At 36.9% G+C, this 72,089-nt stretch overlaps 2 protein-coding genes and 2 pseudogenes across 2 annotated transcripts; all 4 read left to right on the forward strand.

Annotated features, from left to right (window-relative positions):
• Positions 10,679-11,613, forward strand: OR4G22P (olfactory receptor family 4 subfamily G member 22, pseudogene; annotated as a pseudogene).
• On the forward strand, positions 25,642-26,580 carry OR4G9 (olfactory receptor family 4 subfamily G member 9). Its single transcript, NM_001390436.1, has one exon. The coding sequence runs from the start codon at positions 25,642-25,644 to the stop codon at positions 26,578-26,580; it is 939 nt and encodes a 312-aa protein (NP_001377365.1).
• A 14,603-nt stretch (positions 26,581-41,183) lies between these two features.
• OR4G2 (olfactory receptor family 4 subfamily G member 2) lies at positions 41,184-42,122 on the forward strand. The gene has a single exon (NM_001390434.1). It carries the CDS (start codon positions 41,184-41,186, stop codon positions 42,120-42,122), a length of 939 nt encoding a protein of 312 aa, NP_001377363.1.
• OR4F4P (olfactory receptor family 4 subfamily F member 4, pseudogene) lies at positions 47,508-48,442 on the forward strand (annotated as a pseudogene).

The following is a 72,089-nucleotide window of genomic DNA, read 5'->3' on the forward strand; positions in this document are numbered from 1 at the left end:
AATGAGCATACTACCCAAAGCAATCTATAGATTCAAAGCAATCCCTATCAAGCTAACAATGGTATTTTTCAAAGAACTAGAACAAATAATTTTACAATTTGTATGGAAATACAAAAAAAAAAAAAAAAAAAAAACCTCAAATAGCCAAAGTAATCTTGAGAAAGAACAATGGAACTGGAGAAATCAACCTGCCTGACTTTAGGCTCTATTACAAAGCTACAATCATCAAAACAGTATGGTACTGACACAAAGACAGAAATATAGATCAATGGAACAAAATAGAAAGCCCAGAGTTAAATCCATGCACCTATGGACACCTTATCTTTGACAAAGGAGGCAAGAATATACAATGGATTAAAGACAATCTCTTTAACAAGTGGTGCTGGGAAATCTGGTCAACCACTTGTAAAAGAATGAAACTAGAACACTTTCTAACACCATACACAAAAACAAACTCAAAATGAATTAAAAATCTAAATGTAAGACCAGAAACTATAAAACCCCTAGAGGAGAACATAGGCAAAACACTCTCTGACATAAATCATAGCAGGATCCTCTATGACCCACCTCCAAGAATATTGGAAATAAAAGCAAAAATAAACAAATGGGACCTAATTAAACTTAAAAGCTTTTGCACAAAGAAGGAAACTGTAAACAAGGTGAAAAGACAGCCTTCAGAATGGAAGAAAATAATAGCAAATGAAGCAACTGAAAAAGAATTAATCTCAAACGTGTACAAGCAACTCCTGCAGCTCAACTCCAGAAAAATAAACGACCCAATCAAAAAATGGGCCAAAGAACTAAACAGACATTTCTCCAAAGAAGACATACAGATGGCTAACAAACACATGAAAAGATGCTCAACATCACTCATTATCAGAGAAATGCAAATCAAAACCACAATGAGGTACCATCTCATGCCAGTCAGAATGGCTGCGATCCAAAAGTCTACATGCAATAAATGCTGGAGATGGTGTGGATAAAAGGGAACCCTCTTACACTGTTGGTGGGAATGAAATCTAGTACAGCCACTATGGAGAACAGTGTGGAGATTCCTTAAAAAACTGGAAATAGAACTGCCTTATGATCCAGCAATCCCATTGCTGGGCATACATGCTGAGGAAACCAGAAGGGAAAGAGACACGTGTACCCCAAAGTTCATCACAGCACTGTTTATAATAGCCACGACATGGAAGCAACCTAGATGTCCATCAACAGATGAATGGATTAGAAAGCTGTGGTACATATACACAATGGAGTATTACTCAGCCATTAAAAAGAATACATTTGAATTAGTTCTAATGAGGTGGATGAAACTGGAGCCTATTATACAGAGTGAAGTAAGCCAGAAAGAAAAACACCAATACAGTATACTAATGCATATATATGGAATTTAGAAAGATGGTAACGATAACCCTGTATGCGAGACAGCAAAAGAGACACAGATGTATAGAACAGTCTTGGACTCTGTGGGAGAGGGTGAGGGTGGGATGATTTGGGAGAATGGCATTGAAACATGTATAATATCATATGTGAAACAAATTGCCAGTCAGGGTTCGATGCATGAGACAGGGTGCTTGGGGCTGGTGCACTGGGATGACCCAGAGGGGGATGGGGACAGAGGTGGGAGGGGGGTTCAAGATGGGGAACACATGTACACCCGTGGCAGATTCATGTCAATGTATGGCAAAACCATCACAATATTGTAAAGTAATTAGCCTCCAATTAAAATAAATAAATTTATATTTAAAAAGATAAAATAAAAGACACAGATTATCAAAGTGGATTAAAAAACAATCCAACTACATGTTGTCTATAAGAAATCAACTTTAAATATAGAAACATCCATTTAAAAGTAAATGGATGGAGAAAAACATACTATGTTAACACACATCAAAAGAAAACAGTATGGCTATATTAATTTCAGAAAGAACAAACTTTAAAGTAAGGAAAAGTATCAGGGATAAAGAAAGGTATTACATAATAATAAAGAGTTTCATTCTCAAAGATTACATTACAATTTTTAAAATATGTGCAACTAAAAACAGCATTAAACTACATGAGGCAAAGTCTGATAGAAGTACAAGGAGGAATAGTGAAATAACAGAGAAGTGCAAATGCCAAATGATTTCACTCATATGTGGAATATATTTTAAAAATAAATAAATAAATGAACAAAGCAAACTGAATAAAAACAAACACCCAAATACAGAGAACAAAATAGTGATTACCAAAAAAGAAGGATCCTTGGGGAGGGCAAAATGGGTAAATGGGATCAACTTTATGGTAATGGATGAAAACTAGACTTTTAGTGGTTAGCATGCTGCAGGGTATACAAAAGTAGAAACACAGTTTGTCCACATGAAATCTACATGATGTTATAAACCAATGTTGCCTGAATAAAAAATAAAATATATATATCATTAAAATTAAAAATACAATAGATCTTCCAGTTTCGTGGAGAAGTACTTAACATCACTAAGCATAGCCTGATGATTTGATTTGCTTATATTCTGAAATGATTACCACAATAGGTTTAGTTACTGTCTATCATTTCATATAGACACAATAAACAGAAAAAAGTAATTTCTCCTTGAACTCAGGATTTACTCTCTTAATGACTTTTCTATGCGCCTTTTAACCATCTTCCTCCAATTCCCCCACCTCCCCAACACCTAGTAACTACAAATATATCTTTTATTATTAATCCAGTGTTTGTTAGATTCCACATATAAGTGAGATCACACACTATTTGTTTCCTCTGACTTATTTCACACAGCATAATGCCTTTAAGGTCCATCCATGTTTTTTTGCATGTATTACATTGGAGTATAGTTTATTGATGATGTTGTGTTACTTTCAGGTATACAGCAAAGTGATTCAGTCAGAAATATACATTTATCTATTCTTTTTTAAAATCTTTTCCCATTTAGGTTGGGAATATTGAGCAAATTTCCATGTCCTACATAGTAGTACTGGAAAATCTTTGTTGGTTTTCATGTACGTTATTCATTTTAAATACAGTAGTGTGTATCTGCCAATTTCAAACTTCCAATTCATCCCTCCCCACTTTTTTTCACTGGTAACCATAAATATGGGCTTCCCTAGTGGCTCAATGGTAAAAATTTGCCAGCCAATGCAGGCCCCACAGGAGATCTGAATTTGATCCTTGAGTCAGGAAGATCCTCTGTCTGGAGGAGGAATTGGCAACCCACTAAAGTATTCTTGCTGGGATAATTCCATGGACAGAGGAGCTGGGTGGGCTATCCAAGAATGCTCAGATTCCTTATACAAAATGGTGTAGTTTTGCATATAACTTACATATATCCATCCACATACTTTGAATCTTCTAGATTTAAATTTTCTAGATTTTTTTTTATCATACCTAATAGAATATATATGCTATGTAAATAGATGACAGCACGTGGCAAATTGGAAGTTTTGCTTTATGAAACTTTCTGGAATTTTTTTCAATATTTTTGATCCATTGTTTGTTGAATATTCAGATGAGGAAACATAGATGTGGAAGGCCAATTTTATGTACCACAACTTCTATATCCATTCATCCATCAATGCACACTTAGTAACTTAGTCCGTGTCTTGACTACTGTAAAAAATTCTGCCATGAACTTGGGGTGCATATATCTTTTTTGAATTAGTATTTTTGTTTATTTTGTTATATTCCCCAAAACTAAATTGATGGATTATATGATAGTTCTTGTTTTTTTTTTTTTTTTGAGGAACCTCTATAATGTTGCATAAGGGTTCTACCAATTTATATTTCCACAGAACAGTTCCCAAGGTTTTCCTTGCCTCCACATTCATGTCAACACATGTTATGAAATGCTTTTTGATGATAGCCATTCTGACAGATGTAAGGTGATGTCTTTGTGGTTTTGATTTTCAATTCCCTAATGATTAGTGAGAGTGAGTATCTTTTCAGGTTATTGTTGGCCATCTACATGTCAGTTAATAGATAAAAAGAACTAAATGGGAATAAATCAAGAATGGTTATGGGAATACTCCCCTTACATAAAGCCTTTTGCTTGTTTCTGGAAAAAAAATATTGATACATAGGGCTCATTCTCTCCCAATCCATGAATAAGAGCACCAGCAAGAATGGTATATGACTTCTCACTCTTTCCCAACTCAGTAACTCTAAATGAGTTCATGGTTCTATACTTTTTGTTTTAAATGGTACTTAAGTCTCACCTACCCAGTGCATTATCTTTCTCAATATTGAAGATATTCTTACTTTTTCTTTCTTTTTTCATTTCTCGTCACCAAGTATCTCTTCTGATTTTTTTCTCTTGGGAAAACCAACATGACTTATAGACCTGGTTCCCAGGGGAAATCAATAAAATGTTTGTTTTTAGGGATCTGAGAAGTGTCAATGGGTCACCAATACCTAGTATTACTAATTAACTGTATTCCCACCGGGAAAAAAATACTTATTTTTTTCCTGGAGGTGATTACACTACAAAGCAGAAATCAAAATTATTAAATTTCTACAAATGTGGCTGTACAACCTAGAACAGAAGAGGTAGGTCATTAAAATGTTCCTAATATTGAGCAATACCACAGCAATCTCTCTCCTATTTCTCTTCCACTTTCTGTCTTTATTTCCTCCTGTCTCCAGTCTCCAAAGTTCCAATCCTTTGGACACTATTTCACTAAATTATGCTATGCCTGAAGAAGGGACTGACATTTATGATGCCTCTCTTTGGTGATGAGATACTATAATTTGGGGTTATAATTTGTCTTTACTCCTTATGCTAAGTCACTTCAGTTGTGTCTGACTCTCCGCAACTCCCCAGATTGCAGCCCACCAGGCTCCTCTGTCCATGGGATTCTCCAGGCAAGAAAACTGGAATGGGCTGCCATTTCCTTCTCCATGCTCCTTAGAGGAGAGGGAATTTTCAGTCACTAAAGTCTGAACACCAACATTCTGATTTTTCGCTTGAAAAAAATCTACTTTAGCCAAAACTTCCAAAACTATGTTGAATAGTAGTGGTGAAAGTGGGCACCCTTGTCTTGTTCCTGACTTTAGAGGAAATGCTTTCAATTTTTCACCATTGAGGATAATGTTTGCTGTGGGTTTGTCATAAATAGCTTTTATTATGTTGAGGAATGTTCCTTCTATTCCTGCTTTCTGAAGTTTTTATCATAAATGGGTGTTGAATTTTGTCAAATGCTTTCTCTGCATCTATCGAGATAATCATATGGTTTTTATTTTTTGATTTGTTAATGTGGTGTATTACATTGATTGATTTGCGGATATTGAAGAATCCTTGCATCCCTGGGATAAAGCCACAGCAATCAGAGCAGAAAAAGAAATAAAAGGAATCCAAATTGGAAAAGAAGACGTAAAACTCTCACTGTTTGCAGATGACATGATCCTCTACATAGAAAACCCTAAAGACTCCACCAGAAAATTACTAGAACTAATCAATGACTATAGTAAAGTTGCAGGATATAAAATCAACACACAGAAATCCCTTGCATTCCTATACACTAATAATGAGAAAATAGAAAGAGAAATTAAGGAAACAATTCCATTCACCATTGCAACGGAAAGAATAAAATACTTAGAATACTAAAGAAACTAAAGACCTGTATATAGAAAATTATAAAACACTGGTGAAAGAAATCAAAGAGGACACTAATAGATGGAGAAATATACCATGTTCATGGATTGGAAGAATCAATATAGTGAAAATGAGTATACTACCCAAAGCAATTTATACATATACACAATGGAGTCAACAGTATTCTTCACAGAGCTAGAACAAATAATTTTACAATTTGTATGGAAATACAAAAAACCTCGAATAGCCATAGCGATCTTGAGAAAGAAGAATGGAACTGGAAGAATCAACCTACCTGACTTCAGGCTCTACTAGAAAGCCACAGTTATCAAGACAGTATGGTACTGGCACAAAGACAGAAATATAGATCAATGGAACAAAATAGAAAGCCCAGAGATAAATCCACGCACATATGGACACCTTATCTTTGACAAAGGAGGCAAGAATATACAATGGATTAAACACAATCTCTTTAACAAGTGGTGCTTGGAAATCTGGTCAACCACTTGTAAAAGAATGAAACTAGAACACTTTCTAACACCATACACAAAAACAAACTCAAAATGAATTAAAAATCTAAATGTAAGACCAGAAACTATAAAACCCCTAGAGGAGAACATAGGCAAAACACTCTCTGACATACATCACAGCAGGATCCTCTATGACCCACCTCCAAGAATATTGGAAATAAAAGCAAAAATAAACAAATGGGACCTAATTAACCTTAAAAGCTTCTACACATCAAAGGAAACTATTAGCAAGGTGAAAAGACAGCCTTCAGAATGGGAGAAAATAATAGCAAATGAAGCAACTGACAAACAACTAATCTCAAAAATATACAAGCAACTCCTACAGCTCAACTCCAGAAAAATAAATGACCCAATCAAAAAATGGGCCAAAGAACTAAATAGACATTTCTCTAAAGAAGACATACAGATGGCTAACAAACACATGAAAAGATGCTCAACATCACTCATTATCAGAGAAATGCAAATCAAAACCACTATGAGGTACCATTTCACACCAGTCAGAATGGCTGCGATCCAAAAGTCTCAAACTGCCAGAATACAGAAAGGACACCCCAAACTCAGCAATTTAAACAAGATGAAGAGACAGAGGAATAGCCAGCAGATAAAGGAACGGGATAAATGCCCACCAAACCAAACGAAAGAGGAAGAGATAGGGAATCTACCTGATAAAGAATTCCGAATAATGATAGTGAAATTGATCCAAAATCTTGAAATTAAAATGGAATCACAGATAAATAGCCTGGAGACAAGGATTGAGAAAATGCAAGAAAGGTTTAACAAGGACCTAGAATAAATAAAAAAGAGTCAATATATAATGAATAATGCAATAAATGAAATTAAAAACACTCTGGAGGCAACAAATAGTAGAACAGAGGCAGAAGATAGGATTAGTGAATTAGAAGATAGAATGGTAGAAATAAATGAATCAGAGAGGATAAAAGAAAAACGAATTAAAAGAAATGAGGACAATCTCAGAGACCTCCAAGACAATATTAAATGCTACAACATTCGAATCATAGGGGTTCCAGAAGAAGAAGACAAAAAGAAGGACCATGAGAAAATACTTGAGGAGATAATAGTTGAAAACATCCCTAAAATGGGGAAGGAAATAATCACCCAAGTCCAAGAAACCCAGAGAGTCCCAAACAGGATAAACCCAAGGCGAAATATCCCAAGACACATATTAATCAAATTAACAAAGATCAAACACAAAGAACAAATATTAAAAGCAGCAAGGGAAAAACAACAAATAACACACAAGGGAATTCCCATAAGGATAACAGCTGATCTTTCAATAGAAACTCTTCAAGCCAGGAGGGAATGGCAAGACATACTTAAAATGATGAAAGAAAATAACCTACAGCCCAGATTATTGTACCCAGCAAGGATTTCGTTCAAGTATGAAGGAGAAATCAAAAGCTTTTCAGACAAGCAAAAGCTGAGAGAATTCTGCACCACCAAACCAGCTCTCCAACAAATACTAAAGGATATTCTTTAGACAGGAAACACAAAAATGGTGTATAAATTCAAACCCCAAAAAAATCTACTTTAAAATATTCCTATGGCCTGAATGGTAAAGCCAAAATATCCAGCAGAGATAGCAACCAACTCTTATGAGACTCTTCCTCTGGAGATTCCTGAGTCTTTAATGTTTTCTAAAAAAGCAAAAGAACTAAATATTTTTAACTGGTTAGAATACAGTCTTTCCTCATGTGCTAAGCATGAATTAAGTATTTCAAGATTAACTAACTAAATGCTAGGACTCCTGATAACTTCTGAACGGAATCAGTACAACATAGTGTATGCAGTTATAAGTAAGTCTGATTTCACTATATTTTTAGCATTTCTTTTTAGATATATTTCTTCAGTCAGTCTTATCTGTTTTAGTAAATAATAAGAGTCTATTCAAAAGAATAAAATTAAGTTGACAAGATAAAGTGGGGGAGTTATTAGTGCTTTCCCATTGTTTTCAGTGTATGATTTATCTATTCCAAATAATGGACACACCAGGATTCTATAATGTGTCACATACATTAACATTTCTCTAGAAAAAGAAGCATGTACATATTCGGGCCAAATTTGACATAAAACATCCAGGGTTTTCATCATAGTACACTCAGTAATTGTCAATCACCAACCAAGAAATGGTGGTTTAACCAAGGCTAACAAAACTAGTAAACTAGTGTCAAAAATCATAATAACACTCTACCTCTAATATCACATATATGCATACTTCATTCCCTCCATAAATCTCAGTGTTCCTTTCCATTTCCTTGGCCCTCTTTTTTCTCTGTTGCTCTCCTTTCATTTTCTTTTCATTTTTATTGCAAACATGTGGCCAATTTAGAAAAAATATAAAATATATTCAAAATTTTAGTATTAAAATGACATTCATTATCCAAAGTTATCAAGAGATGTTACTGTATATGTGAACATATTTGTGCAATGTAAACATATCAAGAGCACAACAAAAAAAAAACACTCATTTGTAACCAATTTTTGTCACAATAATTTAGTGGACATGACAAAACTATATTTGCATCTATGATAATGGCCATATTTATTTTGGTACCAATCTTATCAACTTCCCCTTTCTGTATATCTTTTCATAACTTATCTCTTTTTAATATACTTCTATTTTTTCTCTTTACATTGTATAATGAATGGATTCAAATATGTCTTATAGATAGACATCTATAATCATTCTGTTTATATGAAGTGATGATAGATACTCTCCTATATTTAAAATTTGTTGGTAGCAATTTCAGTTCAGTTCAGTTGTTCAGTCGTGTCCGACTCTTTGTGACCCCATGAATCGCAGCACACCAGGCATCCCTGTCCATCACCAACTCCCGGAGTTCACTGACACTCACATCCATCGAGTCGGTGATGCCATCCAGCCATCTCATCCTCTGTCGTCCCATTCTCCTCCTGCCCCCAGTCACCCCCAGCATCAGAGTCTTTTCCAATGTGTCAACTCTTCGCATGAGGTGGTCAAAGTACTGGAGTTTCAGCTTTAGCATCATTCCTTCCAAAGAACACCCAGGGCTGATCTCCTTCAGAATGGACTGGCTGGATCTCCTTGCAGTCCAAGGGACTCTCAAGAGTCTTCTCCAACACCACAGTTCAAAAGCATCAGTTCTTCGGTGCTCAGCTTTCTTCACAGTCAAACTCTCGCATCTATACGTGACCACTGGAAAAACCATAGCCTTGACTAGACGGACATTTGTTGGCAAAGTAATGTCTCTGCTTTTCAATATGCTATCTAGGTTGGTCATAACTTTCCTTCCAAGGAGTAAGCATCTTTTAATTTCATGGCTGCAGTCACCATCTGCAGTGATTTTGGAGCCCCCCAAAATAAAGTCTGACACTGTTTCCACTGTTTCCCCATCTATTTCCCATGAAGTGATGGGACTGGATGCCATGGTCCTTGTTTTCTGAATGTTGAGCCTTAAGCCAACTTTTTCACTCTCCACTTTCACCTTCATCAAGAGGCTTTTGAGTTCCTCTTCACTTTCTGCCATAAGGGTGGTGTCATCTGCATATCTGAGGTTATTGATATTTCTCCTGGCAATCTTGATTCCAGCTTATGTTTCTTCCAGTCCAGCGTTTCTCATGATGTACTCTGCATAAAAGTCAAATGGCATTTTAGCAAAACAAAGCTTCAAATACTTGAAGACAAGCTGTCATGACCTTTATGGTCTGTAGTTTTTACATTTTCTTAGTTTATTATGACTAAATATTTTGTTTCAGTGAAGACATCATTACTTCTCAGTTTCATATTTGAATTGCCAGTCATTAATCCTATAACACAGTGCTCAAAGCACAAAATCTCTCTCAATCCTAATAAAATACTGAAAAATCCTCTTTTTGAGTCCTTTTGAAAATCCTTCTTTGCAGTTTGGAGTTTCCCTTGATTTAAAGTGTGTTGTAATTCTCCAAGTGTCAGAAACAATCAGAGAAGTAAAACTTTTAATTTCATGCTACCATCCTACATGCAACATTCATGCCCTCATTAGTTGGTAACTATTCTATGTGTGATTAATGCCTGAGATTTCTTAAGTGTAAAAGAAAAGTAAGAAGTAAAAGAAAAATAGAGATTACATTCTCCTAGAGTGTGTGTGAACAATTATGATTTGCTTGAACACTTCAAATATACCTGATTATTCATGATATGTAAGCTGTTATGTTAAATAAATATGAATAACATGGAAGAAGTCAGAATTATTGCACAATAAGCTTGGTAAAGTAGCTCTCTGCTAGGAATATGTTACTCATTGTTCCTAATTCCTCCACCGTACTTGCCATGTTTCTACATAATTTCTTTCTTTGTTGCCCTGGCCTAACTTTTGATTATCTCATTTCTTCTATTCACTTACCATCATTCTTTCAGCTCCCCTATCTGTAAGTCTTCTCACTTCATATTTTGGCATTTACAATATGTTTTCTGCAGATTCATTGATGAACAAATAATGTATTAATTTTGGTACTCACATTTCTCATTTCTTTCTTATTTTCTACCTTCAGACTATTTCAGCTTCTTCTCTACTGATTGAGTCAATGGATGAAGTAAATGACTCTATGGTATCTGAATTTGTACTAATCAGACTTTCAAATTCATGGAAAATGCATTTTTTTTTCTTCTTTTGGTTCTTCTTTGTGTTCTACATAGGAATCATCCTGGGAAACTTCTTTGTTGTGTTCACAGTAATTACTGACTCGCATTTACACTCCCCTATCTACTTCCTGTTGGCCAACCTCTCTATTCTTGGTCTAGGTCTTTCCTCTACCACAGTACCCAAAATGATCTGTGATCTTTTCACTAACTGCAACATCATTGCTTTTCCAAAATGTATGACACAGATATTTTTCATTCATGTCATGGGTGGAGTTGAGATGATGCTGCTCATAGCCATGGCATTTGACAGGTATACTGCAATCTGTAAGCCTATCCACTACCTGACAATTATGAGCACCAAAATGTGTGTTTCCTTTGTAGTGGTTGCCTGCATAGTGGGGATAATCCATGCTGTATCTTAGTTTTGTTTTTGTCATAAACTTGCCTTTTTGTGATCCCAATAAAGTAGACAGTTTTTATTATGATTTGCCTCGGGTCATCAAACTTGCTTGTGTAGACACTTACAAGCTAGAGTTTGTAATTATTGTTAATAGTGGCTTTATTTCCATGGCTACCTTCTTCTCTTTAATTATATCCTACATTTTCATTTTAGTCACGGTCTGGAAACCTTCAGGAGACTTATCCAAAGCATTTGTCAACACTGTCAGCTCACATCACTGTAGTAATTTTGTTTTTTATGCCATATATGTTTCTCTCTGTGTGGCCTTTCCCTGCAACATCACCGGATTTGTTTATTGCTGTCTTTGCCATCACTCCTGTCTTGAATCCTGCCATTTATACATTATGAAACAAAGATATGAGAATTGCCACGAGAAGACTGGGCAAACGGATTGTAGGCTCTAGTGGGATCTTATAATGAATGGAGCAAATCTAGAATACAAGATACTTTAGGCTCACCAAAAACACTGAAAGTCATGTGACTATCATCATTACTATGATAAGAATTACTATTTTGAATGATAGTTCAACAAAGGTACACCTGTAGAATCTGATGTGTCAAATCAGAGTTGACTTTATTTTGCCAATTACAGGGAATAAATTGACTTCATCTACTTTCATGGAGAAGAGAGAACTGAGCTGATTTCCAGGTGTAAACTTAACATTCAAATACCATTTTCTGTGTGACATTTCTTGCATCTTTCTTTACTAGGTGTGATTACTGTCAATTACAAATAAATATCTCAAAAAGTGCTAGAAATTTCTCATAGCAAAATAATGGATTAAATAGATAAAATGTAAGTTTAATTATGAGGAAACAATGGAAACAGCGACAGGAGTTGTGATTGACAGGGAAGCCTGGCATGCTGCAGTCCATGGGATCACAAAGAGTTGGACACAACTGAGCGACTGAACTTAACTGAAGTTTAATTATAAATAAAGTATATTTTTTAATTTTTTATCTCAATTTTAGTTTGATTTAAAATAAGAATAAAATCAGCATGTATTTCCTATGTTAAGCCTTGAACTCAACACTTGACTATACTTTGAGCTTTTTTAGTTTAGGATACTATTTCAGTTTTGAGTTTAGACTTGAATGAGATTTGAATGACTGCAGGTAGAAAATTTTTTTAACACTATCAATACTTTAGATAAATACAGACCAAAGATTTTTGGACTCTTACTTTTCTGTCATTCTGAAAATGAATGTCTTCTAATATTCAATCAGCCTGCTGCTACTCCTGCTGCTAAGTCGCTTCAGTCATGTCCGACTCTGTGCGAACCAATAGATGGCCTCCTACCAGGCTCCTCTGTCCCTGGGATTCTCCAGGCAAGAACACTGGAGTGGGTTGCCATTTCCTTCTCCAATATTCAATCAGCCTAGTTTATTCTTTTTAAAAAGCATAGACATAATAGCTGTTTCACAAGATACTAATCACCCAAAGATGGCATTTAGAGGTCCTGGTTTCCTTGAATATGTTTTCTTATCTATCAGACTATCCCCTCTCACAAGAGTTTATGTATCTCAGTTTGATAGCCTTGGATAAATGGAAAGCCAAAAATGTTGAGGCATAATCAATTTAAATGAGGATTTCTACATCTGGAATATAAAGGTTTTGTTGAAGATACATATAACTTTTTTTTTCATTTGCTTCTATTGTTCTGAAAATAAAATCTGCTCAATTAAAAAAATCGAAAGCTTATTTTTTGTCCTGTGTTTTTTCAGAAATCTACAATTACATCTCTGACTTTTCTGTATAAATAAATCAACAATACTTCTTTTTAATTTTTTTATTCATCTGGACAGGAATTTTTTTTTACTTAATTATTGCTGATAACTCCTTCCTTTAAATACTCTACTGGGCCTCTGAAACACTACAATCTCCTGGTGTCCTCGTACAGCTTGGGTAATTCCTTCCAAGTATCTGTTTGTTGCATTTCCCTCATTTGCCCAACCAACAAACTTAGGATTCCTCAGAATTGCATCTTTGGCCTATTCTCACTTTGTATTCTGTCCTAGATGACATCCATTCCCACAGTTTTCATTACTATGCCTAGCTTTTAGCTTGAGGCTCTCAAAGCCAGGTTACTAGTTCTTAAGTTCCTAATCCACAAATCTATCTTCTTACTTGGATGCTTCACAGACAATGCCCACTCAGCAGGTTTACAACTAACATGTCTCCTTTTCCTCACACCCCTTCTTTCAAAGTCACAGCAAATGGGTCAAACACCCAGTTGCTCAACTCAAAATTTGGTGTAATAATAGACTGTCTATAAAAGAGACATGTGGACTCACTTATAGAAGAAGGCAAAGTGGTTTAAGAGGCTTTACAAATAGCTGAGGAAAGAAGAGAATCAAAAGTCAAGACAGAAAGGCAAAGATATACTCAACTGAATGCAGAGGTCCAGAGAATGGCAAGGAGAGATAAGAAGGCCTTCTTAAGTGAAGATTGCAAAGAAATAGAGGAAAACTATAGAATGGTAAAGAGTAGAGATCTCTGTAAGGAAATTGGAATATCAAGGGGAACTTTTCATGAAAGGATGTATACAATAAAGGACAGAAACAGTAAGGACTTAACATAAGCAGAAGAGATTAAGAAGAGGTGGCAAGTATAAACAGAAAAACTAGACAAGAAAGATCTTAATGACCCAGATAAGTATGAAGATGTGGTCACCTACAGCCAGACATCCTTGAGTATAAAGTCAAGTGGGCCTTGGGAAGCATTATTATGAACAAAGCTAGTGGAGGTGATAGAATTCCAGCTAAGCTATTTCAAATCCTAAAAGATGATGATGTTAAAGTGCTGCATTCAATATGCCAGCCAGTTTGGAAAACTCAGTAGTGGACATAGGGCTGGAAAAGGTCAGTTTTCATTCCAATATCAAAGAAGGGAAATGCCAAAGAATGTCCAAACTACCATACAATTGCACTCATATCACATGCTAGCAAAGTAACGCTCAAAATCTTTCAAGCTAGACTTCAGCATTATGTGAACTGAGATGCACAAGCTGGGTTTTGAAGAGACAGAGGAACCAAAAATCAAATTGCCAATATTTCTTGGATCATGGAAAAATCAAGGGAGTTCCAGAAAAGCATCTACTTCTGCTTCATTAACCAAAGCCTTTGACTCTGTGGATCACAACAAACTGAAAAATTGTTAAAGAGATATAGAGTACCAGATCACCTTACCTGTCTCCTGAGGAACCTATATGAAGGTCAAGAAACAAGTCTTAAAACCAGACATTGAAAAATGAACTGGTCCCAAATTGGGATAGGAGTATAAAGTCACCTTTTGGTCCCAAATTGGGACAAGACTGTATATTGTCATCCTACTTATTTGACTTACATTCAGAATAAATCATGTGAAATACCAGGCTGGGTGAATCACAAGCTGGAATAAAGATTGCCAGGAGAAATATCAACAACCTCAGATATACAGATGATACACTCTAATGACAGAAAGTGAAAAGGAAGTGAAGACCCTCTTGATGAGGGTGAAAGAGAAGAGCGAAAAAGTTGGTGTAAAACTCAACATTCAAAAGACTAAGATCATGGCATCCAGTCCCATCACTTCATGGCAAACAAAAGGGGGAAAAGTGGAAGCAGTAACAGATTTTATTTTCTTGGGGTCAAAAAACACTATGGACAGAAACTGCAAACATGAAATTAAAAGATGCTTGCTTCTTGGAAGAAAAGCTGTGACAAACATCAGTTCAGTTCAGTTCAGTTCATGCACTCAGGCGTGTCCGACTCTTTGTGACCCCATGAATCTCAGCACGCCAGGCCTCCCTGTCCATCACCAACTCCCGGAGTTCACCCAAACTCATGTGCATCGAGTCAGTGATGCCATCCAACCATCTCATCCTCTGTCGTCCCCTTTCCTCCTGCCACCAATCCCTCCCAGCATCAGGGTCTTTTCCAATGAGTCAACTCTTCACATGAGGTGGCCAAAGTATTGGAGTTTCAGCTTTAGACTGGTGTCCTTTAGGATGGACTGGCTGGATCTCCTTGCAGTCCAAGGGACCCGTAAGAGTCTTCTCCAGCACCACAGTTCAAAAGCATCAATTCTTTGGTGCTCAGCTTTCTTCACAGTCCAACTCTCACATCCATACATGACCACTGGAAAAACCATAGCCTTAACTAGATGGACTTTTGTTGGCAAAGTAATATCTCTGCTTTTTAATATGCTTTCTAGGTAGGTAATACTTTCCTTCCAAGGAGTAAGCATCTTTTAATTTCATGCCTGCAATCACCATCTGCAGTGATTTGGGAGACCCAAAAAATAAAGTCTGACACTGTTTCCACTGCTTCCCTATCTATTTCCCATGAAGTGATGGGACCAGATGCCATGATCTTTGTTTTCTGAATGTTGAGCTTTAAGCCAACTTTTTCACTCTCCACTTTCACTTTCATCAAGAGGCTTTTTTGTTCTTCTTCACTTTCTACCATAAGGGTGGTGTCATCTGCATATCTGAGGTTATTGATATTTTTCCTGACAATCTTGATTCCAGAGTGTGCTTCTTCCAGCCAGGCATTTCTCATGATGTACTCTGCATAGAAGTTAAATAAGCAGGGTGACAATAACAGCCTTGATGTACTCCTTTTCCTATTTGGAACCAGTCTGTTGTTCCATGTCCAGTTCTAACTGTTGCTTCCTGGCCTGCATACAGGTTTCTCAAGAGACAGGTCAGGGGATCTGGTATTCCCATGTCCTTCAGAATTTTCCAGTTTATTGTGATCCACACAGTCAAAGGCTTTGGCATAGTTAATAACGCAGAAATAGATGTTTTTCTGGAACTCTCTTGCTTTTTTGATGATCCAGCAGATGTTGGCAATTTGATCTCTGGTTCCTCTTCCTTTTCTAAAACCAGCTTGAACATCTGGAAGTTCACAGTTCACATATTGCTTGCTGAAGCCTGGCTTGGAGAATTTGAGCATTACTTTACTAGTGTGTGAGATGAGTGCAATTATATGGTAGTTTGAGCATTCTTTGGCATTGCCTTTCTTTGGGATTGGAATGAAAACTGACCTTTTCCAGTCCTGTGGCCACTGCTGAGTTTTCCAAATTTGCTGGCATATTGAGTGCAGCACTTTCACAGCATCATCTTTCAGCATTTGAAAGAGCTCAACTGGAATTCCATTACCTCCACTAGCTTTGTTCGTAGTGATTCTTCCTAAGGCCCACTTGACTTCACATTCCAGGATGTCTGGCTCTAGGTGAGTGATCACACCATCGTGATTATCTGGGTCATGAAGATCTTTTTTGTACAGTTCTTCTGTGTATTTTTGCCACCTCTTCTCAATATCTTCTGCTTCTATTAGGTCCATACCATTTTTGTCCTTTATCGAGCCCATCTTTGCATGAAATGTTCCCTTGTTATCTCTAATTTTCTGGATGTGATCTCTAGTCTTTGCCATTCTGTTATTTTCCTCTATTTATTTGCATTGACTGCAGAGAAAGGCTTTCTTATCTCTCCTTGCTATTCTTTGGAACTCTGCATTCAGATGCTTATATCTCTCCTTTTCTCCTTTGCTTTTCACTTCTCTTCTTTTCACAGCTATTTGTAAGGCCTCCCCAGACAGCCATTTTGCTTTTTTGCATTTCTTTTCCATAGGGATGGTCTTATCTTTGTCTCCTGTACAATGTCACAAATCTCCATCCATAGTTCATCAGGTACTCTGTTTATTAAATCTAGTCCCTTAAATCTATTTCTCACTTCCTCTGTATAATCATAAGGGATTTGATTTAGGTCATACCCGAATGGTCTAGTGGTTTCCCTACTTTCTGCAATTTAAGTCTGAGTTTGTCAACAAGGAGTTCATGATCTGAGCCACAGTCAGCTCCCAGTCTTGTTTTGGCTGACTGTATAGAGCTTCTCCATCTTTGGCTGCAAAGAATATAATCAATCTGATTTTGGTGTTGACCATCTGGTGTTGTCCATGTGTAGAGTCTTCTCTTGTGTTATTGTAAGAGGGTGTTTGCTATGACCAGTGCATTATCTTGGCAAAACTTTGTTAGGCTTTGCCGTTCTTCATTTTTTATTCCAAGGCCAAATTTGCCTGTTACTCCAGGTGTTTCCTGACTTCCTACTTTTGCATTCCAGGCCCCTATAATGAAAAGTACATATTTTTGGGGTGTTAGTTCTAAAAGGTCTTGTAGATGTTCATAGACCATTCAACTTCAGCTTCTTCAGCATTACTGGTTGGGGCATAGGCTTGGATCACTGTGACAAACATTGACAGTGTTTTAAAAAGTAGAGACCTCACTGCCAACAAAGGTCCATATAGTCAAAACTATGGTTTTTCCAGTAGTCATGTATAGATGTGTGAGTTGGATCATGAAGAAGGCTGACCACCAAAGAAATTATGTTTTTGAACTGTGGTGCTGGAGAAGGCACTTGAGTGTCACTTGGATGGCAAGGAGATCAAACCGGTCAATCCTAAAGAAAATCAACACTGAATATTCATTAAAACAACTTCTGATGAAGTTGAAGCTCCAGTACTTTCACCACCTGATACGAAGAGCTGATTCATTGGAAAAGACCATGATGCTAGGAAAAAGTGAAGACAAAAGAAGGGGGAAACAGGATGAGATGATTAGATAGCATTACCAACTCAAAAGACATGAATTTGAGCAGACATCAGGCAATAATGGAGGGCAGAGGAACCTGATGTGCTACAGGCCATGGGGATGCAGTCAGAAACGACTTAGTTACTGAACAACAGCCTTATAATCCACAGTGGATTAGTCCAGGATTCCCCCCACAGACAAAAAAAATCTGAAGATGCTCAAATTCCTTATACAAAGTCATATAGTTGTATAAGGTATTTGCATACAACCTACACAAGTGTGGGAAGGCCTTCTGAGACAAGAAAAGTTTCATATGACACCACATCATCCACATGGGAGAGAAGCCCTTCAGGTGCATGGAATGTAGGAAAGCCTTCCACCACAGGTCACAGCTCATGATGCACCAGCGGATCCACACCAGGGAGAAGCACGTGTGGGAAAGGCTTCTGTGACAGCACCAGACTCATTCAACACTCCATCACCCATACCAGGGAGAGGCCCTACAAGTGCCTCAAGGGTGGGAAGGTCTTCTACCACAAGCCATACCTCAACGAGCACCAGAGGATCCACAGAGGGGAGAAGCTCTATGTATGCACTGAGTGGGGAAAGGCCTTCATCTACTGCTCCACTTTTATCTTACATAAAAGGGCCCACACTGGAGAGAAACCCTATGAATGCAAAGAATGTGGAAAGGCCTTTAGCAATCGGTCAGGCCTCAGCTGGCACTTCACCATCCACAGTGAAGAGAAGCCCTACAAGGGCACAGCATGTGGGAAAGCCTTCAACCACAAGTCATACCTCACCAGCCACCAGCAGATTCACAGTGGAGAGAAGCCCTACAAATGCATGGAGTGTGGGAAGATCTTCTGGTAGAGCACAAGCCTCAATCAATACTCCATCATCCACCAGAGAGAAGTCCTGTGAGTGAAGTGAGTGTGGAAAGGCCTTCAGTCACAGCTCATCCCTTACTGAGACTCAAAGGGTTCATAATGGGGGAAACCCTGTCAATGTAACAGATGTGGGATGACTCTGCACACTTATGTAGTTCCACACTTAAGAGTTCAACCTCTAAGAACTCCTTCTGGGGAGAGACTTCTGCATGTAACCCCTGAGGAAAATCTGAGGAAGGAATAGCTTACTCAGAATCTGATCATTCATATCCAGAAGAAATCCCCTCATTTTTCTTCCCTGTGAAAAAACCTATTGCAGGATATCAGTTTTCATCCAAAGAGTCATGTTAGAAGTGGACTCAGCCTAGAAACTTATTCTATATCTGAAAATTCACACAGAAGAATGGCCCAATCTTTATTGTGCATTTAGCAGAGAATTCAGGCACATCTTCCTCCTCAGTTTACACTGCAAAATGATCTCAGGGACACTTAAACAAAAGAGGGGGAGACATGAGAGAGAAAAGAGAGAAATACAAACACAGCTTTCATATTTCCATGATAAGCCTATGGCATTTGTCATCCCTTAGTTTAGTTGAGGTAAGAGGAGCATTGTTGCAGAGATCAGAGGACCTCATTCCTTTTATTTATCTTGTATATACATGCATTGCAGTCCATTGCCAGGAGAGTTAAACAGTTGAGGGTACATCTGAAAAGATTTACTGAAAGCCACCTTTGCTTCCTAGTAGCTCAGATGGTAAAGCATTCGCCTGCAATGCAGGAGATCAGGGTTCTGTCCCTGGGTCAGGAAGATCCTCTGGAGCAGGAAATGACAAGTCACTCCAGTATTCTTGCCTGGAGAATTTCATGGACAGAGGAGCCTAGTGGGCTACAGTCCCTGGGGTTTCAAGAGTCAGACACAACTGAGCAACTAACACACACACTACACACATTCTTCCTTATGCTTGAAATCTTCTAGACTATTTATAATATCTAATAGAATATAAATGCTATGTAAAAATATGCCAGCATGTGGCAAATTAAAATTTTGCTTAATGGAACTTTCTGGAATGTTTTCCAATATTTTTGATCTGTAGTTGGTTGAACCCCCACATATGGAACTAGAGATATGGAGGGCCAGCTGTATGTACCACAATTTCTTTTTTTTTTTTTTTTTTGTATGTGTGTAGCTGTGTGTAATTTTGTCACATGTGTAGCTTTATGTAACTACCACCACAAACAGGATACACAGCTGTCACATCACCACAAGGTTCCATTATGGTACCTTCTAATAGTCACTACCACTCCCTCTCCACCCCTGGACAAGTACTAATCTGTTCTTCATCTCTATAATTACATTATTTCACTAATATATGAATGGACTCATACAGTATATATCCTTTTGAGATTGTTCAGTCATTCATCCATTGAAGGAAATTTAGGTTATTTCCACATTTTGGCTGTTACGAATAAAGCTCCTATAAATCTTGCACACATTTCTACATGAAAATAAGTTTTTATTTCTCTGGGAAAAATGCCCAAGAGTGCAATTGCTGGGTTGTACGATAAGTCCATTTTTAGTTTTAAGATAAACTGCAAACTGTTTTCCAGAGTAGTTGTGCCATTTAGATTTACATACCAGTTTATAGGTAATACAGTTTACACACATCCTTGCCAGCATTTGGTGTTGTAAATATTTTTCATTTTAGCAATTTTAATAAGCATATAGTGATTTTAGTGATTTTATTTCCTTAATAGCTAATGACATTGAACATCTCTTTATATGCCTGGTGATCTATATATCTTTAATTATGTATCCTCTTCAGTGAAAAATCTGTGTGTCTTTTGCCCATTTACTGATTGGATTTTTAATGTTGAGTTGTTTTTTTTTTTTTTAATTTGCTTAAAAAACATTTATTTTCCTTCCCAAATGAAGGGTAGTGGAAAAAAAACAGTAAGAGTTTCATATTAATGAGTCAATATTTAAAACATGATTTTGATACCATGTTACTCTTTTGTACCACAAAAGAGTTGTGGTACAATTTCTTTATCTACCCATCTATCAGTGGGCACTTAAGTTGTTTCCATATATTGACTATCGTGAAAACTTCTGCTACACACATGAAGGTGCAGATATCGCTTTCATTAGTGTTTTTGTTTCTTCTGGTTTTGATTTATCATTGTATATAAAATCATATATGGATTATATGATAGTTTTAATTTTTAGGAACCTCTATAGAGGTTGCACTAATTTGCATTCCCACAAAACAGTACACATGGGTTCCCTTTTCTTCAAATTCATGTCATCACTTTTTTATTTCATATCTTTATGATAATAGCCATTCTGATAGATGAGAGGTGATACCATTGTGGTTCTGATTCACATTTCCTTAGTGATGGTTAACATCTTTTCATGTATCTGTTGGACAACAATATGTCAGTTAATAGACAAAAATCACTAAATGGGAATAAATCAGGAATGGTTATCAGAATATGCCCCATTCATAAAGCCTAAGGCTTGTCTCTTGAAAAAAAAAAAATTGATAAATGAACCTCATTCTCTCCCAGTCAATGAATGAGAGTGTCAGGAAGAATTGTGAACGACTTCTTACCCTTCCCCACCTCAGTAACTGTAAGTGAGTTTGTGGTTCCACATTTTCTGTTCCAAATGGTACTTATTTCTTAGCCATCCAGCACATTATCTCTCTCAATATAAAGGAGATATTCTTACGTCTTCTTTTTTTTCTTACTTCTCATCACCAAGTAACTCTTCTGATATTTTTTCTCGTGAGAAAATTAACATGACTTGTAGACCTGGTTCCCAGGAGAAATCAATAAAACACTGGTTACTAGGGACCTCAGAATATCAATGGATCCCCCAAACCTAGTGCTACTAATTAAGTATAATCTCACTGGGGAAAAAAAACATATATTTTTGTCCTAGAGGTGATTATACTACAAAGCAGAAATCAAAATTATTGTGTTTCAACAAATGCATCCTAGAAAAGAAGAGGTAGGTCATAAAAATTTACCTAATACTGAACCATATCACAGCAATCTCATATTTCTCTAGCACTTTCTTTCTTTTCTCCATTTCCAATTATTCCCAATCCTTTTGACACCATTCTTCACTAGATTATATTATGCCTGAAGAAGGGACCAATATTTATGATGGCTGTCTTTGGTGAGTTAGTATCTCAAGGTTCCTGCATCTCTCACCATCTTCTTCGTCATCTTATAAGATGAAGTCCCCACATTTCCCATTGTGGAGACTGAATATGCCCATATCTTGCCCATTCCATTCCCATCCATGCTTCAAACAGATTACCATTTGAAATGACTATTTGCCCTCATATGAAAATGATTGGATTCAGTTAGTTCCCTCCATGTGGCATATTTGATAAACCCCTCAATGATATTAGTGATGAGTGGATCAAGAATTAAAGAGAGAATGATAAGAATAAACATGGCTTAATAGAACTTGCATCCATTAGTTCTGTAAGTATTCTATAACCAGTGAGCTAAGGTGGTTAAGGGTAAAAATTAAAAGAAAAAAATAATGAATATGGTATATCAGTGAAGAACTGAGTTTTGAACAGCTTTCCTTCTGTGTGTTCTCAATCTTAAGGTGGTTATAATTTCTCTTGGCTCCTTAGAGGAGAGGGAATTTTTAATCACGAAAGTCAGATTACCTACATTCCATCTGATTTTTTGCTTGAAAAAAATATTTTGAAAAGGTTTCCATGTTCTAAATGTTAGAGCCAAAATATCCAACAGAGATAGCAACCAACTTTTATGAGACTCTGCCTCCGGAGAAGTTCTGAGTCTTTAATGCTTTCTAAGAAAGCAAAACAGGACTTCCCTGGTGGCTCAGATGGAAGAAAGCAAAAGAAATAAATATTTTAAACTTGTTTGGATATACTCTTCCCTCTAAGCAAGAACTCAGTATTTCAGAATTAACTAGCTAAATGTTAGAACCAATTCCTGATAAGTTTTAAACAGATTAATCAGTACACATAGTGTATGTAAAGTTATAAGAAAGTTTGATTTCACTATGCAATATGCCTTTTTACCTTTTCTTTTTAGACATATTTCTTCACTCAATCTTATCTGTTTTGGAAAATATAAGGGACTATTGGAAAGAATAAAATTCAATTGACAAACAAAAGTGGGAGAGCTATTAATGCTTTCCCACTGTTTTCAGTGTATGACTTATCTATTCCAAATAATGAACAAACCAGGATTCTATAGAATGTCACATATATTAACATTTCTCTAGAGAAGGAAGCATGTACATATCTGGTCCAAATCTGACATAGAACATCCAGAGTTTTCTTCATGTACTTCCAGTAATTGTCATTCACCAACCAAGAAATGGTGGTTTAACCAAGGCTAATAAAACTATTGAACTAGTGCCAAAAATCCTAATACTACTCTAACCACCACATATATGCATACTTCACTACCTCCATAAATCTCAGTGTTCTTCTTTTTCATTTTCTTGGCCCTCTTTCTCCCCTGTTTCTCTCCTTTCATTTTCATTTTTTATCACAAATATGTGGTCAGTTTAGAAAAATATAAAATACAGATATTTAAATTTTTAATATTAAAATTACCTGAAGTGTCATTATCCAAAGTTATCTTCTTGAGATGTTATTGTATATGCAAACATATTTTTGTAATGTATAATATTAATAGCACATCATATAAGACAATCATTTGTAACCACTTTTTGTCAATAATTTAGTGGGCATGACAAAAAAATAATTTTACATCATTTATAATGGCCATATTCATTTTGGTACCAATCTTATCAATTTCCTGTTTCTGTATGCCTTTTCATAGTTTCAGTTCGGTTCAGTTGTTCAGTCATGTCCAGCTCTTTGTGACCCCATGGACTGCAGCACTCCAGGCCTCCCTGTCCATCACTAACTCCCAGAGTTTACTCAAGCTCATGTCCATTGAGTCAGTGATGCCATACAACCGTCTCATCCTCTGTAGCTCCCTTCTCCTGCCTTCAATCTTTCCCACCATCAGGGTCTTTCTTAATGAGTCAGTTCTTTGCATCAGGTGGCCAAAGTATTGGGAGTTTCAGTTTCAGCATAAGTCCTTCCAATGAATATTTAGGACTGATTTCCTTTAGGATGGACTGGTTGGATCTCCTTGTAGTCCAAAGGACTCTCAACAGTCTTCTCCAACACCACAGTTCAAAAGCATCATTTATTTGGCACTCAGCTTCCTTATAGTCCAACTCTTACATCCATACATGACTACTGGGAAAACCGTAGCTTTGACTAGACAGACCTTTGTTGGCAAAGTAATATCTCTGCTTTTTAATATGCTGTCTAGGTTGTTCATAATTTTTCTTCCAAGGAGCAAACGTCTTTTAATTTCATGGCTGCAGTCACCATCTTCAGTGATTTTGGAGCAAAAAAAAAAAAAGAATCAGTCACTGTTTCCCCTGTTTCATAGCTTATCTCCTTTAATATACTTTTATTCTGTCTCTTTGTATTGGATAATGAATGGATTTAAATACGTGTTATACATGATCTCATCAATGTTTACATTTGTAGTGATAATAGATACTTTCTATTAAAAATTTGTTGGTAGCAGTTTCATTCACCTTCAGATAGCATTTTAGCAGAACTAAGCTTCAAATCGGAGAAGGCAATGGCAACCCACTCCAGTACTCTTGCCTGGAAAATCCCATGGACGGAGGAGCCTGGTAGGCTGCAGTCATGGGTTTGCTAAGAGTCGGACAAGACTGAGCGACTTCACTTTCACTTTTCACTTTCATGCATTGGAGGAGGAAATGGCAACCCACTCCAGTGTTCTTGCCTGGAGAATCCCAGGGAGGGGGGACCCTGGTGGGCTGCCGTCTATGGGGTCGCACAGAGTCGGACAAAACTGAAGCGACTTAGCAGCAGCAGCAGCAGCAAGCTTCAAATACTTGAAAGACAAGCTGTTGTGACCTTCATGGTCTGCAGTTTTTTTTTCATTTTCTTAGTGCATCATGACTAAATATTTTGTTTCAGTGAAGACATCATTGTTTCTCAGTTTCACATTTGAATTGCAAGTCACTACCGTCTGAGTCACCAGGGAAGACCAATCCTATAGCACAGCTCTCAAAGCACAAGATCTCTCTCAAGCTTAGCAAAGTACTCAATAGCTCTCTTTTGGGGTTTTTAGACACTCCTTCTTTGGAGTTTCCTTTGATTTAAACTGTATCTTAATTCTCCAAGTATTGTAAATTAGAGAAGTAAACCTGTTCATTTTATGCTACCATCTTAAGTGCAACATTCATGCCCTCATTTGTTGGAAACTTTTCTATGTGTGATTAACACTTGTGTGGACAAATGTGATTAAGAGTTTGAACACTTCAGATATGCTGATTATTCATGATATGGAAGATGTTATGCTAAAATATATATGAACAAGACTGAAGAAGCCAGAACTGGGCTTCCCTGGCAGATTAGACAGCAAAGAATCTGCCTGCAATACAGGACACCTAGGTTCAATGCCTGGGTTGGGAAGATTCTCTGGATGAGGGCATGACAACTCACTTCAGTATTCTTGCCTGGAGAATCCCCATGGACAGAGGAGTCTGGCGGGCTACAGTCCATAGGGTTGCAAAGAGTTGGACACAACTGAGCAACTAAGCTCAGCACAAGCTTGGTAAAGAAGCTCTCTCCTAGGAAAATGTTACTCTTTATTCCTAATTCCTCCATTTTACCTGCCATATTCCCATATGATTTCTTTCCTTGTCTTTATGGTCTAAATTTTATTATCTCTTTTCTCCTATTCAATTATCTTCCTTTAACCTGCCCCTCTCTGTATTTCTTCTCACTTCATATTTTGGCATTTACAACATGTTTTCCATATAATCATTGATGGATAAATAAGGTATTAATCTTTGGTACCCATATTTTTCAATTCTTTCTTATTTTCTACCTTCAGAATACTTCAGCTTCTTCTCTGATTGAGTCAATGGATGGAGTAAATGACTCTGTGGTATCTGAATTTGTATTAATCGGACTTTCAAATTCATGGAAAATGCATCTTTTTCTTTTTTGGTTCTTCTTTGTGTTCTACTTGGGAATTATCCTGGGAAACCTCTTCATTGTGTTCACAGTAATTATTGACTCTCATTTACACTCCCCCATGTACTTCCTGTTGGCCAATCTCTCCCTCCTTGATCTAGGTCTTTCCTCTACCACAGTACCCAAAATGATCTCTGATCTTTACACTAACTGCAAAATCATTTCTTTTCCAAAATGTATGACACAGATATTTTTCATTCATGTCATGGGTGGAGTTGAGATGGTGCTGCTCATAGCCATGGCATTTGACAGGTATACTGCAATCTGTAAGCCTCTCCACTACCTGACAATTATGAGCTCCAAAATGTGTGTTTCCTTTGTAGTGGTTGCCTGGATAGTGGGGATAATCCATGCTGTATCTCAGTTTGTTTTTGTCATAAACTTGCCTTTTTGTGGTCCCAATAAAGTAGACAGTTTTTACTGTGACTTTCCTCGGGTCATGAAACTTGCTTGTGTAGACATTTACAAGCTAGAGTTTGTAATCATTGCTAATAGTGGGTTTATATCCATGGCTACCTTCTTCTCTTTAATTATATCCTACATTTTCATTTTGGTCACTGTCTGGAAACGTTCTTCAGGAGACTTATCTAAAGCATTTTTCACACTGTCAGCTCACATCACTGTAGTAATTTTGTTTTTTATGCCATGTATGTTTCTCTATGTGTGGCCTTTCCCTACAACATCATTGGATAAGTATTTGTTTATTGTTGACTTTGCCATCACCCCTATCTTGAATCCTACCATTTATACATTGAGAAACAAAGACATGAGATTTGCCATGAGGAGACTGGGCAAACGGATTGTAGGTTCCAGTGGGATCTCATAATGAATGGAGCAGATCTAGAGTACACAATGCTTCAAGCTTACCAAAAACAGAGTCATGTGACTATCATCATTACTATGGTTAAGAATTACTATTTCGAATGATAGTTCAACAAAGATGCACCTGTAGAAATTGATTATCAAGTTAGAGTTGACTTTATTTTGACAATCACAAGGAATAAATTGACTTCCTCTACGTTCATGGAGAAAAGAGATGAGAAAAGAAAACTAAGCTGACCTCCACGTGTAAACTTAACATTCAAAACCATTTTCTGGTGCCATTTCCTAGGACTTGCTGGGTGTAATTACTCTCAATTATAAATAAATAACTCAAAAATTGACAAATATATCTCATAGTAAGCTAATAGATTAAGAATCTAAAATGTAGGTTTGGGTAAATTATAAATAAAGTATATACTTCTAATTTTCTATTTTAATTTTATTTTAATTAACAGTAAGAATAAAATCAACTGTTATTATTTATGTTTAGCCCTGAATTCAAGACTTGACTACACCCTGAGCTTTTTCAGTTTAGGATGCCATTTCAATTTTGTTTAGATTTCAGTGATTGCATGTACAGAATTTCTTTAACACTATCAATATTTTAGATGAATTTAGATCAAATATTTTTGCACTTTTTTTCTGCTTCTCTGTTATCCTGAATGTGAAGACCTTCTAACATTCAACTAGCTCAATTTATTCTTTTAAAAGATGTATAATTAATAGCTGCTTCACAGCATAATAATCACCCAAGAATGTGTATTTAGAGGTCCTGGTTTCCTTGAATATGGTTTCCTGGTCTGTCAAACCACCACCCCACCACCACCACAAGCACCACCCCCCCCTTTACCCCATGGCCCAATACAAGAGTTTATGTATCTGTGTTTGATAACCTTGGAATAATAGAAAGCCAAAAAGGTTGAGGCATAATCAATTTATTTTTTTTTCCTTTTTTTTTATTCTTCCAATTTTATTTTATTTTTAAACTTTACATAATTGTATTAGTTTTGCCAAATATCAAAATGAATCCGCCACAGGTATACATGTGTTCCCCATCCCGAACCCTCCTCCCTCCTCCCTCCCCATACCATCCCTCTGGGCCATCCCAGTGCACCAGCCCCAAGCATCCAGCATCATGCATCGAACCTGGACTGGCAACTCGTTTCCTACATGATATTTTACATGTTTCATTGCCATTCTCCCAAATCTTCCCACCCTCTCCCTCTCCCACAGAGTCCATAAGACTGTTCTATACATCAGTGTCTCTTTTGCTGTCTCGTACACCGGGTGGCATAATCAATTTAATTGAGGATTTCTACATCTAGAATAAAGACTTCGTTAAAGTTACAGGAATATACAGTAACATCTCTGTCTCCTCTGTATAAATAAAACAATCTAATATGTCTTTTAAATTTTTTCTTTTTTTAATGTTTTTTTATTTTTTTTAATTTTATTTTATTTAACTTTGCAATATTGTATTGGTTTTGCCATATATCAAAATAAATCTGCCACAGGTATACATGTGTTCCCCATCCTGAACCCTCCTCCCTCCTCCCTCCTCCCTCCCCATACCATCCCTCTGGGTCATCCCAGTGCACCAGCCCCAAGCATCCTTTTTTCTTATTCATCTGGACAGGAATTTCTTTTTAACTTAATTACTGCTGATAACTCCTTCCTTCAAATACTCCACTGGGCCTCTAAATCACTATAATCTCCTGGTTTACCTCCTACCTCTTGGGTAATATCTTCCCAGCATCTGTTTGCTGAATTTCCCTCATTTGTTCAACCAACAAACTTAGGGTTCCTCAGAATTGCATCTTTAGCCTGTTCTCACTTTATATTCTGTCCCTAGGTTGCATCCATTCCCATGGCTTCACCTCAAACCTCCTGTTCTTTCAAAGTCACAATAAACGGCTCAAACACTTGCCCAGTAGCTCAACCCAAAATCTGGGGTAATAATGAACTCCTCTCTCACTCTGACCCTCAATATTCAATAAATCAGCAAGTCTATTAATTCCACTTTATAAACATTTCTTATATACCTCCCCTTATTTTCTTCTACAATGTCACCATTCTTGTTGAAACCATCACATATTATTTTTTAGAATAGAATTTTAAGTCAACTATGTGGTCTTCATGCTTCAAATCTTATCCCATTATCTTCATTTCAGTAGAGAGGTTTTTAAAAATATAAATCTAACCATGTAGTTGTTTTGCTCAATGACTTTAACGTAATTGTCATAGACCTTAAATTAAAACATTACCTCTCTTTCAAAGTTTATCAGGCCACCAGAGACCTGGTTCCCACCATGTCTCCTGCCCCTGAGAACAACATGCTCTTTCCCTTTAATTTCAGATTCAATTTGGTGGTTTTTTAAACTTGCCTGGAAACTTCAAACTCTTTTATCTCTGACGCTTCACACTGATGAATCATTCTGTCTGAAACACTTGTCTTTCATGATTCACCTAGTAACATCTACTTATTCTTCACACCTCAGTTTCAGCAACACTTTACCAGGGAATAATTCCCAGGACCTGGGTTCACGAACTCTCTTCTTATTGTGTATTGTTATAGCACTCCTTATTACCACTTCTGTAACATTAGTGACACTCCTGATTTCCTATTCAATGTAAGTTTTCCTCATTACACTTAACTTCCATGAGAAAAGGAGCTGTTTAATGCTGCCATCATATTTACTGCCAAACATCAGTATCAGTAGCAACAGTATAGAAAACAATCAATAAACATTTGTCATTAAATACAGAGTGAGGTCATAATGAGAAAAAAAAATCCTATATAAACACATACATGTGGAATTTACTGAGCATGCCCCCGCCCATCAGACAAGACCCAGTTTCCTCCACAGTCATTCTCTCCCATCAGGAAGATTCCATGAGCCTCTTATCCTCATCCCTCAGAGGGCAGACAGAATGAAACCCATAGTCACAGAAAACTAATCAAATTGATCACATGGGCCACAGCCTTGTCTAACTCAATCAAATGATGAGCCATGCCTCATTTGGGTGTAGGGCCACCCAAGATGGACAGGTGATGGTGGGGAGTTCTGACAAAACATGGTCCACTGAAGAAGGGAATGGCAAACCATTTCAGTTTTCTTGCCCTGAGAACCCCATGAACAGTATGAAAAGGCAAAAAGATAGGACACTGAAAGACGAATTCCCAGGTAGGTAGGTTCCTAGAGAAGAGTGGAGAAATAACTCCAGAAAGAATGAAGAGAAGGAGCCAAAGCAAACACAATGACCAGTTGTGGATGTGACTGGTGCTGGAAGTAAAGTCTGATACTGTAAAGAGCAATACTACATGGGACCCTGGGTCAGGTCTATGAATCAAGGTAAATTAGAAGTGGTCAAACATGGATGGAAAGAGTGAACATTGACATTTTAGGAATCAGTGAACTAAACTGGACTGGAATGGGTGAATTGAATTTAGATGACCATTGTATCTACTACTGTGGGCAAGAATCCCTTAAAAGAAATGGAGTAACCATCATAGTCAACAGAGGAATCCAAAATGCAATACTTGGGTGCAATTTCAAAAACAACAGAATGATCTCTGTTTGTTTCCAAGGCAAACCATTCAATATCACAATAATACAAGTCTATGCCCTGACCAGTAATGCTGAATAAGCTGAAGTTGAATGGTTCTATGAAGACCTACAAGACCTTCTAGAACTAACACACAAAAAAGATGTCCTTTTCATTATAGGGGACTGGAATGCAAAAGTAGGAAGTCAAGAGATACCTGAAGTAACAGGCAAATTTGACCTTGGAGTACAAAATGAAGAATGGCAACAAAGTTTTGCCAAGAGAATGCACTGGTCATAGCAAACACCCTCTTACAACAACACAAGAGAAGACTCTACACATGGACATCACCAGATGGTCAATACCAAAATCAGATTGATTATATTCTTTGCAGCAAAACATGGAGAAGCTCTATACAGTCAGCCAAAATAAGACTGGGAGCTGACTGTTGCTCAGAACATGAACTTCTTATTACCAAATTCAGACTGAAATTTAAGAAAGTGGAGAAAACCACTAGACCGTTCAGTTCAGTTCAGTTTAGTCTCTCAGTCGTGTCCAACTTTTTGGGACCCCATGAATTGCAGCACACCAGGCCTCCCTGTCCATCACCAACTCCTGGAGTTCACTCAAACTCACGTCCATCGAGTCAGTGATGCCATCCAGCCATCTCATCCTCTGTCGTCCCCTTTTCCTCCTGCCCCCAATCCCTCTCAGCATCAGAGTCTTTTCCAGTGAGTCAACTCTTCACATGAGGTGGCCAAAGTATTGGAGTTTCAGCTTTAGCATCAGTCCTTCCAATGAACACCTAGGACTAATCTCCTTTAAAATGGACTGGTTGGATCTCCTTGCAGTCCAAGGGACTCTCATGAATCTTCTCCAACACCACAGTTCAAAAGCCTCAATTTTTCAGTGCTCAGCTTTCTTCACAGTCCATCTCTCACATTCATACATGACTACTGGAAAAACCATAGCCTTGACTAGACAGACCTTTGTTGGCAAATTTATGTCTATGCTTTTTAATATGGTATGAAGGTTGGTCATAACTTTCCTTCCAAGGAGTAAGTGTCTTTTAATTTCATGGCTGCAATCACCATCTGCAGTGATTTTTGAGCCCCCCAAAATAAATTCTGACACTGTTTCCACTGTTTCCCCATCTATTTCCATTCAGGCATGACCTAAATCAAATCCCTTATGATTATACAGTGGAAGTGAGAAATAGATTCAAGAGACTAGATCTGATATACAAAGTGCCCAATGAACTATGGACAAAGGTTCATGACAGTGTACAGGAAACAGTAGTCAGAATCATCCCCAAGAAAAAGAAATGCAAAAAGGCAAAATGGTTGTCTGAGAAGGGTTTACAGATAGCTGAGAAAAGAAGAGAAGCTAAAGGCAAAGGAGAAAAGGAAAGATATACCCATCTGAATGCAGAGTTCTGAAGGATAGCAAAGAGAGATACAAAAACCTTCTTCAGTGATCAATGCAAAGAAATAGAGAAAACAATAGAATGGGAAAGACTAGAGATCACTTCAAGAAAATCAGAGATACCAAGGGAACACTTGATGCAAAGATGGGCTCAATAAAGGACAGAAATAATATGGACCTAAGAGAAGCAGAAGATATTAAGAAGAGGTGGCAAGAATATACAGAAGAACTATACAAAAAAAAAAAAAAAACAACAACAACTTAATGACCCAGATAATCACCATGGTGAGATCAGTCACCTAGAGCCAGACATCCTGAAATGCAAAGTCAAGTGTGTTTTAGGAAGTATCACCATGAACAAAGCTAGTGGAGGTGATAGAATTCCAGCTGAGCTATTTCAAATCCTAAAAGATGATGCTGTGAAAGTGCTGCACTCATTAGGCAGCAAATTTGGAAAACTCAGCAGTGGCCACAGGACTGAAAAAGGTCAGTTTCATTCCAATCCTACAGAAAAGCAATGTCAAAGAATGTTCAAACTACCATACAATTGCACTCATCTCACACACTAGCAAAGTAATGCTCAAAAGTCTCCAAGCTAGGCTTCAACAGTATGTGATCTGAGAACTTCCAAATGTTGAAGCTGGTTTTAGAAAAGGCAGAGGAACCAGAGATCAAATTGCCAACATCCATTGGATCATCGAAAAAGCAAGAGAGTTCCAAGAAAAAATCTACTTCTGCTTTATTGATTACGACAAAGCCTTTGACTGTGTGGATCACAACAAACTGTGGAAAATTCTTAAAGAGATTAGAATACCATACCACCCACCTTACCTACCTCCTGAGAAATCTGTATGCAGGTCAAGAAGCAACAGTTAGAACTGGACATGGAACAACAGACTAGTTTCAAATTGGAAAGGAGTATGTCAAGGCTATATATTGTCTCCCTGCATATATTATTTAATTTTTATGCAGAGTACATCATTCAAAATGCCAGACTGGATGAAGCACAAGCTGGAATCAAGATTGCCAGGAAATTTATCAGTAACCTCAGATATGCAGATGACACCACCCTTATGGCAGAAAGTGAAGAGGGACTAAAGAGCTTCTTGATGAAAGTCAAAAAGGAGAGAAAGCCAGAAAAATCTGGCTTAAAACTCAACATTCAAAAAACAAAGATCATGTCATCTGGTCCCATCACTCCATGGCAAATAGATGGAGAAACAATGGGAACAGTGAGAGGCTTTATTTTCTTGGGCTCCTAAATCACTGCAGATGGTGATTGCAGCCTTGAAATTAAAGGATGCTTGCTCCTTGTAAGAAAACCTATGACCAACCTAGACAACATATTAAAAAACAGATACATCACTTTGCCAAGTATAATAATGCATATATATGGAATTTAGAAAGATGGTAACAATAACCCTGTGTATGAGACAGCAAAAGAGACACTGATGCATAGAACAGTCTCATGGACTCTATGGGAGAGGGAGAGGGTGGGAAGATTTGGGAGAATGGCATTGAAGCATGTATAATATCATGTATGAAACAAAATGCCAGTCCAGGTTTGATGCACCATACTGGATGCTTGGGGCTAGTGCACTGGGACGACCCAGAAGGATGGTATGGAGAGGGAGGAGGGAGGAGGGTTCAAGATGGGGAACACATGTATACCTGTGGTGGATTAATTTTGATATTTGGCAAAACTAATACAATTATGTAAAGTTTAAAAATAAAATAAAATTTAAAAAAAAAAGTCCATCTAGTCAAAGCTATGGTTTTGCTAGTTCATGTATGGATGTGAAAGTTGGACTACAAAGCAAGCTGAGTGCCAAAGAATTGATGTTTTGAACTGTGGTGTTGGAGAAGGCTTTTGAGAGTTCCTTGGACTGCAAGAAGATCAAATCCTAAAGCAAATCAGCCCCGAATATTCATTGGAAGGACTGATGCTGAAGCTGAAGCTCCAATACTTTGGCCACCTGATGCAAAAAACTGGCTCATTTGAAAAGACCCTGGTGCTGGGAAAGATTGAAAGCAGGAGGAAAAGGTGATGATAGAGGATGAGATGGTTGGATGGCATCACTGACTCGGTGGATGTGAGTTTGAGCAAACTCTGAGAGTTGGTGATGGACAGGGAAGCCTGGCATGTTGCAGTCCATGGGGTCACAAAGAGTCGGACACACCTGTGCGGCTGAAATGAACTGTGGAATCTAGACAAAATGGTACAAATGAACCTGTTAGCAAAGCAGAAACAGAGACGCAGACATATAAAACAAATGTATGGACACCAAGGGGGCAAGGAGGGTGGGATGAATTGGGAGACTGGGAATGACATATATACATTACTATGTATAAAATAGATAAGTAATGAGAACCTACTGTATAGCAAAGGGAACTCAACTCAGTGCTCTGTGTTGATCCAAGTAAGAAGGGAATCCAAAAAAGAGGGGATAAATGTATATGGATAGCTGATTCACTTCACTGTACAGCAGAAACTAACACAACATTGTACAGCAACTATACTACAAAAAACTTTATTTAAAAAAATAGAAATTAATTAATTAATAAACCCAACAAAGAATAAAAATTAACAATGTGAATAATTTGTTGCATAGCAGTTGGGATTTCTTTTTACTTCTGATCAAAGATCACACAGATTTAAAAAATCCTCCCCTTTTTTGTCTACTTGTCTCTCCTTAATTAATTTTTTCTGCCTCTATCTCCTTAAGTAGAACTGAAATCTACTGCGAAATATGCCAGTGAGTTCTTTTTACAGGCTTGGTCGATTCAAATCTTGAGCCAATCTCAGCCTGTGAATCACTGGTATCAGGCCTCTCTGATACTCTCAGGTCTCAAGAACTCTACATTAACAATTTCTGATCTTCTACTGGGACTGAGGTTTCTCCACTGCCAACTAACTTGTGTCGCATGCCCCAGGAGAGAAACTCACATAGCCCCAGGAGATGCTCTGTGCCTAGCGCCCAGCTTCCTAGAACTCTATTTCTGCCTATATTCTCCCTTATTCATCTGAATATGCTGTTTTCCCTGGTACCCCAATCTCCTCACTTGGAACAAAAGGACAATCGTTCTACTGGCATGGTAGAATGATTTATGAAGTTCTATACTGCTCATAGAGCTTCTCTGGTGGCTCAGATGGTAAAGAATCTGCTTTCAATGTGAGAGACCTGGGTTTGATCCCTGGGTTGGGAAGATTGCCTGGAGGAGGGCATGGTAATCCACTCCAGTATTCTTGCCTGGAGAATCCCCATGTACAGAGGAGCCTGGCCGGCCACAGTCCATAGGATCGCAGAGTCAGACATGACTGAGCAACTAAGCACAGCACACACACTTACTGCTCACAGTGTTATGGACAAGCCCTGGGTGTGGGGGAGGGAAACAGGAGAAATTTTCCACTAATTTGGAATGTCACTATTTTACCAAAATTAATTTAGACAAGCCATAACTCTGCTGCTCTTCTAGAGTATATGGCTTTTGGGCAGGAGAAAATGATATACAACTCTAAACAAAGATAGAGCTTTGATACCTTGAGCCCACCATGGTAACCTGGAGATCAAATTTTTTTTTACGTACATATCAAAGATAAAGTCAGCCTTTTTCAGAGAAATCCACTAGGCTTACCTTGATGATTGTTACAGGTCATCTGAATAATTATCTCCTTCTCAGGTAAATATGCTCCTATTACAGACAACTCAAAATAACTCCCTACATTCTTTTCTCTTCAGACATCGATCCAACAAACCCAAAACTTACTTGTATACAGTCAAATCAGGAAAAATAAAGTTCAAAACCATTTAAGACCTTCATCCCCAGTAGTCCAAAGTTTATGAGCACAAGTAGAGTCACAGGTAAACATCTGCCATGATTAAAAACAGGGAAAGTACCATGAATTATGAGAATTATCTTTACCTATCAAGGGTTTAGATTTATTTCTTCAAGTCTGGTACTATGAATATCTTGTTTCTCAGGGTTTATTTTCACACCTTCATCTCAGTCACTCAAAGCAAGATCATCCACCATAAAGAGGGATTTTTATTATACAATCCAATATGTTATGTCAAAATCTTCCTGTAAAACAGATTCACTTTGCTGTACACCTGAAACTAATACAACATTGTAACTCAACTATATCCCAATAATTTTTTTTTAAATACCTTCCTTCTTTCCCTCTATTTCATCACCAGAAAAATTTTTCAATATTTCTCTCTTGGGGAAACCAATGTGACTCAAAGATTTAGTCCCCAAGAGAATCTAATAATGGGCTGAGTATTAGCCATCTTTGCAGCAGTAGCGAGTCACTCTCTTATGCAGCTAATTAGGTTATTTCTCATTATGGAGAATCTTATATATAGCTTTGTCTTTGAGAGAGGTGGGAGTGCTTTTTACAAATATAAAAGAGTACACTCTCTGACTTTCTCTTCTTCTAAAAATATACACCCTGTGACTGAACAGGCAAGTAAGAAAGACACTTTTAAATTACAAAACCATCCCTGTCACGGTTGCTTCCCTCTCCCCATAACCCTCGACCTTCCTTCAATTTCTGTTCCCCTGTAAAATATTGTGTCAGTTTTCTCTTTTGAAATCTATTTTTCCTTTCATCCTATACCATCTCTTTCCTATGATCAAATTTCAATCATTGAATTGCATTGTCTTCTAAAATTAATTACACACACACACACATATACCTTCTGATATTTTTAACTTCTTAATGAGAAAATTTTCAAGATTCACGTTTCTGGCTTTTGTGCTTTCCAATTCATTTTAAACTTCGTTTTCCATTGTGCAAAACAGAGTTCCGGACTCACGTATTCCTATACTATTTAAGGACCAAATTCTGTTTTAAAACAAAAGGAAATCTCAGTCCTCAGCCTCCAGGATTCTAGTGTGATTCCCTCTCCTTCACTATTACTTTCCTCTGAATTTGAAGGCTCCAACCAATGCCTAGACTGAGAGCATATGCTCAGATTCAAAGAAGATTCTGGTGTTGTGCCAGAGGACGGTACAGAGGAGATGCTGGCTGAAAATTCTGAAAGAGAACTGTTCAAGGACTGGCCAGGTTGTTTGAAGAAATAGGAGAGGGGATAAGGAAGAGCAATACCCAATGGGGAAAAAAATAGTCTTTCAGAAAGGGACGGCTCATTTTATTTTAAAAGGAAAGAGAACTCAGGGATGAATATGACTCTTCCAATTTGGTGTGATACTATCAAATATAAACAGTCTAGCTTTTTAATGACTTTTCCTACAAGCAGGTGTAGATCGTGAGTGAGGAAGGTCATTGGACTGAGTTAGGCTGACTTCTAGTACTGGCTCTGTGAATGTATTCCTGCAAATACACTGGGCATTTAACCTCACTGGGTTGTTTTCCATCTGTAGAATGAAATAACTGGACAATATAATCTCAAAGTTCTTTCCTACTTCTATAAAAATGTATCATTCTAATAATCTTTTTTGTTTAAAGATTTGTCTCTCCAGGTATTGGATAACTGATAAATTTTAAATCTCCAATAGGAGAGATGGAAAGTTCTAAGGGGACTTGGCTTTTGAAGAACTCCTGGGAACTTCACACAGTCACCAGTGTTTCCTAAGAAGGCAGAGAAACCAAGTATGTGGTCTTTTTCTCCAAACAAGCACTCTCAGGTCATCAGGACTTCTTGAATAATGATACACATTAATTCTAGATGTTTATAACAGAATGGGTGGGCCCTTCATTTATCTTAAATACTCATGATTATATATATATACACACATATCTCATTAGGTTATATATATGTGTATATGTGTATATATATATATATATACACACATATCTCATTAGGTTTTATATATATATATATATATATATATATATATATACATATCTCATTAGGAAGCACAAGCTTGTGGAGAAGGTGTTGTTAACTTCAATTTCTCTATATATTTGTGAGGACTTCTATTTTGTTTACTTGGGCAATTTAGTGATAATTTCTGGACAATTTATTCTTCAAATATTCCTTGAGCTTTTTCTATGTGCCAGCCTGTTTTAGTCAAGAGACACAGTGTTGGACAAAGCAGAAAGTGTACCTACGTAATGAACTTTAATTTTTACATTTTACAAAAAGCTATAAATATTAGAAATAAGGAAAGCAAAATACTGACTGGAAGTTAAAGGGGTGTTTTTAATCAGTTACTTCCTAATGTTTTAGAGGTGACCTGTCAGCTGAACCACTATGCCAAAACTATACCCACTCCATACTGTCAAACCCCTCTGCCACATCCATTATTTATTTGCTTAATGTCTTAACTTTTCTTCATATCAGTGACTATTTTCCCTAAAATTTTATTATTACTTTCCATCCTTTCAGGCAAAATGTACTAAAATAGTGAATCGAAATGCAGATAAAGCTCACACTCTTAGGTGTTCATAATGTATTGATGTGTGTTGATGTAAACAATGACAGGCAATTAAGCAAAGATGTGCAACATTGCACCAATGTCTCTTTTGATCATCATTTTATCCTCTTTATTTGTCCTAGATTTTATTTATTCCATCCCCTGTTTTCGTTTAATTCTTCACTCCCTTTCTATTTTCATTCTTCCTCTTTCTTTAGATCTTCTTTCCTGCCTGTTCCCTAGACATGTTACTGACTGACTTCACCACACTACTATGCTTATAGCGCCATGTTTTATATTGTAATTATACCAAACCCACTCCAGCATTCTTGCCTGGAGAATCCCAGGAACAGTGGAGCCTGTTGGGCTGCTGTCTATGCGGTCACACAGAGTCGGACACGACTGACGCGACTTAGCAGCAGCAGCAGCATAATTAAAGATTATCAATAAATTTAATTACACTTTTAAATGGACTCTTATAGTCTTTAGGCTAATAGACTCAAAGAGTATTGGATTTTTCTCTTTGTGAGTGAGTGAGCTCACTCTGTCGTGTCTGACTCTTTGCGACCTATGGACTGCAGCCCACCAGGCTCCTCCATCCATGGGATTTTCCAGGCAAGAGTACTGGAGTGGGTTGCCATTTCCTTCTCCAGTTTAAAAAACTTAATTATCACTCACACTCCAAGACAAGCACCATTTCAGCAGTACTAAGCTAATACAGGTGGAAATTTTCAAATACGACAAATCAATTTAGAGAAAACTTCAATTGTTTTTATAAGATGAAACATCCACTTTCATGATGATGGAGACTTGAAGAATTGAGTTTATATGTTTAATGTTAGCTTTATAGGATAAAATCGTTGATCATAAGCAGTCAACATGATTCTTAAGCTTCAGCTTCATTACTCTAAGATAGTGACTTGAATGATGAGATCAGGAAATCAACACCTTCTGCTCAGCAGAATAGAGGGTATTGCCATGAAATCTTCTAGGGATGACTTTCTGAACTCTATAATGCTCCCCAGATTCAATTCCACTCCCCAAATTCTTTGCCCTTACACCCCTGTGACCTGGGTGATTTAAATATGGATATGAAGTCCATTGATAACTGAATGAATAAATTTCAAATGGTTATCATAGTTTTCAGAGAAAATGCTAGGAAGGGTTTTTAGAACATCTAGGTGAGAGAAGGTAGAAGACAATAGAAAAATTAATCAAGAGGCAACAGAAACAATAGTATATTGCTGAAATAGGAAGTTAATCAAACCTTTCCTATTTCCACCATCAAAATCCAGATCCATCAGGACACTATACTTATTTAGCTACATTCTGCCCTAGTACTATCATCTATTAATCAATTCTGACAGCTTATGAAAATGTCTAATTGGATGAGAGAAGTGTTAAAGTCCTTGACTTCTCCAGCTCATCTTCTAATAATTACAACTTATTCTTTGTTTTTGAACCTTCTTAATAAATCATCCTTTAGCTCTCTATGCTCTTGGATGTTTTTATCAAAAAATCTAATATAAATATGATAGCTATACTGAAAGATATTTAAAATCTAAAGGATTTTTCAAGTTCTAAAAAATAAAAGTCAACTACTGTACTATGCAATCTGTTTACTTTTCATACACTTAATATTATAAATAAAATTCTTAATAATGCTACTATAAATTTCTATTAACTTATTTTACTAACTATAATATTTTCCTTCATAACAGAATTAAACCTAATGTGTGACATCTAAATTATTCAAAGTTTTATCAACTGTAAAGTATGACAAATATTTTTGTGCAAAAATCTTTTTCGATACAAATAGAATTCCACAAGGAGTACTACTGCAGCAAGTGGTACGGAGTCAAGATTCTTGACACATGATTTCAAAATATTTTCTTTAATAATCTTTAGTTTCTTTTTTAATTGGTGGAAAATCGCTTTATCTTGTTGTGTTGCTTTCTGCCACACTCATGCACGCTCTTGAGCCTCCCTCCACTGCTCCCAACCCCCACCTCTAGATCATCAAGGAGCACCAGGCTGGGCTCCCTGTGTTACATAGCAACATCCCACTATCTCTTTCACACATTACAGCGTATACACGTCCATGCTACTTTCTCAATTCGTCCTACCCTCACCTTCCCTCTGTGTGTCAAGTCCCTTCTCTACTATGTTCATCAGTACCATTTCAAAATATTTTCTTAATTTTAGATTAGTCTATATTTCTTATCAAGGGTGTACGAATGTGCCTATCTCAATGAGTGTTGGTTTTGACAACAATACTATAAAACTTTTTTAACTTAATAGAAAAATAATAGCTTTATATTTGATTTGATTTCTGAGGAAGATATATATATATATATATATATATATATATATATATGCAAAAATACATAGTTTACTTTTCTGAATTCTCTCTTCATATCATTTGTCCATTTATCTATTAGGCCTCAGAGGTTTTATTAAATGATTTGAACTTTTAAAAAATATTATGAAGATATCAATCTTTTGTCTGTCTATGGTATTTCAAATTCACGTAAGAGATTGTTTTTAAGTACATGTAGGAAATACCATTCAGAGGTAACTTAACAGTTATTAGGAATGTCTATACTCATTTCTAATATGTGTAGTGTATCAGATGGTAAAGAATCTGCCTGCAATACAGGAGATCCAGGTTCAACCCCTGGATCAGGAAGATCCCTTGGAGAAGGAAATGTCAACCCACACCAGTATTCTTGTCTGGGGAATTTCATGCACAGAGGAGCTTGGTGGGCTACAGAGGTCTCCAAGAGTTGAACATAACTGAGTGACTAACACTTCTCATATTCATTTCTAACTTCTATTGAACTTTATTGTTCATGATTATATTTTTTAAAGGTTATCTATTTTTAAATCATTTTATATGCTCTTATACCCTCTTCCAATTTTCTAGGATTCAGTATTTTGGTTTTTAACTTTTATTATTTCACTTCATCTGTATTCCTTGAGTTTATGTTATATGTTCTTTCCTAACACCATAAATTGTCTGATTGCTCACATATTTAAATAAATAGGATCATTTAAAGCAAAAGATTGTCTCTGAGTGAAGCTTTGTTGTATTCAATATTTTATACCCTGGTTCCCATTATTTTGTAAGTAGTCTACAATCATTTAAGTTAAAGGACCAATTTTAAATTATCAACATTTAAGTTGTATTAGGTTGATCCCTTCTTTCTTTTGTTGCAGGTCACTTGACAGTCTTCTCTTCTTTATGATTCAATGGACCAAGTAAATGGCTCTGTGGTAACTGAATTTGTGTTACTGGGACTTACACAATCCTTAGGGATGCAGTTTTTACTTTTTCTCTTCTTCTCTGTATTGTATTTGGGGATTATCCTGGGAAACGTCTTCATTGTGGTCACAGTGATTTTTGATTCCCACTTACATACCCCCATGTATGTTCTATTGGCCAACCTGTCACTCATTGACCTAGCCCTTTCATCCACCACAGTTCCCAGGATGATCTCTGATCTTTTCAGTGACTGTCAAATCATTTCTTTCCACAATTGCATGCTACAAATGTTCTTTATCCATGTCACAGGAGGAGTGGAGATGCTGCTGCTTATAGCCATGGCATATGACAGGTACACAGCAATCTGCAAGCCTCTCCATTATCTAACTATTATGAATCCCAAAATGTGCATGTTTTTAGTAGTTGCTGCTTGGATAATTGGAGTGACTCATGCTGTGTCTCAGTTTGTCTTTGTCATAAATTTACCCTTCTGTGGACCTAATAATGTGGGGAGCTTTTATTGTGATTTTCCTCGGGTTATTAAACTCGCATGCATAGATACTTACAAACTAGAATTTGTAGTCACTGCCAACAGTGGCTTTATATCTATGGGCACCTTCTTTCTCTTAATTATATCATATATCTTCATTCTGATCACTGTCCAACGACATTCTTCAAAATATTTATCCAAAGCGTTCTTCACTCTGTCAGCTCACATCACTGTAGTGTTTTTGTTTTTCCTTCCATGCATGTTTCTCTACATATGGCCTTTCCCTACAAAGTCACTGGATACATTTTTTGCCATTGTGGACTTTGTTGTCACCCCCGTCTTAAATCCTGCCATATATACTTTAAGGAACAGAGATATGAAGGTGGCAATGACAAGGCTAAGTCAACAGCTTTTAAATTCTAGGGAAGTGACATGAGAGATTTCATTGATGAGAGCACAAGATGAATGTCATGAATCATCAAGACCCTTGTGGTCACCATGAACACTATAGAATGTGTTCATTTTCATTATTGCTTTTAAAAACTGAGAAGTTGGTGCTTCCCTAGTGGTTCAATGGTAGAGTCCACCTGCCAATGCAGAGGACATGGGTTTGATCCCTGATCCAGGAGGATCCCATATGCCGCAGAGCAACTAAGCTCATTGACCACAACTGCTGAGGCTGTGCTCTAGAGCCCAGCCACTGAGCCCACATGCTGCAACTACTGAAGCCTGCATGCCCTAGAGTCTGTGCTCTGCAACAAGAGAAGCCACAGCAATGAGAAGCCCATGAACCACAGCTAGAGAGTAGCCCCGGATTGTCTCAACTAGAGAAAAGTCCATACAGCAACAAAGACCAAGCACAACCAAAAATAAATAAATAAAATTATAAAACAACAACCCCAAAAAACTGAGACGCCTACAAAAAAGAAGGTATTAAATCAAAGAATTTCATTTACATAGAGTTGCAGCTTATATTTCTACCTAACCTCCAAACCTAAACTGTAGTTACCACATGGCTGCATTCAATATTCATGTGGATATTTTACATCTACAGATAGATATGTACACTTGTATATATGTATATATATATATACACACACATATACATGTAATTTAACTTCATCAGTATTTTCCATTTGATAACAAGCATCATTGGAAATCAATATTTCTTATGGAAATTATGTAATCCAAAGATAAAATATGGCTTTATGTAAGCCAGTAGACAATAAAATTGAGGAAGAAGCAATTCTCATCATACTTGTATTTTAATTAGATAAATAGGAAGGTCAACACTATGACACTACATTAAGAATTAAAATTGCTTTTAGACTTTGATAATGTATTTCATACAATATTGTTTTAGAAATAGACTCTAGTATTTTCTATTATGCAAAATTTTGCCTATTTTCCAGTTTTTTTCAATATTTGTGTTCAAAGCATATCTTTATTCATTCTCTAAAATTATCTACAATTCTGTAAGTATTTGAAAGGACTTATTTACTAGAGAAGGATACTCCATTGCAATCTCAGCTTCTTCAATGTGTTCATTTTTAAGTAAGGGCACTTAGAACAAAGAAGATGCTCAACATCACTCATAATCAGAGAAATGCAAATCAAAACCACTATGAGATACCATTTCACGCCAATCAGAATGGCTGTGATCCAAAAGTCTACAAGCAATAAATGCTGGAGAGGGTGTGGAGAAAAGGGAACCCTCTTACACTGTTGGTGGGAATGCAAACTAGTACAGCCACTATGGAGAACAGTGTGGAGATTCCTTAAACAACTGGAAATAGAACTGCCTTATGATCCAGCAATCCCACTGCTGGGCATACACACTGAGGAAACCAGAAGGGAAAGAGACACGTGTACCCCAATGTTCATCACAGCACTGTTTATAATAGCCAGGACATGGAAGCAACCTAGATGTCCATCAGCAGATGAATGGATAAGAAAGCAGTGGTACATATACACAATGGAGTATTACTCAGCCATTAAAAAGAATGCATTTGAATCAGTTCTAATGAGGTGGATGAAACTGGAGCCTATTATACAGAGTGAAGTAAGCCAGAAGGAAAAACACCAATACAGTATACTAATGCATATATATGGAATTTAGAAAGATGGTAACAATAACCCTGTGTACAAGACAGCAAAAGAGACATTGATGTATAGAACAGTCTTATGGACTCTGTTGGAGAGGGAGAGGGTGGGAAGATTTGGGAGAATGGCATTGAAACATGTATAATATCATGTATGAAACGAGTTGCCAGTCCAGGTTCGATGCATGATACTGGATGCTTCGGGCGGGTAACTGGGACGACCCAGAGGGATGGTACAGGGAGGGAGGAGGGAGGAGGGTTCAGGATGGGGAACACATGTATACCTGTGGCGGATTCATTTCGAAATTTGGCAAAACTAATACAATACTGTAAAGTTTAAAAATAAAATTAAAAAATTAAAAAAAAAAAAGAAGATGGTTGGCATGTTTCAGGTAAAATCTGGAAAGTCTGCTGGTCATGGAGCACAGCTGAGAGATCATTTGGATTCTTTGTATGACTGATTTAAGGAACATTAACTGTGATAAGTCAGTTCAGTTTAAACCACTGTATGGTAATTAAAGCGACTCAATAAAAATGATAAATAATAAGAACTTAGACTTATTATTTGTCAAGGTATTTTTCCTATATTTTCTCCACAAATTCTAAGCTATCTGCTTTCTATAAAATCTAAAACATTATTATTTGCTTTCTTCGTAACACATCTGAATTTTAATTGCACAATTTTATCAATTGTTTTACTATGATTCCTTAAAAATTTACTTTTAAATTCAGTGAGGGTCATAGAAGTACCTGAGTTAGCCAAGAAACTGTGACATTAACCCTTAAATCAAGATGATTTTGTGTATTTCCTCAGGGGAAGCTTGTGAGACTATAAAAGTTATTCTCAATACCCAAAGTTCAGGATAACTATTTTCAGATCTCTTCATCTGCCTCTAGTCACTTCCACAAATGGTTTTTAATTAATGAAGCCATTTGCTAAGGAGGATTAGTTTATATCAATTTTCTTCTCTTGGAAATTGTATACTTCATGAGAAAGTACAAATAAAAGAAAAGTCTACACACCTTGCTCTGAAAATTGCTGTAGTGTCTTCCAGTTATGAAGGAGGTAGGTAGAATATGAAAGTGAAATATATTAGCAGAACTAACCAAACTGTAGCATTTGTATTGACAATAAAATGCTTCTATTAGTAATAACCCATTCTATAGAATTCAATTTTATGTGTATTTTTCAGAAAAAAATGGAAGAATCCTGAGTTTGGTGAAAAAATTCATTTTGCTGAAGAATAGTATATTTGAATTCTTACTTGTTACCATGGTAGAAAATCTTTTCACTGCAAATGAGAACACTTTGGTAAATCTATACTGACATAACTATCGAGTTTGTTGTCTTCTCTCAGTGAAATGATTTCACATCAGTAAACATCCAAAGAAAATACTAAATAACATTCCTTGACTTTAAAGAAACATCCAAATCAATCAATCATGTCAGAAATGATCTCACAATAGGAATCCCATCCTCTTTATTGTCAATGACAAGTATGATTATATTTGTGCTAAGGAGAAGGGGACTAAAATGACTTTATGACTTGTTTTACTACTAGACTTATTTTTATACTTGGAAATAAATTAGAATTGCTAAATATTTATAGGATTTTAAAAACAGTAATATGGAGCTTTAGGATAGGGCTATGGAATGGATAATGAAGAAAAAATGTAATTTCCAAGGACTGATTAAGTAGAGAAAACATAATACTAATCCCCCAAGAAATTTGATGAGCCATACCCTATCCTTTCATGACTCCTTGAGACCTGTCAATTTCCTCTCCTCTCTTTTGTAGCTTCCCCTTCAAGCTACCGTTCCATTTTCTACTTCACTTACTGCAAAACCTCTGAACTCCCCAATACATATATGAAATGACTTTCACAACTTACATCCAACGACCACTTTTCAGGCTCTTAACTTTCAGGTAGCAACTTACAAAGATATTCCAACAATAACTTTACATGTTATTATCATCATCCTTTACTTCCTTCCAAATGTATTACTTCTTCTAAAAATGATCTTTATTTATATATTGCTATGCTAACTCTTATTATAGTTATTATCAGAATTAAAGCTGTGACAGTGTTCACAATTACTCAGAATTAAAAAAAATTAGCATCATTTTTTTCTTATATATGTGTTGACACATGTCCTGTTATTACTACCTTTTATAATGGCTATTATTTAACTGCTTACCATTTGTTAGAAATTTATTTAACAATTGCCAAAAAAAAAAAAAGAAATTTATTTAACAATTGCTCATAATTCTGAAACAGTTCATGTCAACATAATAAATCATGAATCCTATAGTAGGCATTCTAGAATCCTTTTCCAATTTCATTTCCTATTAAAATTTCTTCACATTTTATCTCAGCAAATATTTTCCTCACTTTTAAATTTTTATTTTTTTTAATTTTATTTTGTTTTTTAAACTTTTTTGACCACCCCACACAGCATGTGAAATCTTAAGTTCCCCCATCAGGGATCAAACTCACACCCTCTACAGTGGCATTCTCTTGCTTTTAACTTCTTTCTCTCATTTTTAAACCTTATTTTTGTGTTGTTATTCTTTTCTTCTATTTTTCATCTTTAATTTTATTTTGGCATAAATCTTTCTTCTAAGCATTTTCATATTATCAAATGTTAAGCATCAATTCTATCCTCTACAAATTATTATAATTTCTAGTTTCTCTTTCAGAATTCTCATAAATGTAAAGTTCCCATAAGACTGAATCTCTACATCTGTCTTAGTTTTCATATTGCTATCCAAGCTCCTGAGAGATTATGAAAATTATTTTTAAATTATGTCCCTCCCTCAATCCTGATAGAGTATTAGATTAGTGGGGATTTAGAAAAATTTTGATCCAATGCAGTCATTTAAAAGATAGGGAAACGAAATGTTGCTATGATGATTATTTTTAGAATACAAGTAAACTTTTAAATGATTATTGAGGAGCCAGGGTTTTTCTATGAATCAGAGGTGATAACTCTCACTACTAATAATCATCTAATTCTATTGTGTAATTACCAAATAAAAAAGTTGAAATTCATAATAACCATAAGAAGGAATATAATTAGTATTTGCATTTACAAAATGGCAAAAGAAGTCTTAAAGAGGATGAATTCAAGATCCACAGATGCACACAAAACCCACTGTGATTGCCTCACATTAAATTGTGAACGAGGGTTTGTTTTAGTTTAATAGAGAAGTTTCCAATAACTGTATACAAGATTATTGTGATGAACTATAAGGCTACTAAAAATACCCTCTCAAAAATGCATGTCGTGAAAAGCCTTTGTAGATGTGACAGTCATAGAGTTTTGTATGTATTTAAGAGCTATGATATGGTCCACAGAATATGAACTGTTTTGGAATTCAGCAAAAGAGGACATAAATGCACGGTGAGGGTATAAATTTAATCTGGCAGACAGGGTAACATGAAAAAAAGCATTTTATTAGGAATAAGCCCTAACATAAGTGGAAACACTAAAGCTTGGACAACTGGACTATAAGCGTATCCAGGCAAAGAGTGTGGGATAAAATTGAGTTTAGATTGTAGGCATTTTGAATTTCTTTATGTAATAAAGCACAGAATGTCATCATGAGTGTGAACATAATGACACAAAATGGGGCTCTGAATTTGAACACAATATTTCTGACTTTCTTCTCACTCCATTCAAGGTAACTACAGAGGATATTTCCTGGAATGAATCAATAAGTGAAACAAATCACTCCACGGTGACTGAGTTCATTTTTCTAGGACTCTCCAATTCTCAGGAACTCCAGATTTTCCTATTTGTGTTCTTTTTTGTATTCTATGTAGGAATTGTGTTTGGAAACCTTCTTATTGTCATAACTGTGGCTTCTGACTCCCACCTTCACTCCCCCATGTACTTCCTGCTGGCCAATCTCTCACTCATTGACCTGCGTCTGTCTTCAGTCACAGCCCCCAAGACGATTGCTGATTTTTTCAGTAAATGTAAGGTCATCTCGTTCAAGGGCTGCCTCGCTCAGATATTTCTCCTTCATTTCTTTGGTGGGAGTGAGTTGATGATCCTTATAGCCATGGCCTTTGACAGATATGTAGCAATCTGTAAACCCCTTCACTACACTACAATTATGCGTGGCTATGTATGTGTTGGCTTTGTGGCTGCTGCATGGGGAACTGGCTTCCTCCACTCAGTGAGCCAGTTGGCCTTTGCAGTGAACTTACCTTTCTGTGGTCCCAATGAGGTAGACAGCTTTTATTGTGACCTTCCTAGGGTCATCAAACTTGCCTGCACAGATACCTATAGGTTGGATATCATGGTCATTGCTAACAGTGGTGTGCTCACTGTGTGCTCTTTTTTCTCCTAATCACCTCATACACTGTCATCTTAGTGACCATCCAGCATCTCCCTTCAGAGAGGTCATCCAAGGCTCTGTCTACTTTAACTGCTCATATCACAGTAGTTCTTTTGTTCTTCGGACCATGTATCTTCATTTATGCCTGGCCATTCCCCATCGAGTCATTAGATAAATTCCTTGCTGTCTTTTGTTCTGTGGTCACTCCTTTCTTGAACCCAATGATATACACACTGAGGAACAAAGACATGAAGACTGCAATGAGATGGCTGAGAAAATGGAATATCAATTCTAGGATAAAGTCTTAGATCTCTTATAAAATTAATCTGTGAGATTAAACTGAGATAATGGCATATTATATAGTATAAGTGAATTATTTAGAAAATCTATGAAAAATCATATCTTCCATTTCATATTCTGTATCAACTGTCAAAGAATATTTACATTCACAACCTCATTTTATACTTTGACAATCTTGTTATATTTTTGAATACAGAGGCAAACTAAACATTTTACTTGGAAAATATGATCTCACTAATTCTTCTAACAATTAAAGGCATAAATATGTTGACATTTGTACACTCCTGTGCCTTCTTGGATGGTCCTGTGGGTAAAACAGAGAAAGATAGAAACTAGGTTGACTTAGGATTTTTTTTTAAATTTCTATTTGGCTCATTTTACCTAAAAACATCAAGAAGCAAATGCTATACACCTAATTCAAAAAAATATATATGTTTAGTGATAATAATATATATGTCAACTTTTAAGAGGTTTAAAAAAGAAACTCCTCCCATTATAACAGTTTAACTACTATCATTGTAACATCCCATAATCCATGAGTGTATTATCAAGAAAGACAGGAAGAGGGGCTTCCCTAGTACATCAATGGTGAAGAGTCCATCTGTCAAAGCACGGGACATGGGTTCTATTCTTGATCCGGGAGGATCCTATATGCCATGGGACAGCTAAGCCCATGTGCCACAGCTACTGAGCCTGTGCTCTACAGCCCATTGACATGCAACTACTGAGCCCACGGGCTACAAGTACTGAAGCCCATGCCTAAAGTCCATGCTCCACTACAAGAGAAACCACTGCAATGAGAAGCCTGCTCACAGCAGGGGCTAGAGATTAGCCCCTGCTCACCACAACTAGAGAAAACCCAGATGCAGCAACAAAGACCCAGCACAGTCATAAATAAATAAATAAATAAATCTTATTTTTAAAAAAAGAATGACAGCATAAGCAAGTCTGCCAATATAAAATTTGTCTTGTAGGCACATGACATCCTGTGGTATACAACAGTTCATAGAATAAATGCATTTGGAGAGATTCAATTCTCTCAACATGTTGGCACACTGTGTATCATTTGGATTCATCCTTGTCACTTTTCATGGTTAGCTTTCACAAGCATGGGCTTTGAAGTCAAAAAGAGATGGGTTTGACTATACCTACCCCATACTAATCATGACTTTAAGTATTAGCCCAGTTGGTAAATAATCCACCTGCAATGCAGGAGACCCTGGTTCGATTCCTTGGTCAGATAGGCTACCCACTCCAGTATTCTTGGGCTTCCCTTGTAGCTCAGCTGGTAAACAATTGCCTGCAATGCAGGAGACCTGGGTTCGATCCCTGAGTTGAGAAGATCCCCTGGAGAAGGGAATGGCTACCCACTCCAGTATTCTGGCCTAGAGAATCCCATGGACTATACCCATGGGGTCACAAAAGAGTTGGACATGACTGAGTGACTTTCACTTTCAAGCTTGTTTCCCATGTATTAATACCCAGAAGAATTGCTGTGTCATATGTTAGCTAAATGTTTAATTTTGGAAAAACTCCATGCTATTTTCTATAATGTCTATGCCAACTTACATACCCATCAACAGTGTAACGGGATTTCCCTTTCTTGACATACTTTACACTTTCTTCACTAATCATATACCTGCTGGCTATTTGTAGATCTGCTTTGGAGAAATATCTATTCAGGTCTTTGCCTGATTTTAATCAGTTTTTTTTTTGTTTTTTTTTTTTTGGTTTTTGGTTTTTTTTGTTTTGCTGTTTTGTTTTTAGCTATTGAGTTGAATGATTTTAACTCCTTATCAGAAATATGCTATAAAAATATTTTCTCCCATCCTGTATTTGCCTTTCACTCTTGCTTGTTTTCCTTATTATGCATAAGCTTTTTAGTTTTATGTGCTGTTGATTTCAGTTAGCTAATTGTTGTTGAGAAGTTTTGCATTTATATGTCAGTAATATTGTTCTGTGGTTTTCGTTTCTTGCAGTATTCTTATCCAGCTTTAGTATCAGGGTAATTCCGGATCTATAAGTGTAGGAGAATTCGTTCCCTCCTCTTCATTTTTTTGAAAGAGTTTAAGAAGATTGGCATTAATTCTTTAAATTTGGGTAGAATTTACCAATGAAAACAATCTAGCCCTGGAGTTTTTACAAAAATGCAGTAAAACTGGAAGCTGGAAATAAAATTAAGAAATTAATAAAAATCTTGAAATTTAGAAACTTGCACTTAAAAATACTAAATGAAAGTGGAAATACAGAGAAAAAAGCAGATTTTCTCAATAGTGATAATAAAGCAGTACATACAAAGATAAATGGGATATAGTTAAAGCAGTGATAAGAGAAAACACATACATGTGAGAAAACTCATATGCATATGAGAAAAACTCATATACATGTATCATGTTTATGATGAGTCATATACACACACATTGATTAAAAATGAAAGAATTAAAGAAATGAGTTAAATTGCCACCTCAAATTTTAAAAAAAAATCAAAAGGGAAACAAAAAGAAAACACAAGAAATAAAAGAAACAAAAGTAAAAATCAATAAAATAAAGAACCAAAAAAGGTATCAAATTTGTAAATCAAAAATCTTGTTTTAAACAAATATACAAATTAGACTGTCCAGTCCATTAGATAGTTTCATAAAAGATAAGAAGAGATAAAGCACAAAAGTAGTTAATAAATAGTAAGAGAAAATAATTATTAAAAATCAGCAAATAAAGGTCACTAAAAACAATATTGTACACATCTATATAAATAAATTTGAAAGCTTTATGAAATGGATAAATATTTCAGGATAATACATTTACTACTGACTGTAGTACAAATATAATACTTAAAAATGCTGATTTCCATAGAAATAATACAGAAGTTTATCAGGGAATTATAACACACAAATATCACATACATATACACACATACACACACACACACCAGGTTTAAATGGGTCCACAGAGAATTCTACAAAACATTTAGAAATCAGATATGCTGTGTGTTGTGCTTAGTCACTCAGTCGTGTCCAACTCTTTGTGACCCCATGGACTGTAACCTGCCAGGCTCTTCTGTTCATGGGGATTCTCCAGGCAAGAATACTGGAGTGGGTTGCCATGCCCTCCTCCAGGGGATCTTCCCAACCCAGGGATCAAACCCAGGTCTCCCACATTGCAGGCAGATTCTTTACCATTTGGGCCACCAGGAAGTCCATGAATCCTGGAACGGGTAGTCTATCCCTTCTCCAGGTAATGTTTCTAACCCAGGAATTGAACCAGGATCTCCTGGATTGCAGGCAGATTCAGATAGTCTCACTGAAAACAAATTGTTACAAAGAATAGAAAAATGAAAATTGCTTCCAATTTTTTCATGAAACAGCAAAAGTTATACCCAAATTAAATAAAAATAGTACAAGAGCAAACATTATCAACCAGTTTAGTCATGAATATTGCAGTCAAAATTCTATATATAATATTAGTACAGTAGACATCCTTTCTCATACTATTCACAAGAATTAACTGTTAATAGATCTGGGATACAAATGTAAAACATGAAGATATACAAACACAAGTACAAAATATGAGTAAATTCCTGAAAGTCCTAAATACAATGGAAATCTTTCTAGGACACTAAATACAGATGTGATTTTTAATGATAAATTATAATAACAAAGTCTGCAACCCAAAATATTTTTTTAAAAACAAATGCAAATTCAGAATACAGAAGACAAACTGGGAGTAAACATTACAACATATATCACAGATAATATACTAATATTACTAAATGCAGAAAGAACTCTTAAAATTGAAAGAGGAAGACCAGACATCTGATAGATTAAAAAAAAGAAGGGTGCAGGGAGGTGAGTTCAGAGTAAACGCCAGAAGAGATAGCTCCAGGGACCTATTACTCTATAGAAACACTGAAATTTTAAGCAAAAATTATTAGAATCAACATTTTCAGAATTCTGGAAAGTAATCAAAAGCTCATAGCCAATAAGTAAACACTGAATAAAGAAAAAGGCAACTTAAAAATAATAGAATAGATTTGTGGCACTTTTATTTGCCCTTTCATCATACCCTTTCCTAGCTTAGCATTTTTTGTGAAGATGATGGCCCATAGCTGAATGAGATTACAGTCTTTGACTCCAGAGGGAGCAGAGCAGACCTTAATTTCAAAGAACTGTGTTTCTTTTTTCTGATCTGTCTGAAAGCCACCTAAAAAAATTATGTAAACCTTTTAAATTTGTTTTACCTAATTCAGAAGTCACTCAAGGTGGAAGAGGAGCAAGAATTCTTCAAAAACAGTGTAAGGCAAATGAAAAACCCATAGCCATCTGGGACAATTGAGCCCATCCCTAAAAGCCTGGAAGGAAAAAGTAGGAGCTGGGTTTTTTGGAAATGAAGGGAGTCAAAACAACACCTTTATATTGGAGAATTCAGAAAGCCTGATGGTTCAGATGGTGAAGAATCCACCTGCAACGCAGGAGACCCAGGTTTGATCCTGGGTTGGGAAGATCCCCTGGAGAAGGGAAGTCTACCCACTCAAGTATTTTTGCCTGGAGAATTCCATGGATATAGGATCCTGGAGAAGGCAATGGCACCCCACTCCAGTACTCCTATCTGGAAAGTCCATGGACCGAGGAGCCTGGTGGGCTGCAGTCCATGGGGTCGCTAGGGGTTGCACATGACTGAGCGAATTCACTTTCACTTTTCACTTTCATGCATTGGAGAAGGAGGTGGCAACCCACTCCAGTGTTCTTGCCTGGAGAATCCCAGGGACGGGGGAGCCTGGTGGGCTGCCGTCTATGGGGTCCCACAGAGCCAGACATGACTGAAGCGACTTGGCAGGAGCCTGGTGGGATACAACCTATAGAGTCACAGATAGTCAGACATTACTGAATGACTAACACTTTATACATGTTGGAGCAAAATACATATTCAGGAAATACCTGAGAAGATTCTCAAGTTTTAGCTTTGGCTATTTTCTAATGCAAACAGAAATTGAAGGGTAAGGCAGAGTTTTATATAACCCAAATATTGAAGGAATGACTCAGCAATCTACCAGGAAAGACTAGAAGTGTTTTCATTTTTCTTACTTTTCTTATTTTCTGTTGCTTTTTCTTATTTTTTTCTTGGCTCTTGGTGTTCAAAATATCACTAGCTGAACACACGCTAAAGATATAGACACTACAGAGAATAAACATAATAAAGAATACAGAAGGTACAAAAATAGTCTAGAAGTCACTAAACAGCAAACAAACAAACAAACCCAGCTGAATCCTACAGAAATTAACAAAAATAAACCTTGAAGAGGGGAAAGAATCTGATTTCCAAGTTACTGAATTATAATATCCAGAAGACCTAGTTTAAAAAATAAGAAGCCTACAAATAAAAAAAAAAAAAAAAGTATGTTCCATGCACAATGAAATAAACAGACACTATCAGTGAGAAAGCAAAATGTTTGACTTACTAGATTAAGACTTTAAACAAATGGTTTTAAATGAAAAGTAAGAGAATAATAGATCACATCAAGATTATCAGTAAAGGTATAGTAATGGAGCTTCCTAGGTGGCACTAGTCGTAAAGAATCTGCCTGCCAATGCAGGAGATGCAAGAGACACAAGTTTGATCCTTGGGTTGGGAAGATTCCCTAGAGTAGGGAATGGCTACCCACTCCAGTATCCTTGCCTGAAGAATTTCATGGACAGAGGAGCCTGGTGGGCTACAGTTCATGGGGCCACAAAGAGTTGGACATGACTGAGCACACACACAAAAGTACAATAACTGAAACAAAAGGTGCTGGGACAACTGATATTCAATTGCCAAGAAAAATGAAGTTGAATGCCTACCTCACACCATATACAAAACTTAATTCAAATTTTATCAATGGCTTAAATATAAGACTAAAACCATACAACTCCTAAAAGAGAATATAGGAATAAATCGTGGCCTTGTACAGGCAATGACTCCCTAGATATGAAAAGAAAAATGAAAGATAAAAAAAGGAAAGCAAAGAAAAAAGAGATTTGACTTCAAAATTATAAACTTTTTATAACAAGAACATTGTCAAATAAATCAACAACCTAGAGAAGAGGAAAAATACTTATCTCTGATAAAGCTCTGGTATCCAATATATATAAAAGAACTTACAATGCAACAACAGAAAGACAAATAAAAACTAGAAAATTGACAAAGAACTTGAATAGGCATTTCTCCAGAGGAGATAAACAATAGCCAAGAAATACATGAAAAGATGTTCAACATCAATAATTATCAGGAAAATTCACATTAAAACCACAGATGTCACTTTACACCCACAATGAGTCCATAATCCAAAAAAAGAAGAGGTAAGAATAGCCAGAAAATATGAAGTAACTGGAACCTTCATACACTACTCATGAAGATGTAAAGTGGTGAAGCTACTTTGGAAAGTATTTTGCAGTTTCTCAAATGTTAAAAATAGAGTTAGCATATGACCCAGTAATTCCACTCAAAGGTATATACCCATAAGAAATGAAAACAGATACTCAAACAAAAATTCACACACAAACACACAGACATACTCATAGCAACACTATTAGCAATAGCCAAAAGATAGAAATTATCCAAATATCCCTTAGCAGATGAATAGATAAATAAATTGTGAAATACCCATACAATAGAATATTACTCAACCATAAAAAGGAATAAAGTAGTGATAAGTGCTACATGTGAATCAACCGCAAATATATGTTGAGTGAAAGAAGCCATATATGAAAGATTACATACTGAAGGAAGATGGCCAAGATGGCAGAATAGGAAGACCCTAAGCTTACCTCGTCCTACGAGCACACCAAAAGTACAACTATTTACAGAATAGCTATTGATAAGAATGATCTGAAGACTGGCAGAAAAGATTTTTTCCACATCTAAATAAAGATTAAACCACAATGAGACAGGAGGGGCTGAGATACAGTAGAATTAAGACCCACACACCAAGGTAGGCAGCCCACAAATGAAAGGGTAACCATAACTGCAGAGGTTCTCCCAAATAATGAGATATCTGAGCCTCATATCAAACTCCCCATTCAGGGGGTACTACACCACAAAGATGAGCTCCCAGATCATCAGGCTTTGAAGGTAGGCAGGGTTTACACATGGGAAAGCCAAAGGGCTGTGGGAAACTGAGATCCAGTTCTTTAAGGGCACATGCAAAATATCACATGCTCTGAGTAGAAGCAACAATTGAAAAGCAGCCTGAGTCAGATTCCACTGACTGATCTCATAGAAGTCTCCCAGAGAGGCAGAAAACTGATGGGACACCCCGTAGATGCACAGATGCACTATTTTGGAGCTCTCCATCTAGACTACTGGCCCACCAGCACATTAGCACACCAGCACCAGCCCCAGGACACTCCAGGTAGTAAATTGTGCCAGGAAGCCACCTTTTCCCCCAAGTTCCTGCACAAGGCAGAACTGAATAACCTTTCCAGGGGCAAGTCCTGCCCACCAGTGCACCACAGTACTAGCCCTGCCACAACAGTTAGGCTGGCTTATTCAGAAAACATAGTTGAGATTATATGACTCTGGTGACCAGAGGGGTACTATGAGCACCATAGACTATCTCCTACACAGGGCCACTTCTCCAAGATGCTACCTAATATATACAAATAAGCACCTGATATATACAAATAAATACCCAATATATACAAATACAGAGAATTAGGTAAAATGAGGTGACAAAAAATATGTCCCAAATGAAAGAACAAGATAAAACTACAGAGGAAAACTAATTGAAGTAGAGATAAACAATTTCTCAATAAAGATTAAAGACCAAAAGATATTCAACAAAAATGGTTGAAGAATGGATAAACACAGGGAAAAGGTTAACAAAGAATTAGAATATAAAAAGAATCCAAAAAGCTAAAGAATAGAATAACCCAAGTTAAAAAAAAAAACAACACTAGAAGGAATAAACTGTAGATTAGATAATACAGAGGAACAGAACTGAAAGACAGAATAGTGAAAAAAACTCAACCTAAACAGGGAAAAAAACTTTTTTAAAATTGGAGAGAGTTTAAGACACTTCTGGGACAACATCAGGAATACTAACATTTGCATTAAAGAGGTCTTAGAAGGAGAAGAGAAAGAGAAAGAAAGGGACAGGGAACTTATTTGACAATACCTGAAAACTTCCCTAACACGAGAAAGGAAATAGTCATCCAAATTCAGAGTCCCAAGCAAGAACAACCCAAAAGAACCAAATCAATACACATTGTAATTTAAATGGTAAAATAAAAGTTGAAGGAAGAATAGTAAAAATAGTAAGGAAAATGCAACTCTTTATATAGTCAATATAATAGAACTCTCATAATACTGTCAGCTGACTTTCAGCAGAAACTTTGCAGTTCAGGAGGAAATGCAGAATACATTTGAAGTATTAAAAGGAAAAAATCTGCAATCTATAGTCTACACAGCAAGGGTATCATTTGGATTTGAAGCATAGTTTTACAGACAGGCAAAAGCCAAAAGAGGTAACCATCACTAAACCAACTTCACAAGATTAAAGGGACTTCTTTGAGTGGAAGATAACACACTTCGAAATATGAAAATTTAAAAAGGAAAAAGCTCATTGGTAAAAGCAAATATACAGAAAAAGCGGTAGATCAAGCACTTATAAAGGTAGTATGAAAGTTAAAAAATAAGTAGAAAAAGCACTTTCATCCACAATAAGAAGTTAGAGAACACACCAAACAAAGAGATGTAAAATACAGTATCAAATAAATGAATGTCAGAGAAGGAGTTAGAATGCTTTTGAACTTCAGTGGTCAGGAACTTTACTATATCAAGTTTTATATATAAATACTTATATTTATATATATTAAAACATATAACTACTTAAAGTTATATAAAACTTTCTGGTAACAATTAGCCAAAAATCTGTAATACATACACATGTAAAAAAGCAGAAGGGAATCCAAATATATTAAAGATAGTAACCAAAGCACAAGAGGAAAAAGCAAAAGAAGAAAAGAACATAAAAGAAGTGAAAACAACCCCCAAAGAATTAACAAAATGGCAATAAATACATACCTAACAATAATTCTATAAATGTATACAGACTAGGTGCTCCAATCAAAAGATAGTGGCTGAATGGATAAAAAAAATCAAGACACATACATAATGCCCACAAGAGGTTCACTTCAAATCTCAAGACACACACAAACTGAAAGTGAGGTGATGGAAAAAGGTATTCCATGCGAATGGAAATGAAAAGAAACCTGGGATAGCAACATTTGATCAGACAAAATACACTTTAAAACAGGAAACAAAAAAAGACATTACATAATGATGGGGGTCAATCTAACTAGTTAAAAAAACAAAGGGACTTCCTTGGCAATCCAGTGGTTAAGACTTTGCCTCACAATGCAGGGGGTGCCTGTTCAATCTCTGGTCAAGGAGGTAAGATCCCACATGCCTCTCAGCCAAAAACCAAAACACAAAACAAAACAATATTGTAACAAACTCAATAAAGACTTTTAAAATAGTCTACATCAAAAAAAAAAAAAGATTTAAAAGAAAAATTAAGTTTAATAATAATAATCATAAATATATTTGCACCCAAGATAGAAGCACCTAACTGCATAAAGCAAATGTTAAAAAACATGAAGGTAGAAACTGATAGTCACAAAATAGTAAGAGACTTAAGTGTCCCATTTACATCACTGGACAGATCATCCAAACAGAAAATCAATAAGGAAACACTAATCCTAAAAGACAAATTTGATCAGTTGAATTTAACAGATATATAGGGAGCATCCCCTACATATCAGTTCAGTTCAGTTCAGTCACTCAGTCGTGTCTGACTCTCTGCGACTCCATGAACCACAGCACGCCAGGCCTCCCTGTCCATCATCAACACCCAGAGTCCACCCAAACCCATGTCCATTGAGTCGGTGATGCCATTCAACCATCTCATCCTCTGTCATCCCCTTCTCCTCCTGCCCCCAATCCCTCCCAGCATCAGGGTCTTTTCAAATAAGTCAGCTCTTCACATCAGGTGGCCAAAATATCAGTGTTTCAGCTTCAACATCAGCCTTCCAATGAACACCCAGGACTGATCTCCTTTAGGATGGACTGGTTGGATCTCCTTGCAGTTCAAGGGACTCTCAAGAGTCTTCTCCAACACCACTAACCCTATATATCAACCGAATATACATTATTTTCAAGGACAAAGGGAACATTCTTCAGGACAAATCACAGGCTAGGCCACAAAACAAGTTTCAGTAAATTTAAGAAGATTAAAATCATATCAAGCATCTTTCTCATCACAATGCCATTAGAATAAAAATCAACAAGAAAAAAACTTCAAAAAAATTACAAACACATGGAGGCTAAACAATATGCTACTAAACAACCAATAGGTCACTAAAGATATCAAAGAGGAAATAAGAAATAGTCTACATCAAAAAAAAACTTAAAAGAAAAATTAATTTTAATAATAATAATCATAAATATATTTGCACCCAACATGGGAGCACCTAACTGCATAAAGCAAATGTTAAAAAACATGAAGGTAGAAACTGATAGTCACAAAATAGTAAGAGACTTCAGTGTGGGACACAGAAAAATCAGTTCAAAGAAAGAAGTTTATATTAATACAAACCTACTTCAGGAGACAAGAAAAAAATAATCAGCCCAACTTTAAACCTAAAGGGCCTAAAATAAGAAAACAAAGCACAGAGTTAGTAGAAGAAAGAAAATAAAGATAAGAGTGGAAATAAATAGAGACTTAAAAAAAAACAATAAAAATATCAATGAAGTTAACAGCAGGGTTTTTTTTTAAGATAATAAAATTGATAAGACTTTAGCTAGACTAATCAAGAAACAAAAGAGAAATTAAAGAGAAGTTACAACTGACACCACAAAATACAAAGTTTCATATGAAGTACTGTGAACAACTATACACCAATTAAATGGACAACCTAGAATAAACTGACAAATTACTAGAAATGTACAGTTTTACAGTATTGAATTCAGGAAGAAATACAAAATATGAATGTATCAGTTGCCAGTAATGAAATTGGTTCAGTTAAAAAAAAAAAAACTCAAAGCTAACAAAAGTCCAGGATCAGATCTTCACAGGTAAATTCTACCTGACATATAAAGAAGAAATAATGCCTGTCCTTCTTTAGCCATTCCAAAAAATTGAATATGAAAGAATACTTTGGAACTCATTCTAAGTGGTCAGCATCACTCTGATACCAAAACCAGACAAAGATAATATAAAAAAAGAAAATGCAAGTCAATATCTCTCATGAAAATAAATCCCAAAATACCTCAGCAAACTGAGAATATTAGCAAACTGAATTCTACAAAAATTAAAAGGATCATATACTATAGCCATGTGGGTTTACTCACAGACGCAAGAATGAATCATTACTTACAAATTAGTATGACACACCACATTAAGAAACTGAAGAATAAAAATCATATGAATATCCCAATCAGTTCAGTTCAGTCACTCAGTTGTGTCCGACTCTTTGCGACCCCATGAATCGCAGCACGCCAGGCCTCCCCGTCCATTACCAACTCCTGGAGTTCACTCAGACTCACGTCCATCGAGTCAGTAATGTCAACAGAGGCAGACAAAAATTTTGAAAAAATTCAACATCCGTTATAATCAAAATCTCTCAATGAAGTATGTAATGAGGCAACACATTTCAACATAATAAAGGCCATATATGACAAACCATGGGCTTCCCTGGTAGCTCAGCTGGTAAAGAATCCACCTGCAATGCAGGAGACACCGCTTCAATTCCTGGGTCAGGAATATAACCTGGAGAAGGTATAGGCTACCCACTCCAGTATTCTTGGGCTTCCCTGGTGGCTCAGATGGTAAAGAATCTGCCTGCAATGTGGGAGACCTGGATTCTATCCCTGGGTTGGAAAGATCCCCTGGAGGAGGGCATGGCCACCCACTCCAATATTCTTGCCTGGAGAATCCCCATTGACAGAGAAGCCTGGCAGGCTACAGTCCATGGGATCACAAAGAGTTGGACACAACTGAGCGACTATGCACAGTACAGCACATGACAAACCTACAGCCAACATCACACTCAATGATAAAAAACTGAAAGCATTTCCTCTAAGATCAGGATCTAGGCAAGAATACCAATTCTCATCACTTTTATTCAATATAATATCAGAAGTCCTAGCCACAGCAATTAGAAAACAAATAAGATGTGTCCAAATTGGAAAGGAAAAAGTTAAACTGTCACTCTTTGCAGATAACATGATACTATATATATAAAAACCCAAAGTCTCCACTAAAAATCTATTAGACCTAATAAATAAATTCAGAAAGTTTGCAGGATACAAGATTAATGTACAGAAATCTGTTGCTTTCCTATACACTAATAATGAACTATCAGAAGGAGAAAACAAAAATAATCCCATTTTATATTGCATCAGAAAGAATAACATACCTATTAATAAACTTAACCAAGGCAGTGAAAGACCTATACTCTGAAAACTATAAAACACTAGTGAAGGATATTGAAGACAATACAAAAAAAAAAAAGGAAACATACCCCATGCTCTTGGACTGAAAGAATAAGATTGTTAACAGTCCATACTATGCAAAGAAATCTACAGATTTAATGCAATCCCTATCAAAATACCCAAGACATTTTCCACAGAATTAGAAAAAATAATTCTTAAATTTATATGGAATCACAAAATACCCCAATTGCCAAAGCAACCTTGAGGGAAAAGAAAAACTGGATGTATCACACTCCTGACTTCAAGCTATACTACAAATTTACAGTAATCAGTAATCAAAACAACATGGTTATCAGTACAAAAACAGACACATAGATAAATGAAATAGCATAGAGGGCTCAGAAATAAACCCATGTGCCTATGATCAATTGATTGATAACAAATGAGGCACAGAATGCAGTAAATTAAGTGTCAGAAAGGTCAAGTATTTCAGCAAACAAAGCATAGGGAAGAGGAAAAGATTGGTGGGAAATCTCTCTATTCGAAGATATTAGAAAGACATGTCAAGTGAAAAAACCTGGGCAAGACAAATAGAATGTGAGCACATTTCAAAAATAAAGCTATGAAAAATGTAAAGGAGCCTAACAGAACCATAGTTACTTTTGAGGGGAAAGATGGTTGTAATTTTTATGAGTCATAGAGAAGATTTCTGAGATGGGATAGCTGGGAGTTTTATATTCTGACTTGAGTGGTAATTATAAAAATTGATTAAGCAATAAACTTGTTTTGTGCCATTCTCTGCATTGCATTATTTTGAAACTCAAAGATAGTAAATAAAATCAAAAATTGAAGCAAGGTGAATGAGTGACAGCACAAAACCTAACCAACTTTGTCTGGAGACCTATCTTCAACTACCATTGACTCTCGTGAGTTTATGCATATTTTTAATACTGAAGCACAATAAGCACGGGAAATTTTGTTCTGCTTTTGCGGCATAAGGCAACTTTATCTTCAGGGAATCAGAACTACTCAGAAAGTTGTTGCATAATTCTCCCTTGTGCAAAGAATGACATAAAATGCTACTATGGTAAAGGCAGTTAATTACCAGCACTAATTGTGCTTGGGAAGTGACCAAGTACAACTTCAGAGATTTGGTATTGCCATCCAGAAATCAGTATATTATGAGAACTGTTTCCTAGAATCATTTTGGTTTTCCCAGGGTAATTAAGGAAAAAAGTGGTTAATGGGTCACTTGGGATTAACATCTCTTTCTGTAAATTACTATATCCTTCCCTTATTGGGATTTTTTTTTTTTTTCTGGTCATGGAGACAAAGACAGCCCTTGAACAGTAATTGAATAAAAACAATAAGGAAGGAAAATTGCATTAACAATTACAGCACTAATCCTAAACCTTTGGATGCCTTCATTTACAGTAAGCGAAGGACGTTTTGGCAGATCAACCTCATTTTGCTAGATTTAAGTCTAAGTATGTGGTCAGTAAAGTAAAGTAAAATAAAGTAAACCTATTACAGTGATCTTCAGCCATCTGAACTAACTCTTTGAATGCAGAATCATTATATAGTGCAGTAATATCACTAAATGTAACCTGATTCAAAATTATATTACTTTCATCCTGTTCCAACAACCTTAGGATCCATTCCCATACATATGATCCAGGTTTCTATTGATATGCATATGGTAAGACTGGGAGAACTTAAGGATTCAGTTTTTCTAATTTATTGGAATTTACCAATATTTCCTATATTTATTTTCAAGACTTTACCTCTTCCCAGTCGACTCCACACTTTAATAAGAGACAGTATGAGGTTGTGAATTCATTTGCCTTTAAGTCAGCAACCCACGTATTACAATTTTTCTCTTAGATGACATGAAAATGCAGCTACAAAAGATGTTTATTTTAGAACAGTCATAGAGACATTCTGGGACTTCCCAGGTGGCTCAGAGGTAAAGAATCTGCTGCTAATGCAGAAGATGCAGCTTTGATCCCTGCATCAGAAAGATCCTCTGAAGGAGGAAATGGCAACCCACCCCATACTGTTGCCAGGAAAATCCCATGGACAGAAGAGCCTGGTGAGCTACAATCCATGGGGTTGCAAAAAGTCAGATGTGACTGAAGGGACTGAGCAGAGGCTTTTTGGTTCTTTACTTGGTCTTGAGATGGGAATTTCAGGCCTTAAACTCATTATTTTCTTTCCCCAAGATACTCAGTGCACTTACAAATTCATTATACTCCTTATTTTTACTAAACTATTCTGCAACAGCTGGAGAAGGAAATGGCAACCCACTCCAGTGTTCTTTCCTGGAGAATCCCAGGGACGGCGGGCCCTGGTGGGCTTCCGTCTATGGGGTCGCACAGAGTCTGACATGACTGAAGCGACTTAGCAGCAGCAGCAATTCTGCAACAGCAATTAGTTGATCATCCAAAGCCTTGTTCTCAATGCACACCTGACTGCGTGTCTACACGTGAAAACTGATGTAATTGTTTTGCCAGTGTATGCTAAGGACTATCAGTATCCCCTTTAACTGCTGACAACAGGTTCAGTGATACTTTTAAGTCTAATCTAATCAGAAAACTAATTTCAGATAACACAAAACCAATACAGATAATGTATTGTTTTTTAAGATATAATGAACATATAACATTCTATTAGTCTCAGGTATAGAACATGATGATTCCATATTTGCATATACTGCAAAATGATCACCACAATACATTTTAACATCCACCACTACATATTTTTTCTTCTTTTTTTAAAAATTTTATTTATTTATTTACAGCTGCACTGGGCTTTCATTGCTGCACAAAGCCTTTCTCTAGCAGTGGTGTGTGGGCTTCTCATTGCAGTGGGTTTTCCTCACTGCTCTGCAGTGGCAGAGCATGGACTCTAGGGCACGTGAGCTTCTGTAGCTATGGCACTCAGGCTCAGTGGTTGCTTTGCATGGGCTTTAGAGTGAGTAGGTTTCAGGAGCTGTGGCTTGGGAGCACGGGCTTGGTTGCTCTGCAGCATGTGAAATTCTCCCAGACCAGGGATCAAACCCATGTGCCCATGGGCAGGAGAATACTTAACCACTGGACCACCAGGGAAGTCCACAATTTTTTTCTTCTGAGGAGAACTTTTGAGATCTACTCTACAGTTCAGTTCAGTTCAGTTCAGTTCATTGCTCAGTCATGTCCGACTCTTTTCGACCCCATGAATCTCTTAGCAACTTACAATTATACAATATTATTAACTATAGTCACCATGCTATTTTTTATATCCCAGAAGTTATTTATTTTATAACTGAAAGTTCATATTTTTTTCATTTTATACATTTACTCTGGATGTAACATAACTTGATACAAACACAGATGACATTCTAAGACCTTTTGCCAGACCTGTTCAAGTACAGCATCTTTTGAGATGGTGGAAGGTGATTTAGAAACACCTGGGTTGAGTATTTCTATCCATGCCTTAAATCCTAAAAACCTTTCAGTTTTTATAGTCCTTTTGGAGAAAGACAGGAAGTACTTTAACACTTATTAGTATATCAGTTAATGCATTTCTGAGAAAGACTTTGTAAAAATTTTTAAAATTAGAAAGTTCATATTTTTTATGACCGTCACCCACTTTGCCTACTCTCTGCCTCTGGGAATCATCAATTTGTTTTCTGTATCTATGAGTTTGTTCTGGGTTTAGGTTTTGTTCTTGTTGTTGTTTGGGGTTTTGTTTGGGGTTATTGTTTTTAGATTCCACATATAAGTGAGATTATATTGTCTTTCACTGTGTTAGTTCTTTCTCTTTCATTGTCTTGGTTCACCTACCATAATGTCCTCAAGGTCCATCCAAGTTATCACAAATGGCAAGATTTCCTTTTTATAGCTGAACAACTTTCCATTGTGTGTGTGTATGCCATATTTTCTTTATCCAGCCATCTATCAGTGGATACTTCGGTTGCTTTAATATCTTGCTGCTGCTGCTGCTGCTAAGTCGCTTCAGTTGTGTCCGACTCTGTGCGACCCCATAGACAGCAGCCCACCAGACTCCCCTGTCCCTGGGATTTTCCAGGCAAGAAAACTGGAGTGGGTTGCCATTTCCTTCTCTGATGCATGAAAGTGAAAAGTGAAAGGGAAGTCACTCAGTCGTGTCCAAATTGTGCACATATCTTTTAAAATTATTTTAAAGTTTTTATTTCCTTTGGATAAATACCCAGAAGTAGAATTGCTGGATTACATGATAGTTCTATTTTAAAGCTTTTAAGGAACTGCCACACTGCTTTCTACAGTGGCTGAACCAATTTACTTTCCCACCAAAAATACACAAACGTTCCCATTTCTCCATATTTCCACCATCTCTTGACTTTTTGATGATAGCTATTCTAAAAGATGTAAGGTAATCTCATTATGGGTTTGATTTGCTTTCCCCTGATTACTGATGCTGAGCACATTTTCAAGTATTTATTAGCCATCTGGGTGTCTTCCTTGGAAAAATGTCTGTTCAGATCCTCCACTCGGTTTTAATTAGGTTGTTTGGCTACTGAATTCTGTGAGTGCCTTACATATTTAAGACATTAACATCTTGTCAGTTATATAAATTACAAACATTTTCTCCCATTCCAGAGTTTATTTTTTTAATGTTTTTCTTTTCCTGTAAAGAAGATTTTTAGTTTGATGTAGTTCCATTTAATCTTGCTTTTGTTGCTTGTATTGTTTGTGTCATATCCAGAAAACTGCTGCCAAGACCGATGTCAAGAATCTTCTACTTTTTGTTCTTTTCTAATAATTTTATAGTTTAAGTCATTGATTTTGAGTTAATTTCAGTAAGTGGTATAAGACAGGGGTCCAATATCATATTTCTGCATATTTGAATGGTTCTCCAGTTTTTCCAGTACCATTTGTTAAAGAGACTTTTAATAGTTTGCTTTATTTAGTTTACCCAAAGCTACCATATACAGAATAGGGCTGATCAGCCAGAAACTTTTCAGTTTACTATTAAAGAAGGTATTCAGAGTCTGACAGAGATTACAATGCTGCTCAGTCATCTCCAACCAAGTTTCCCATAAGAACCCAGAGGAAACGTTCCCTTTATCAAGGACATAAGAAATAAATTTGTGAAAGGAGTCTTAGCATTTCGGAAAAGCTCTATGACTGCTGTTTGCTATAGGCTAGGAAGGATAATGCTGCCTTTAAACATCAGTCCCTGAATTCAATGTGGATTATGAGGTACTATAGGGACAGTGGCCAAGTGGCAGCATTCATAAATGCCAGATGTAAAGTGTGTATAGGGACTGTAATAGGCAACAGAATAAAAGCAGAGATTAAAATAGTCTGACCTGACAAAACCTTTGGCATTGGATAATTAACCATGGTGTCTCTAGAGCTTAAATAGGTAAGTAGCCTATTAAAGTCTTACTTGATTTGTATGAGCAGAAAATCTCTAAGTCTGATGAACATAAATTTGACTTAAACGAGAACAATAGAGACAGAGATTCACAGCATTTCAACAAGTTTTCAGACCAGCCAGTTACAAAAACAAAGCCCACTGAATAGAGAGCAGACTGGGTCTCCTTAAACAAGAAGCTTAGTACTAGGGGTGGAGGGGGGAGTTTACTATAAATATTTCTCATAGCTTTCTTCGAAGTTACAATCATTTACCAAGATGATTGTACACTGAGGAAGGAAAAATAACCAGACTTTTAGAGAACTACTGGATACTGGCTTTGGATTTACATTAATTCCTGAAGACTACTACTATGGTCCACCAGTCAGAGAAGGGCCTGATAGAGATCAAATGGTGAACAAAAGTCTGATCGGATCTGTCTCAGAATTGACCCAATGGTTTCCACCTCATTCTGTGGTTATTTCAAGAGCTCAAGAGTTCATTATTGAAAGAACATACTCAACAAATGGAAGAGTCTCTATGTTGGTTCTCCACTACATGGGATATGAGCTATTATAGTGTCAGTGGCCTAATATAAACCACTAGAACTATCTCTACATACCAAAAGATTAAACTAGAAACATTACCAAGTTCCTGAAGCAAATTTGGAGATGACACCATCACAGACTTGAAAGATGGCAGAGATGGTGATTTCTACAATATTCTTATTCATATCACCCATTTGCCTTGGAAGAAGACAAGAGGATCTTGGAGAAAGACATTAATCAAGTGATGACTTAATTACAGCTTCTGTTCCAGTTGCATTTAACTGCCTTGATACCTAGTATGCAGCCATTAATCCAGCAATATTTTTTATACCTTTTTATCAAAGATCATCGTAATAAATTTGCTTTCAACAGCCAGAGCCAAAATAAACCTTCGCTATCCTATTTCCAGGTATACCAACATTCCAAGTCCTATGTTATTAGCTAGTCCATAAGGAACTTCATTGCTTTTCTATTCCAAAGACCATCACAATACCTCATTATATTCTTAATATGTCAATTGAACTTGCTAAGCAGGAAGTTTCAACAATAACTACTCTAGATACCTTGGTAAGAAATATATGTAAAGTCATAGTGAAGTGAAAGTCGCTCAGTCGTGTCTGATTCTTTGCAACCCTACAGACTATACAGTCCATGGAATTCTCCAGGCCAGAATACTGGGGTGGGTAGCCTTTCCCTTCTCCAGGGGATCTTCCCAACCCAGGGATCGAACCCAGGTCTCCTGCACTGCAGGCAGACTCTTTACCAACTGAGCTATCAGGGAAAGAAGCCTATAAGTCATAGGGTGGAAAAGAAATCTCAGAAATATTCAGGGAGCTGACACTTCAGTAAAGTTTCTAAAGGTAGAGTAGTCTGGGCAGGTGAAGATATACGAAGTGGACAACTTGCCACATTTGTACCATTGTGTCTACCACTAAGAACTAGACACAATTTTCTGTGTCAGTTAATATTTTGGATGTAACATATACCTCATTTTGGCATGATATTCCATTCTAAGAATCAAGTAACCCAAAACATTTCCAGCTTGAATAAGGCCTAGATCACAGATGGTTCTACAAGTGCTCCAGCCTGCCTTAAAAGCTCCTCTGATGATGATCCAGAAAATATTATAAACCATCTATTATATATAGGAACACTAAATGATACATTTGGTAGGTCCTTATAGGTGAAATCACAATCCCATATCTTTAGACTTTGGGAGCACACATATGCTATACTCTGTAGATACTAAATCTATTTTCAAGTAAGAACTTCTGGCTTGCTTCTGGGTCTTAGTAGAGACTGCACACTTGAACAAGTGTAACCAAGATGCTATGTAATCTGAGATTCCCATCATGAATTTGGCATTGCAACCCACCAAGCTATAGTGTTGGATGTGCACAGCAACATCCATTCAAGACTACAGCTGAAACTATAAAACTCCTAGAGGAGAACATAGGCAAAACACTCTCTGACATAAATCACAGCAGGATCTTCTATGACCCACCTCCCAGAATATTGGAAATAAAAGCAAAAATAAACAACTGGGATCTAATTAAAATTAAAAGCTTATGCATAACAAAGGAAACTATAAGCAAGGTGAAAAGACACCTTCAGAATGGGAGAAAATAATAGCAAATGAAGCAACTGACAAACAACTAATCTCAAAAATATACAAGCAACACCTACAGCTCAGTTCCAGAAAAATAAATGACCCAATCAAAAAATGGGCCAAAGAACTAAATAGACATTTCTCCAAAGAAGACATACAGATGGCTAACAAACACATGAAAAGATGCTCAACATCACTCATTATCAGAGAAATGAAAATCAAAACCACAATGAGGTACCATTTCACACAAGTCAGACTGACTGCAATCCAAAAGTCTACAAGCAATAAATGCTGGAGAGGGTGTGGAGAAAAGGGAACCCTCTTACACTGTTGGTGGGAATGCAAACTAGTACAGCCACTATGGAGAATAGTTAAAAAACTGGAAAGAGAACTGCCTTATGACCCAGCAATCCCATTGCTGGGCATATACACCAAGGAAACCAGAATGGAAAGAGACACGTGTACCCCAATGTTCCTTGCAGCACCGTTTATAATAGCCAGGACATGGAAGCAACCTAGATGTCCATCAGCAGAGGAATGGATAAGAAAGCAGTGGTACATATACACAATGGAGTATTACTCAGCCATTAAAAATAATACATTTGAATCAGTTCTAATGAGGTGGATGAAACTGGAGCCTATTATACAGAGTGAAGTAAGCCAGAAAGAAAAGCACTAATACAGTATACTAATGCATATATACGGAATTGAGAAAGATGGTAATGATAACCCTGTATGTGAGACAGCAAAAGAGACACTGATGTATATAACAGTCTTTTGGACTCTGTGGGAGAGGAAGAGGGTGGGATGATTTGGAAGAATGGCATTGAAACATGTATAATATCATATAAGAAACAAATCACCAGTCCAGGTTCGATGCAAGATATAGGATGCTTGGGGCAGTTGCACTGGGACAACCCAGAGGGATGGTATGGGGAGGGAGGTGGGAGGGGGGTTCAGGATGGGGAACACGTGTACACCAGTGGTGGATTCATGTTGATGTATGGCAAAACCACTACAATATTGTAAAGTAATTAGCCTCCAATTAAATTTGGCAAATCTAATACAATTATGTAAAGTTTAAAAATAAAATAAAATTTAAAAAAATTTTGAGACAGTCAAAATAAATAAATAAATTTAAATTAAAAAAAAAAGACTATAGCCGAACACATCTTGAAAACATAGGTTCCTGAGAAAATTATCTTAATGCCTAGGACACAAACTCCTGCCACATTACTTTCTCTCTGTACCCACACCTAAAACTTTACAGAGAGTTTTCTCTGAAGCAGCTGATAGAGAAAGAAAAAAATAAATGGGACTTTTTGTAGATAGTTCATCATAATTAGTAAGTACTTTGGCATTCACTGCACAAAGACTTCTTGTTTCATTGAACTGTCCATTTTATACACCATCAAAATATCTGACATCTTTGGGTCTCAGTAAAAATACCAGTATTATTTGTTGGTTGTCATTCTTACAACTTCACATCTTCACAACTGAAAACAAATTTAATAAATATTATATCCCACTACTGCTAAGTCTCTTCAGTCATGTCCGACTCTGTGCGACCCCATAGACGGCAGCCCACCAAGCTCCCCCGTCCCTGGGATTCTCCAGGCAAGAACACTGGAGTGGGTTGCCATTTCCTTCTCCAATGCATGAAAGCAAAAAGTGAAAGTGAAGTCGCTCAGTCCTGTCCAACTCTTAGAGACCCCTTGGACTGCAGCCTACCAGGCTCCTCCATCCATGGGATTTTCCAGGCAAGCTAATAAAGTAATATTAGCTCTTTCACTAACCATAATTGTTAGTGTCCCACTAACTTTTTTTTCCCATCAGGCAAAGTCTAATAGAGGTTATGTACTCTCACAAAGCATTCTTTACATACAACTGAAAGACACTGCCACTGGCATTATCCTATAAGATTCCAGTCCTAGCCAGTACTCTTGCCTGGCAAATCCCATGGACGAAGGAGCCTGGTAGGCTGCAGTCCATGGGGTCGCTAGGAGTTGGACATGACTGAGCGACTTCACTTTCACTTTTCGCTTTCATGCATTGGAGAAGGAAATGGCAACCCACTCCAATGTTCTTGCCTGGAGAATCCCAGGGACGGGGGAGCCTGATGGGCTGCTGTCTGTGGGGTCACACAGAGTCCGACATAACTGAAGCAACTTAGCAGCAGCAGCAGGGTCATCACTTCATGGGAAATAGATGGGGAAACAGTGGAAACAGTGTCAGACTTTATTTTTGAGGCTCCAAAATCACTACAGATGGTGACTGCAGCATGAAATTAAAAGACGCTTACTCCTTGGAAGAAAAGTTATGACCAACCTAGATAGCATATTGAAAAGCAGAGACATTACTTTGCCAACAAAGGTCCGTCTAGTCAAGGTATGATTTTTCCAGTGGTCATGTATGGATGTGAGAGTTGGACTGTGAAGAAAGCTGAGTGCCAAAGAATTGATGTTTTTGAACTGTGGTGCAGGAGAAGACTTTTGAGAGTCCCTTGGACTGCAAGGAGATCCAATCAGTCCATTCTAAAAGAGATCAGCCCTGGGTGTTCTTTGGAGGGAATGATGCTAAAGCTGAAGCTCAAATACTTTAGCCACCTCATGCAAAGAGTTGATTCATTGGAAAAGACTCTGATGCTGGGAGGGATTGGGGGCAGGAGGAGAAGGGGATGACAGAGGATGAGATGCCTGGATGGCATCACCAACTCGATGGATGTGAGTTTGAGTGAACTCCGGGAGTTGGTGATGGACAGGGAGGCCTGGCGTGCTGCGATTCACGGGATCGCAAAGAGTTGGACAAGACTGAGTGACTGAACTGAGGGTCATTGGGGGATTCCCTGGTCCCTCAGCTGGTAAGGAATCTGCCTGCAATGCAGGAGACCCCGGGTCAATTCCTGGGTCAGGAAGACCCACTGGAGAAGGGATAGGCTACCGACTCCAGTATTCTTGGGCTTCTCTGGTGGCTCAGCTGGTAAAGAATCCGCCACAATGCCGGAAACCTTGGTTTGATCCATGGGTTGGGATGATCCCCCCTTGGGAAGGGAAAGGCTGCCCACTCCAGTGTTCTGGCCTGGAGAGTTCTATGGACTGTATAGTCACAAAGAGTCAGACACAACTGAGTGATTTTCACTTAACAGTCATTGGAAAGACTGATGCTGATACTGAAGCTTAAGCTGAAGCTCCAATACTTTGGCTACCTAATGTGCAGAGGCAACTCATTAGAAAAGACTCTAATGTTGGAAAAGATGCTGGGAAAGAAGGCAGGAGGAGAAGGGGATGACGGAGAACAAGATGGTTGGATGGCATCACTGACTCAATGCACATGAGTTTGAACAAGCTCTGGAAGATGGTGAAGGACAGGGAAGACTGGCATTCTGCAGGCCATGGGGTTGCAAAGAGTCAGACATGACTGAGAGACTGAACAACAAATGGTCATAAACGTCCATGCTCAGTAGCTTAGTCACGTTTGCCTCTTTCCCTGGTGGCTCAGTGGTAAAGAACCCACCTGCCAGTGCAGAAGATGCGAGCTCAATGCTTTGGTCAGGATGATCCCTTGAAGAAGGAAATGGCAACTCACTCCAATATTCTTGCCTGAGAAATTCCATGAAAAGAAGAGTCTGGCAGGCTATAGTCCATGGGG

This window comes from Bos taurus, chromosome 10 (assembly GCF_002263795.3).
Source record: "Bos taurus isolate L1 Dominette 01449 registration number 42190680 breed Hereford chromosome 10, ARS-UCD2.0, whole genome shotgun sequence".
Lineage (NCBI taxonomy): Eukaryota > Metazoa > Chordata > Mammalia > Artiodactyla > Bovidae > Bos > Bos taurus.

What these genes read in the sequence shown, in the direction of transcription:
- OR4G9 (NM_001390436.1), top strand. Translation starts at nt 25,642, where the DNA reads ATGGATGGAGTAAATGACTCTGTGGTATCTGAATTTGTATTAATCGGA.
- OR4G2 (NM_001390434.1), top strand. Translation starts at nt 41,184, where the DNA reads ATGGACCAAGTAAATGGCTCTGTGGTAACTGAATTTGTGTTACTGGGA.